The sequence below is a fragment of the Coenobita brevimanus genome, chromosome 91 (assembly GCF_032717465.1).
Source record: "Coenobita brevimanus isolate Jiangsu-jjx chromosome 91, ASM3271746v2, whole genome shotgun sequence".
NCBI lineage: Eukaryota > Metazoa > Arthropoda > Malacostraca > Decapoda > Coenobitidae > Coenobita > Coenobita brevimanus.
In genome coordinates, this window is record NC_137044.1 from 8,023,048 (window position 1) to 8,090,176 (window position 67,129).

Below are 67,129 nucleotides of genomic sequence, written 5' to 3' on the forward strand. Positions count from 1 at the left end.
CATCCTTACTCATCACACTACCCAAGTACTTAAACGTACTCACATTTTCCAATTCCTCACCATTCAACCTCGCTGTACATTCACTGACTTCACCTTTCTTAAAGACCATCACTTTACTCTTCCCTACATTCATCTTTAGATTCCGTTTCTTACACACTCTCCCAAACTCATCCACCAAGCCTTGCAGCTCTCCTTCGTCTTCACTCAACAACACAGTATCATCTGCAAACAACAGTACAGGGAGTTTCCAAACACTACCCTCTCTCACCAGGGCCACTCCAACATCCACTACCCTACCTTGTACCTCTTTTATTACCCCATCCATGTACAGATTGAACTACCATGGAGACATGACACATTCGTTTCAACCCAACCTTCAAAAAGAAAAATTCACTCAGTTCACCATCCACATGCACTGCAGCCTTAGCACCATCATACATACTCTTCACAGCATTCAACAACTTCCCATCTACTCCATATATTCTTAATACTTTCCACAATCCTTGTCTATCCACCCTGTCATATGCTTTCTCCAAATCCATGAAAGCCACATACAACTTCTTTCCCTTCTCTAGAAACTTTTCCACTAAAGATCTAAGAATGAATATCTGATCTACACAACCTCTTCCCTTCCTAAAGCCTCCCTGTTCTTCTCCAACTAATTCCTCTGTTCTTTCTCTAACTCTGTCAATAAGTATCCTACCATACACTTTTCCTATTATACTAAGAAGACAAATGCCCCTATGATTACTACACACTTCTATTTCCCTTTTTCCTTTGTACAAGGGAATAATTATACCTGACTTCCAATCCTCCGGGACTCTACCTTCCTCCCAGGCCAATCTGCACATCTTCCACATCCATTCTACTACTATCTCTCCCCCATGTTTCAGCATTTCACCATACACTCCATCAATTCCTGGGGCTTTCCCCAATTTAACTTTCTTCATTGCTTCCACAACTTCTATCCTACTGATTGCTTCCTGTCTTCTCACCTCCCTCCTTCTCCCAGCCATTCCCCAGCCACGTATACTCGCATTACTTCCATCCTCTATGTTCAACAATTCCTTAAAGTGTTCTCTCCATCTGCTCACTTTTTCTCCCTTCTCCACTAGTAATCTACCATTTTTATCCTTCACTCCCCTGCTAACTTCACTTCCACCCTGTCTTACTCTTTTCACCTCTTTCCAGAACATTTTCTGGAGTCCCTCCACTTTACACTCAAGTTCCTTCCAAATTCCCAATCTGCTCTCTTCTTACTCTCTCTTACTAATCTTTTCACCTCTCTCTTTCTTTCTACATATAACTCTCTCTTCCGCCTCTCAACTTCTTCCACGCAACTATTTCTCATCCATTCATTGTATGCTTTCTTCTTTTGTGCCACAGCCTGTCTCACCTCTTCATTCCACCACGCTGTTCCTTGCACACCCCTCCGTCTTCTCTTCATCCCACACACCACATCACATGCTGCACATATTTCTTCTGTGAATATCCTGCACACACCTTCCACGTCCCCCATCTGCTCCAATTTATATTTGCCCAATCGTTCCTCCACTTCTCTCTTATATTCTGCCTTTTTCTCATCTTCTTGTAACTTTTCCACTCTCCTTACAAATACTCCTTCTTCCCGTCCTTCCCTTCTTCTATTTCTCCATCTTAATTGGATCTTGATTCTGGCCACCACCAAGTAGTGGTCAGAAAGTCCACTCCCCCAACCTCTATAAGCTCTTGCATCCATTACACATTTTCGCATCCTTTCATCCACACACACATAATTAATCATTGCCTTCCTTTCATTCAGTTCACCACCCACCCTTCTCATCACTCGCCATGTATACCTGTGGATCATTTTGTGCCTGAAGAGGGTATTGGCTATCACCAACCCCCTCCCACCACAAATGTCCACTAACGCACTGCCATTCTCATCTATCTCAGCAGGCACACCCCACTCACCAACTATTCCATTCACCTTCACATTCCCTACTTTACCATTCATATCACCGATCAAAAACACTCTCTCATTCCTTCCAAACATTTCCATGCACATTTCCACATTTGTCCAGAACTCTTCTCTCACTCTGCTTGCACGATCTTGTGTTGGCGCATACACGCACACAATTGCCCACATTTGTATTCCAACTTTCAATCTTACCCACACAATCCTTGACCCAACTGATCCATACTCTCTTAGGCTCTTCTTTCATCTTTTACTCACAACTATACATACTCCTTCTTTTGCCCTCTCATTCCACCTACTCCTGCACATATACCCCATCCATACTCCCATTCTCTCACCTCTCCATGTAGTTTCAGTTATTCCGCATACATCAACATTCACACCCTCAAGCACCTGGACAATCTCTCTCTCTTTCACCTCATCATTCGCTCCTCTTACATTCCATGTTCCGATTACCATGTACTTTGTCCAGTCCTTGGTCGTCATCTTTTGGTCAGTCCTTGTCCGAGGCTTATTGTTTGTTTTCTTAGTTAGTTGTTTTCCAGAGAGGGGCACTAACCCTCCGCCAACCTTTTTAGTAGCCTTTTATGACAAGCAGGGATATTGGGGGAGTATTCTTGAAACCCCCCTACCCCCAGGTCCTCGTGTACAAGGGGGATCGTGTACTCGGAACTCGCATACTGTGGGGATGTACTGTACATCCAAGTCGAACAGCAAGTCCAAGCCAGATAAATCCTTAGATAAAGCCCAGAAAATTTTGAAAAATTTTTCCATAAAGAATTCAGAGTACTGGGATATTCAGATTATTGGTGGTCAGATTGGAGGACTTTTACTGTACAAAAATTTACACAACTACAGTGCTGTACTACAATGTCACTAATAAAAATAAAAGTGTAGAAGTACTGCACTTAAGAGGTGTAGCAAAAAATATGTATATCTAAATATCCAGAACATACTATACTCTTTCCACTTTAACTTGGCCTGCAGGGACAGCTGCATGCCTGCAGTTAATGGTCTGCTCGGCCTGACAGACTGGGGTTGCTCAATAGCTTTAACCTGGCCCAAAACAATCAATTCTTTAATGTGAACACTGAACTGTAATAATAAATTAACACTCAAATACAAAGCTCGTCATCCAGAAGTGCTATGGAGAGGATGTAGAGCCAAAGCAATGTCTTTTTCTCCCATCAAATTATTATAATTCACCCAAAAGGGACAAAAATCTGGGCCAAATTAGGGCAATATAACTACATGAATTAGGTGCTGTATTACTATATATACAGTTACTGGTAAACACTCAGTACGAATAGCATTATCATACATGCTTTTAATGATTACCCTGACAAAGTCTCCTCCTTGAATCATGAAGTCCTTGATGACACGATGAAAGCAAGCCCCTTTGTATCCTATGGGTACCCCATCCTTGCGGTACTCCCCAGTGCAGAACTGACGAAAATTCTCACTAGTTTTAGGACACACATCAGCATACAGCTCCATGATCATTCTACCAATTTCCTGAAAAAAAAAAAAAAAAAAAAGTTATGCTGTTTAATACTACTTACACTGAACCATACCTAACTACAAGACACACTGCAACAGTAATTAAAGCCAAGATGTTTTTAAGACTTGCATATGCTAGGGGAAAAAAAAAAAAAAAAAAAAAAAGGTGAAAGGTTTTATGAGCATGAACATGAAACTAACTAAAACATGCACTTTATCAGTTATTATATCAAAATTAAAATTAAGGGACACTTCAGTAACATGGTAAAGGTGTGAGCATATATACAGCCAAAATACTGTAGCTACAGTACAATCCTAATATCAAAACAAAATAAAATAAAATAGCTAAATGACCACACAAATTTTCAATAATTAATCACCCAATTATAGCAGGTGTCCTGATTTATTGATATGGTGATCAGCTAACCAGGTCAACTGAGTAATATTTTCTAGTTAGCTGTCTTCTACTCACATTGATCTAAATAGCTACCATACTGTATAAGTAGCTACCTAACCGAAAATATTAGGACACCAATTCATTTGTATACATCTTAACACTTCTTTTGGTAAAACATATACCTGTACACTAATGTAATGTTCTTTCTGCTAACCTACCAAATTATGTAGTTAACACTTTTAATCAGATGACATTTTTCAGTTTGTCCTTCCTACCTTCAAACAATTTTATTTTCCTCATGATATATTTTTCACACATGAGGGATTACCTAGATAGTTCCTTTAACCCCTTCACTGCTAGACTTCTCCATCTAAATTTAATAAAAGTGCCTAATGGTAGCAAGAATTAAAGAAAAGAAAAAAAAAAATCCCTCAAAATGCAAGGATCAACTCTGTGACAGGCAGGGCCTTCCCAACACTGAATAGCTACTTAATATTTAAAAAAATAAAATATTTTAAAATTCTTTTCAACAGTTCCAGTGTTGCCCTATCCTGAACTCAAGTGTTTCAACACGTCTCTGGAACATTTAGGTAAAGATTAAAAACAAATGCAAAAAGATCTAGGTACGGTACTGCAAAAGGTCAAACTAGAATAAGAAGCAATCATAAAAAGTACTTGGTAAAGGAAAATCATGAAACTGACGGCCTTAGTTAAAGTTCCTCTTGATGTCCCTGTAATGAGACTTCAACAAAGCAAATGATGGTCAAACTTTATCACACGGTGAAGTGATTGCAACTGTTTTCTTACATTGTCTTGATTTTCACTATCTATCTATCTATCTATTGCCAGACGCCTCAATCCCGTTTGGGGTGGCCACAAACAAATCGCCTCCAAGTCGCCCTGTCCCCCGCCATTTCACTCCCCTGCTCCCAACTCACACCCCCCTCTCTCATATACCTCTCCACCCCATCTCTCCATCTCATCCCCACAAGTAATTTTATTACTGTATAATACTGTATGCAGAACAGACAGCTATCTACTTATATTTTACTACCAAAATTGTATAAGAAAAATAAAATATACCTATATTGGGGTGTGTACACCCTAGGATGTGGTGGCACAAAACATTTCCATGTTCGTGGTGAAGGAAATTCGTGTTTTCATCATGTGTTTTGACCCACTTATACCTGACGAAACATTATAACAATTTAGTAAGACAAGTTTTCACTCCATACTGACGATTCGCAACCAACTCATCAAGCATGACCATGTGGTAGGCTCAAAAAATGACCGAAAAGTTCACAGTATTTCACGTCTCTTCTGGAAAGGATGACGCAGTCTACCGATCAACAGTTTAGGAAAGCTATACTCAGCCAAAGGGTTAAGGAAGCTGTCAGTTTGCCTGTGGCAGTCTGTTTACTGGCTGGACACATTGATTACTCACAATCTTGCCAATGGGAAGCATCAGTGCATCAAACATTAGACTCTATGGGAAGCCTAGTGATCCAACCTAACTTAACTTAGGTCATCAAATATGGGGAGCTTTGTCCCCGAGACCCCCATGATTTTTGCCACCTAGATTGCCACTTACCCTAACCTGTTCAGGCCAAATGCCATTCTAAGTACTAACTTACTAAACCTAATCTATCAAAACCTAACCAATCCCAATTTAATCATGGTCTGGTTAGTGCTTGGATGGGTGACCGCCTGGGAACACCAGATGCTGTTGGCATCCCTACGTGTCAAGTGGGGTTGGTGGAGGATTAGTGCCCCTCCCTGTAAAACAATTAACTCTAAGCCATTGGCCACCCCGTCTGGGATACATGGCGTCTGGCAATGGATGGATGGATTTCTGGTAATCTATTACACTAACCTCTTCTTCTTCCACTTTCGGCTCTCCCCTAAGGGGTCGCCACAGCGGATCACCCGTCTCCATCTTGCTCTGTCTTCTGCATCTTCTCTTTCACCTACCACCTGCATGTCCTCCTTCACAACATCAATAAACCTTCTCTTTGGCCTTCCTCTCTTTCTCCTGCCTGGTAACTCCATTTCCAGCATCCTCCTCCCAACATACTCCTCATCCCTCCTCCGCACATGTCCAAACCATCTCAGTCTCGCCTCTCTAGCTTTGTCCCCCAAAACATAAAATGTAACCTGCGAGACTAATTTCAAAAGGAAATATGGAAAGGCTGTGCCCGTGCGAAAAAGTATTAACTAAATGACAAATAGGTATCCTTACCGTCTGCCCAACCGTGATGTCGAAAAATACTACTGGATTGTTAGGATTCCTCAGCTGCTGCTGAATCTGGTTCCAAGTAGGCATTGTTGGTGGGTATCTGGGAGCTTACTGGATGCAGGTATACGTGTGGCACGCTATGAGACGTTAACGCTCCTTCTTCTTAGGACACCCACCACTGAACCACCGACACAAACAGTATAACTTTAGATAAAATGCAGAGAAAAAGTGTTCTGGCACGAACAGCGTTCAAAGCAGCAGTAAAATAAGACAAACAGCTAATCTACGGAATCTTCGTCATGGTCTCAAAACTCTCACCATCAAATATTAAGAAGCAACCATATAATCCTTTATATATTTTTCATCTAGCGCAAATTTTTTCTATTGGTCAAATACCTCATGCAAAAATTAATAAGTTCAGTAGTTACACCCGGTCGAAAGATTGTACATGGCCATGTTTTCGAGTTATGACATTTATCTGAAGTGTTCGGTACGTTTATAATTCGGCAATTTCATATTTCCTTTTCGGTATAATGTCAGTTTTTATGGATTTTTGTTTAACAATTATATATATATATATATATATATATATATATATATATATATAGAGAGAGAGAGAGAGAGAGAGAGAGAGAGAGAGATGTATGTATGTAGCGGTTGGAGGGGGCGTTCACCATCCACTCACTCGATGTAGTGCTGCTCGCGGATGTCTGCCTTTTCCTCTCTTCTTTCTTTCCATCCTTCCTCTGTTGTCATTCTTTCCTTCATTCTATCTTTTTCTTCTGTCTACGGGTGACTCTATACAGAGCGACAAGCCAAATGGTTTCTTGTACACCAGGAAACCATTCACCACGCTGGGTGGTCACCTTATAACTACAGTAGATTATGGCGCCTGGTGGTTTAGTGGGCTACTATAGGGCGCTCCACTCGGACTGAGCCGGTGCAGGTTTATATCCAAGGAATGGTTGGGGTTTACTGCTCACGTAATGCCACTCAGGGATGAGTGAGGCTGGTCACTCTCATCTTAGATGTCAGAACCAACTTGCCTAGCCCCGGGTTCCTACGCTTCTCATGGGGCAATCCTTGATTAGATGATGAATGAATGTTTTATATATATATATATATATATATATATATATATATATATATATATATATATATATATATATATATATATACAGTATATGCGCTTTTGAAACTTTTTAATGTGGCTTGGGATTATGGTGGAATTCCAGAAGAGTGGAAAAATGGAGCGATTATAAAAATACCAAAAAAAGGAGATTTAAGTGTGTGTGGCAATTGGAGGGGGATAACTTTGACACCTGTGGTTGCAAAAGTCTTTTCCAAAATCTTGTTGAACAGAATAGAGCCAGTTACTGATAAAATTTTAAGAGAAGAACAAGCGAGATTTAGAAAGGGTCGAGGTTGTAATGATCAGATTTTTATTGTAAGGCATCTAATGCAACAAGCTAATGAGATGAAAATGTCACTTAGTATGTGTTTTGTGGATTTTGAAAAGGCGTTTGATAGTGTTTCATGTGGAGCTATGTTGAAAATTATGAGATTCTATGGTATACCAGAAAAGTTTGTAAATATTATTAGAAACCTGCATGAACGTACTTTTTGTAAGGTAATGGTGGGTGGTTCTTTGAGTAATCCATTTCAAGTTAGGTAAAGAGTGATTCAAAGAGGAGTTTTTTCGCCATTGCTGTTTGTTTTGGTTATGGATTATGTTATGAGAAAGGTTGTAAGGAGAACAGGTGCAAGAATTAACTGGAAAGAAAATAAGAAGCTGATGGATTTGGACTATGCTGATGATATTGTACTGATTTGCGGAAGTATTTACGAGATGCAGAGGGTGCTTGATTGTCTGGTGGAGGAAGGAGAAAAAGTGGGATTGGTAATAAATTGTGGAAAGACTGAAATTATTAATATGAACGTGGAGAACCAAATCGATTGTGTAATTGGGAATAATGTGGTGAAGAATGTAGAAAACTTTAAATATCTGGGAACGATTGTATCATCTAATGGATCATTAAACAATGAAATTGAGGAGAGGATTAGACAGGCTTGGCGAGCTGTTGGAATGTTGAAATCTGTTTGGAATAATAATATGCTTTCGGTACATACTAAAGTGAAAATTTACAAGTCCATGGTTAGATCAATTTTACTTTATGGGCATGAGTCATGGTACAGTACAATTGCAACAGATCAGAAAGTATTAGGATTTGAGAATAAAATACTGAGAAGGATTCTTGGGGTAAAGTGGCAAGACAGAGTTACAAATGAAAGAGTAAGGGATATTACAAGAGTGGAACCAGTTGATGAATATGTGAGACTGTCTTGCTGGAAATGGCTGGGGCACATCTATAGAAAAGAAGGCAGTTTAATACAGGATGTGCCAGAGTGGACTGCTAGAGGAAGAAGAGGTAGAGGTAGGCCAAGGGAAACCTAGTTGAGAACAATGAAAAGAGAAGCAGGAGAGGAGTGTTGGTGGGACCTGAAGGAGATGGCAAGAGACAAATATTGGTGGAGAGTGTTCATCGAGGCCCAGTGCATCCCGTGGGGTGCCACAGGAAATGATATATATATATATATATATATATATATATATATATATATATATATAGATAGATAGATAGATAGATAGATAGATAGATAGATATAGATATAGATAGATAGATAGATAGATAGATAGATATTAAGTACTCTGTATACAACAATAAATATTCAGTCTCTCTCTCTCTCTCTCTCTCTCTCTCTCTCTCTCTCTCTCTCTCTACAAGTGGTGGGAGGGGGCGCTCACCATCCATTCACTCGATGTAGTGCTGCTGTTGGGTGTCTGCCCTTTCCTCTCCTCCATCCTTCTTTCCTTCCATCCTCTTCTGTCTTTCTTTCCTTCATTCTTTCTTTGTCCTTCTGCCTACGGGTGACTTTACACTCCCTCTTCTGTCTTTCTCTCCTTCATTCTTTCCTCTTCCTTCTGCCTGTGGGTGACTCTACACTGAGTGAAAAGCCAAATGGTTTCCTAAACACCAGGAAACCATTTACTACGCTGGGTGGTAACCATATAACCAAATTTTGGCGCCTGGTGGTTTAATGGGCAATCATTGCACTCCAGTCGGATTGAGCCGGTGAAGTTCTATATCCAAGGGATGATTGCTGATTGTTCATGTAATGCCACTCAGGGATGAGTGAGGCTGGTCACTCTCATCTTAAATATCGGGACCAACTGCCTAGGCCAGGGCTCCTACGCTCCTCATGGGGATTGGATGATGGATGGATATATATATATACTGTATATGTATATATGCCTGGAGAGAAAGTTATAACTTCTCCCCTTAAAGAGCCCCATGTACTGTCATTTATGAACTTAGGCCTATTTGCTGAAGAAGGTGTTGGGCATGACCCACCATCTTCGTTTGTTGTATATGGACTCTGTATACCTTTACAGCAATAAGTATTTCAATCAATCATTGCGCCAATATGGTGATTGCGTTGGCATCCGGGAGAAAACAACACTGGAATATTCCTCTTCGCCCAACACGAAAGAGAATTTGAAAAAGAAAAAAAAAAATCTGTATAATATGTGGAAAACAAGAGTATGAAAAATAGACAACCGTAACTAGAAAATAACCAGCGACTAGTCAAGGAGCTTCTGTCGCAAAGGCAATAGCTCCACATCTACTTCTACACAAATGTATGGGTGTTATGACTTAAGAGGATCTAACATTGATATTTTCTTGTCAATCATCACGTGCTTATAATCGTGCCTGACGGCGTATGCGAATGGCTGTGCAGACATGGTCCTGTAAAGTCAGTTTGCTTTAAGTGAGCTAATGACAGTTTAGGTTCAGTTAGGTCCATTCAAGCCCTTTACATACATATAGCCAACATAGAGAGGAGTTGATGTGAGTGAAAAATGGGAAAAAGGCTTAATTTTTTTATTTCTCTATGATTTCGGACCACTCGGAGGAGCCCATCCCCAGAATGTCGGTTCATACCCAGTCACATTTATGCATATCAGTTTAGATCAAGTCCTGTAACTAATTTTAGTTCATTTCAGCCATGTTCAGACCCAGGTGGATCAATTCAGGACCTTTCTAGTCAATTAATGTCTTCTCACGTCACTCCCTGTCCATCAGGTCGATTTAGATCAATTTAGGTCATGCTTGTGAGAAAGTGTGTACCAAAAATCAACCCTATAAGTGCAAGGGTTTTAGTCGTAGTAGTAGCAGTGGTGGTGATGGTGGTGGTGGTGGTGGTGGTAGTGGTGGACGTAGTGGTGGTGGACTGGTGGTGGTAATAGTAGTAGTAGTAGTAGTAGTAGTAGTAGTAGTAGCAGCAGCAGCAGCACAGCAGTAGTAGTAGTAGCAGAAGTAGTAACAGTAGGTGTATAGCAGTAGTAACTGTTGTTGTTGTTGTACTAGGAGTAGTAGTAGTAGTTGTTGTTGTAGATGGCAGCTGTAGCTGCAACACCTGATCAGGCCCATCTGCGAACCCAGTGGACTAATAGCTGATGCTACCCCTCTCCGCAGCTCTCCACCCCTCCTTTCAGTGGAAGAGAGATGGAGCTGAAGGACGTTTGTATGATTCAGCATCTTCACCGCCCAGTTGTGTCAGTGCCACCACATGAAGGCATCCTTTCCGGCACCAGGCCTATCGTTGCAGTGGTTTTAGAGAAATTATAAGGTTTAGGTTTTTCAGGTCCTTCAATGTGTTTTCAGATTCGTCAGAAATTTAGTTAGTACAGGTTAAAAAAAAAAAAAAGTCTCATCATTTAAGTAGGCTACTATTTGAGATGTCGATTCTTTTTTTTTTTTTTTTTTTTAAGGAAAGGATCGCGCTAGGGAAGACTACAGTTCTTTCACCTTAACTTGCCATAAATTTTCGTCCTTTTTGCAGCTTATTCACTTACCTCGGTGAAGGAAAATATCAACGTCATGGCTCAACATCCTTTCCATGGTACTCCTTCGTGATTGAAGGTGGCTTAGTCAGGATTATCAGCGTCCAACTTGTACCACTTATTCATTTCTTACTCCCACTGTCACATCCACTCCCATATCAGCAAACTGAGCCGTCTCTATTACACATGAAATAACGCCAGGTGAGTTTCTAGCATTCGGCTTTAATAAGACATTTAATTTTAGTACCGTATGCTAAGAACAACAAATATGTATCAGCGTTAAGGCGCTTTCAGTAAGACATAAGCAACAAATTTTCGATGAGAGAGAAGTAGCAATTTAATAACCCTAGAATTTTATACAACACAGGTCTGGAGGCGTTGTTGTTGGAGGTGGTGGTGGTGGTGGGCGGGAAGGAGGAGTTTGGTGTTACGTAAATTTGTAGGGAGTGGTTAGCAGGTGTAAGACAGTGGGACAGAAAACTACGTAGCATCGTTTTCTTAGCAATTTATTATGCCTGTTAGAGCTAGATAATCTCTTTTATTTATTCGTTTTCAGTGCCGACACAGTTTACCCCAGTACCGTATAATAAAATAAATCGCCGTGGATAAGATGTTACGATTCTCCTAGACCCACAGAATACGATTCAGCGTGTTATAGGGGCAGCGAAGTACATTTGGGAGAGAAGGGATGTTATGTACTTTTATAGTGGCCCCTTACGTTAAATGTGGTTCTGGAGAGGGACCTCTACACATGCTGGCACCGATGCAACTGGGCGGCTCCACTATCCAGCTATGCAAGCGTCCCTCAGTTCCTTCCCTATCCCCCAGAAGGAGGATGGTGGACTATACGAGGAGAACTTCAGCATGCAATACGGTGGATTCACATTTCAGATGAAACTGCAGCTACAACAACAACAACAACTATGACGAGTGCTACTACTACTACTGCTGTTGCTGTTGCTGCTGCTACAACAACAACAACTGCTACTATTACTACTACTATTGTTACTACCACAGTACTACAGCTACTGATAATTTGCTACGTTAGCTGCAAGTACATTTCGCATTCATCTGTACAGTGCGATACTGTATTGATTTTTCTCCGAGAAAAAAATGGGAGAAATGGAGTTCCCCCGAGCTAAGCCCTGTATTGGACTATATAGCCCCGCTAGGGTTACAGGAGCGAGCTACCACTCCCGGCACGGCAACCCGGGCGAGGCTCGAACTAGCAATCCCTCGATTACGAGTCCAGCGCGCTACCACTGTGCTACCGCGCCCCCCTTTGTCTCCGAGATGTGTCGTAGGTTTTCATTCCATGCAATCTGTGCCGTAGGTAAACTATAGTGGGTTTGATCGTCGCCTGCCTGATAACTTCTTTCAGCCCGGTTGATGGTCAGGTGTAGTCAGATTGGAAAGTCGATTTGAATAGTAATCTAGATGACTCAGTCCTACCCCAGAACTAAGGCTTATTGGAAACTGCATGCAACCATGACTGTTCTGGGAGTAGCCTAGTTCCGTAAAATGAAAAAAAGTTGCCTATAATGGATTCAGTATGATATGTGTTGTGGGGTTCACTGTACTGGAGGCTACGTTATTTATATCTATGTCGATATTAAGAACATATAAATAACGTTAAAGAGAATACTGAGATGCAATAATTATAATTAATCGTCAAGAAAGAGGTTTTAAGGATGATGGAGTGAGACGCGACGGTGACACCGATGGTGGTGGTGAGGATTAGGCAAACACGTATTCCCGTCTATTATTTCTGCTTGTGGCTAGTTTAAATTCCCCTGTACGCCATTTCTGTAATCTATGTTGATATTAAAAAAGATTAGATACAATACAGAAGATTAATGAGTAGTTTGCAAAATAAATGGTAAGGGAAAAGGCTTTGGAAAGGCCACGTACATCAAATAACGCCAGGTGTCGCTAGTTTTATGCAGACACTAATAACTTTTTTCTTTTTTTGCTTTTTTATCACCACACCTTACTGTGGTCTGAGGTCACAGTTACTGTCCGAGTCTCTGTTCTTCTGTGTTCATGGTTTTCTGTGTGACAGTTCCAATTAAACACACACACACACACACACACTCACAGGACACTTCAACCTATCTTTTCAGGTCACCAAAATCACTGGTTTTCTTTTGAGTATCGGATGCTCTATAATACATCTGTTCTTTATCTATTTATACATATGACACATTGATATTTGGGTTGAGATAAGGAAGAGAAGGAATAATTTTTGGCATGACAGGACAATGAGGTGCTAATCCACGAGATACTGAGTTCAGTACTATTCACTTATGCAAGCCTTTGTGTCAGCCACTAGAATAGCAATTCATGAAAACTGGTTGGCTGTCCCGGAGGCAACAGTGAAGTTTACATAATGGACGGTGCAAAATAATCTTTGCCATCAGTGCAACCGGTGGCTTCTTAGCTTCCCTTCTGTATCATGGATTTTCTTCGTCCACCTATTTATTACAGCGGTGATATAGATTAACCATTCATATTCTTATTATGGTCTTAGTGGTGGCTGATTCCTTAAACTACTTGCAACTATAAAAATTTCATGGTGGTGTCCTGCTTTCCTAAGGTCATGAAGACCTCTCTGGTAAGGGTGTGGCCAGTGCCACAAGTAAATGCTAAGGTACCAGAGCTGGTATCTTCCTCGTGAATATGGAGGTTGAAAGTGTTATGAAATGTGGCCTGTCCACAGAACAGTCTAGCGTATGTTTTTTGTGGATTCCTCCCAATCTACATTCTTTAACTTGATACTTGAAACTAAAATCGCCAGATGTGGCACCAAAGTAGCTGTCACATGACAGTGCCATAAATACGATTGATAAAAGGGCCCGAGAGATTGACTCGATACGGAGATACATTGACCTGACGGGTGGAGGCCCACCCAAGTACATCACCCACAACATGCACAACAGATCCGTACAGACATCATACTTTAGGCTACGCCTAGATCCAGAAATCAGATAGCAACATAGTTCTGTAGTGCCTGGTACTATAAAAACAAGAACTGGCAAAGTGGTTAATACGAGCTGTAGACTGTGCAAAAGTACTAACCAACACACACATTGAGACACTATATCATCGACTGCCCAGTTGTTGAAAAATGCAGACCACATGGTCCTCGTGATATGGACTCCCTAATTTTGCATTTTACAAAACCTAAAAATTTTAAACAGATAAAGAAGGATCTACCTATGTTTCTTTTAGCCAGATAGTTATGTTACATATACTGTATATGCTGATTTAATTGTATCGAAATCTTTCACCAGATATAACTGAACAATTAGCCCACGTGTGACACTATTATCATTATAATAATTTTTCTTTATTTTCATCACAATCATGCTCCTTGTACTCTCGATCAGAGGAAGGCTGTCCCGTCTAGGACTACCAGTGAAGTTGTGTCATAGTTAGCTAGCCCGAACACTGTTAGTTAAAAGTTAGGGAACTCTTATCTGTCAAACACTAACGTCATTGTCTGATTTTTTATTAACTAGAATATCGACCTATATTTTCTTTAGCATAATCTTCGGTCTGGGGGATTACCTCTAATGAGGACTCTTCACAACAGACCCACTGTCAAATTGTGCCATGTTGCATCTCCGTATTGTAGTGATCTTGATGATAAAATAATTGAACCGAATTGAATTGTAAGTAATTAAGCCTGCCGAGGATGTTAGCAAATGGAAATATTATTTATATCCCTTTCTATCTATCTATACCCCGACGCCCCAATCCCGCAAAGGGTGGCCGCAGACAAAACGCCTCCAAGTCTCCCACCATTTGACTACCCTCCCCCCAACTCTCTCCCCTCTCCCTCATATACCTCTCAACTCCATCCCTCCACCTCATCCTCAGTTTTCCCCTCCCTCTCCCTCCCTCCACCTCATCCTCAGTTTTCCCTTCCCTCTCCCTCCCTCCACCTCACCTACATACACCCTCTTAGTCAGCCTTTCATTCTCCATTTTCTTCACATGTCCAAACTACTTCAGCGTATTTCTCCTTAAAATACCCGCCGCCGGACCACCCACCCCGCCACCCCTCACCCCACCACCGAGCCGCTACCACACCACCACCCCAGGAGGACACAGCGGTGGGGCTAGTGACCCAGTACAAGAGGGTCACCGGGACACTACTGTCCTGAGTCCTTTTCCCCGCAACTATCCCAACACCAGGTGAGAGGAAAGAGGCAACGACCTTGCGAGCGGGACAGCCGTCACCAGAATCGGGGTGGGACTGAACAGGGTTCAGTCCCAGGTAACACCGCGTCGACGGCCACCGTTTGTGACGGGGAAGGAGCGGCCACTGTACGCCCTTCTGTTACCACCCCAAGGGCAGGAGGCCCAAGGCTACGGCCAGAAGTACACACCAGGGTAAGGGGACCCTCGGTTACGGCCTTAGTGTGTACCGGGGAGGGCGCTGCCTCTGTGCACCCCTCTCCTGCTGTTCTCTCCTACGGGAGCAACACCGCGTCGACGGCCACTGTACACCCTTCAGTTGCTTTCCAAAGGGCAGGCAGGCTTACGGCTACGGCCGAAGTACACACCAGGGTAAGCAGACCCTCGGCTACGGCCTTAGTGCGTAGTGGAGAGGGCGCGGCCTCTGTGCACCCCTCTCCTGCTTTTCTCTCCTACGAGAGCAACACGGCGTCGACGGCCACTGTACATGACGGGGAAGGAGCGGTCACTGTACGCCCTTCAGTTGCTTCTCTAAGGGTAGATAAGCTACCGGCTACGGCCAAAGTACGTACCAGGGTAGACAGGCCCTCGGCTACGGCCTCAGTACGTACCGGGGAAGGCGCGGCCTCTGTGCACCCCTCTCCTGCCTTTCCCTCCTACGGAAGCAACACCGCGTCGACGGCCACTGTACGTGACGGGGAAGGAGCGGCCACTGTACGCCCTTCAGTTGCTTCTCATAGGGCGGGTAAGCTTACGGCTACGGCCGCAGTACGTACCAGGGTAAGCAGACCGAAGGCTACGGCCTCAGTACGTACCGGAGAGGACACGGACTCCGTGCACCTTTCTCCTGCCTTTTCCTCCTGTGGAAGCAGCACCGCCAGCATGGCCACTGTACGTGCGGGGGAAGGAGCGGCCACTGTACGCCCTTCAGTTGTGTGCCCTAGGAGTCACGGAACCGCGTTCACGGCCACTGTACGTGACGGGGAAGGAGCGGCCACTGTACGCCCTTCATTCGTGGCTCTGAGAGCACTCCCGACGCAGGAAGTCCCTTGCGCGGCCGACCCCTTCCCTCTCGGCTGCGTGGGACGCCCTTTGTCACCATCCGGGAGTGTTGCCCCGGAGGTGTTGTCAGAGTGGTGGCAAGGCCCGATCCAGGCTCTACCTCCTACCCCTGGGAGATCTCTGTTCCTGCCGGACACCCGACGGTGCAGCAGCCCACCCCTGTCGGCGTCTTTCCCTACAGGCGACCGCAGTCCTAAGACTCCCAGGCCCGACCAGCAGCCTCCAGGCGAGGGCAACCCAGGCTCACTCACCCCACGGAGCCAGAGGCGACAGGCCCGCCTCCTACAGCTGTTGGCCCCAGTCCCGAGGGCCACCTCTCAGGTCGAGGCCTCCAGACCGGAGGGCCTCCCTGCACCCCACCAACGAGGCTCCAGTACGAGGGCCTCCTCTCAGGTCGAGGCCCCCAGACAGGAGGGCCTCCCTGTACTCCACCGACGACCAGGACCCGGGCAGTGACTCCCCTACGGGCAGTGTATTGCCCTCTACAGGAAGGCTCCCCCTAGGGCCTTCCCCGCACGCCCGTACTCCAGAGTGACTCATACCCAGGACACACGGGTAAATAGTGACGCCCCTTGTACCGAGAACAACCCAGGGGAAAATAACAGTGAACAGTGACCAAGTGAAGGCCCGTGTAATATCAGTGACAATTACCATTAATCTATGAGCCCGATACCCAGAACAGAAAATAGCCTGAGTCCTAGATAAGAGAACTTATAGTAATTGTGAGAGTCCTAAATAAGAGAACTTACAGTAACTGTGAACGGAGACTAGGGTGCGCGGGAGAATCAAATAGCCTATGTATAAGTGCCGCCGCGTCTAAGTTACTACATCAAGTGTCGCGATCCGCACCCTGTCTAATTATAGTAGTATGCACCTCACGGACTCTTAACCTTGTTCATTCCCAGTGCATCTAACTAAATATATATTCTGCCTAAAGATGAAACACGGGTATCGCAATATTATAACTAATAACATAAGTGTACATGTATAATACTGTGTCTCAAGTGTAACTGTGAATCTTGGTGTCAAAGGCTAACTCTGTGTCCCTGTCTTCTGTATATCCAATACCACTCTGTGTTATATTGTAACGGTGTAGAAATTAAGGCAATAGATGTGTTAAGGTATACTGCCTGGTTTTTATGTCCTGTTCCTTTGTGGGTGCTTTACTTCCGGTCCGGAAAGAGGACCCTGCTCAGTCGCTGGTGTTGTTAGGACGAGAAGTCGACCTAAAAACACCCAGCATAACACTCCTAATCTTCTCAACCACATCCACATCCACCCCACAACGTTCCTTCACTTCTTCATTCGTCAACCTGTCCCTCCATGTCACTCCACATGCTCCTCTCAAGTAACTCATTTCCACTGCTCTCACTCTTGACTTGTTCCCCTCTTGCAAGGTCCATGCCTCGCTTCCATACATCAGGGTAGGGATCACAATATTATCATGCAGTTACTTCTTAACTTCCATACTCATCTCCCAGTTTCTCATCACAGCTTTCAGTGAACCAACAACTTTCCTTCCCTGCTGTAGCCTACCCTTTCAAGCACTTCATTCCCAAAAATTTCATCCTTACTCATCACACTACCCAAGTATTTGAATGCACTCACATTCTCCATATCCTCACCATCCAACCTCGCTGTGCATTTATATCTCACTGTTCATAAAAAATCATTGCCATTATACCGATGATTAATAGTTTTTGATTAGTTACCGAATATTGGACATCTCTTATGTGTGATACTCTGAGTGCCGATGATATCTGAAACTTAAAATTGTGCGTTGGCATTTGGAGACTGATTGCAAAACATTTAGTTTATCTCCTTTGATAAAACAAGTTGTATTAAAAATAACTCATGAGGTGGAAGTCAGCTGGAATATTTTGAATGTTGTGCGTACCCAGACTGAGCCATTTAGTTCGCGTTGCAAATGCGCATGCCAGAGAATATGTTGCAGATCTACTCAAAATGAAGATGATTCCGTTAATATTACATTTAGTTCATCATCAAAATCTGTTGAGGGACTTATATAATTTGACGCAATTTTGCTATGAACACTTATATTTTTAGAACTTCTTGTATGTGAGGTGAGAGTATGAGTGGTGTTGTTATTGGAATGCCAGAAGCAGCTGGTGAGGGGCAGGAAGGCTCCGAAGCGGCTCACTATATTCAGTGCCTCCACCTGCTGAGTGCTGAAGCTCTCTGCCGGGATCCTAATTCTCCCAGGATGCCGAACATCAAAATATTCTCGGGGTCATCACATCCAGACCTTGCCCAGCGAGTCGTTGACCGCCTTGGCATTGATTTGGGGAAGGTCGTCACGAAGAAGTTTTCAAATTTGGAGACATGGTAACATTGTGATTTACAGTTTTGTGCCCTTTGGCTTCCGTATGTTAGTTGCTACATCCAAGGCCAATGGCCCTGACTACATCATCAGCAGCGTAATCTCGTGAGGCAATTTAGTTGTGCCATGATTGTTGATTGGGAAGATGGAAATGCGTTGTTTCTGGTCACCTTTGCATCCTTCAGCAGGTGTCATCGTTTCTCGGGGTTCCCTTTTATGTCACTGATACAGGTTCAACCCAACTGGTGATAAACAAATTAGGGAGTTGTGTTATGTATCATATTTTTAGTGTAATTGCATCGAACACTAGGAGTGAAGATGTGCCAGCGCGGTGCTGTTGCCGAGTCAGCTGAGCCCTAGCCACCACACGCCGCCACTGCTATCTTTTTTTCAGTGTTTGCATGTTATATCAGTTAAATGGTTGTAGTTGGCAGGATCCTGTGTGCCTGATGAGTTTAATGACTAATTGTACCTCAATTGTCACAAATGTACCCAAAAGTATCTTGATAGTAGCATCATTGGCTTGCCAGGGGATACTGAGTCAGGTGGCCTTGCATGTTTAGGTTTTTGCTTACTTTGCCGTCCTTACATTTGGCGTCACCACACTGCGGTGGTTTATGCTGTATTGACTATTTTACCTCCTTAAACTCGGAAAGTTGCTGTAGTTGCATCTTTGAAACAGTTTTCAATTTTTTTTTTTCATAATTTTCCCCAGATGTTATATTGATTTCCGTTTGAGCTATAATATTGTAAGTGATTTTCTGCAACGTGTAATAATAATTGTTCCTCATGTAGACAGACTAAAGCTCTGATGCATATATTCTTAAATGAGCCCATTATTGGAGGAAGTGTGAACTGTTTGGAGACTGTTGATTAAACAAAAAGAAGTAAAGGCTGGGAGCCTGCAGAAGTTGTAAATTTTGGAAAACATTTTACAAAGGTGTGAATGGAAATCCAATCATTTTGAGGTTCTGGACATGGGCCATGTTCTTGTCAGCAAAGAATGCCCTCAAACATGTCTTCTTTATCATTTTTTTGTAGGATAGAAGTTGTGGAAGCAATGAAGAAAGTTAAATCGGGGAAAGCCCCAGAAATTGATGGAGTGTGTGGTGAAATGCTGAAGTATGGGGGAGAGATAGTAGTAGAATGGTTGTGGAAGATGTGCAGATTGGCCTGGGAGGAAGGTAGAATCCCGGAGGATTGGAAGTCAGGTATAATTATTCCCTTGTACAAAGGAAAAGGGGAAAAAGAAGTGTGTGGTAATCATAGGGGCATTTGTATTCTTAGTATAATAGGAAAATTGTGTGGTAGGATACTTATTGACAGAGTTAGAGAAAGAACAGAGAAATTAGTTGGAGAAGAACAGGGAGGCTTTAGGAAGGGAAGAGGTTGTGTAGATCAGATATTCATTCTTAGATCTTTAGTGGAAAAGTTTCTAGAGAAGGGAAAGAAGTTGTATGCGGCTTTCATGGATTTGGAGAAAGCATATGACAGGGTGGATAGACAAGGATTGTGAAAAGTGTTAAGAATATATGGAGTAGATGGGAAGTTGTTGAATGCTGTGAAGAGTATGTATGATGGCGTGAAGGCTGCAGTGCGTGTGGATGGTGAACTAAGTGAATTTTTCTCTTTGAAAGTTGTGTTGAAACAGGGATGTGTCATGTCTCCATGGTTGTTCAATCTGTACATGAATGGGGTAATAAAAGAGGTACAAGGTAGGGTAGTGGATGCTGGAGTGGCCCTGGTGAGAGAGGATAGTGTTTGGAAACTCCCTGTACTGTTGTTTTGCAGATGATACTGTGTTGTTGAGTGAAAACAAAGGGGAGCTGCAAGGCTTGGTGGATGAGTTTGGGAGAGTGTGTAAGAAACGGAATCTAAAGGTGAATGTAGGGAAGAGTAAAGTGATGGTCTTTGAGAGAGGTGAAGTCAGTGAATGTACAGCGAGGTTGGATGGTGAGGAATTGGAAAATGTGAGTACATTTAAGTACTTGGGTAGTGTGATCAGTAAGCATGGAGGTTTGGAGGGTGAAGTGCTTGAAAGGGTACAGCAGGGAAGAAAGGTTGCTGGTTCTTTGAAAGCAGTGATAAGAAACAGGGAAGTGAAAAAGTTACTACATGACAGTATTGTGATACCAACTCTAACGTATGGAAGTGAAGCTTGGACGTTGTTGGAAGGACACAAGTCAAGAGTGAGAGCGGGGGAAATGAGTTATTTAAGAGGAGCCTGTGGAGTCACATGGAGAGACAGGCTGACGAATGAGGATATAAAGAAGCGTTGTGGTGTTTATGTGGATGTGGTAGGAAGCGTTGTGAGGAACACACTGAGGTGGTTTGGCCATGTGGAGAGGATGGAGGGTGAAAGACTGACGAAGAGAGTGTATGTGAGTGAGGTGGAGGGGGGAAGAGGGAGGGGGTGGAGAGGTATATGAGAGAGGGGGGTGTGAGTTGGGAGCAGGGCAGTGAAATGGCGGGGGACAGGGCGATTTGGAGGCGATTTGTTTGTGGCCACCCCAAACGGGATTGAGGCGTCTGGCAATGGATGGATGGATGGGATAATTTTGTTGTATATATATATATAATGTTATATATTTAGCGATTGTTCAGTCTGTATATGGTTGGGGTTATAAAAAAGGTACAAGGTTGGGCAGTGGATGTTGGAGTGGCCTTAGTGAGAGAGAGCAGTGTTTGGAAACTCCATGTACTGTTGTTTGCCGATGATACTGTGACAAAGGGGAGCTGCAAGGCTTGGTGGATGAGTTTGGGAGAGTGTAAGAAATGGAATCGAAACGTGAATGTAGGGAAGAGTAAAGTTATGGTCTTCGAGAGAAGTGAATCGGTGAATATACAGTGAGGTTGGATGAGAAAGAAATGGCTAGAGTGCATTTAAGTACTGGTACTTGGGTAGTGTGATGAAAAAGGATGGAAATTTAGAGGGTTAAGTGCTTGAAAGGGTACAACAAGGAAGAAAGGTTGCTGGTTCCTTGAAAGCAGTGATAAGAAACAGGGGAGCATGGAAGTGAAAAAGTTACCGTACTACATGACTGTATTGTGATTCCGTTACCAACTTTAACGTATGGAAGTGAGTTATATGAGAGGAGCATACGGAGTCACATGGAGAGACAGACTGACAAATGAGGAAGTGAAGGAGCATTGTGGTGTGGATATGGATGTGATAGGAAGCATTAGGAGAAACACAGAGATGGTTTGACCATGTGGAGAGGATGGAGAGTGAGAGACTGATGAGGAGAGTGTATATGAGTGAGGTGGAGGGGGGGGGAGAGGGAGGGGGAGGCCAAGGATGCAAAGGAGGGATGGAGTGGAGAGGTATATGAGAGAGTGGGGTGTGAGCTGGGAGCAGGGCTGTGAAATGGCAGGGGACAGGGCGACGTGGAGGTGATTTGTTTGTGGCCACCCCTTATGTGTTTGAGGCATCTGGCAATAGATATACCAGTGTATTTATATACGGTATATACCATATATATATATATATATATATATATATATATATACAGTATATATTTATATGTACAGTACAGTAAACTCTTGGTATAACGAACGCTGCTATTACGAATTTTGGGTATAGCAAATGGCCAAATCGCGACCGAACTTCCTCTGGATTTTGCGAACAAAGCTCGCTAAATGCGGGGGAAGTTTGCGAATCAGCCCACAGTGACAATGGCATCCCTTCCTGGCATGGTAAGTGTGCTGTAACAGTACTACATTATACTGTATTCATATGATAGGTATTGTATTTATATGTACAACTTCATACAGTATTGTATTTACATGTACAACTTCATAAACCATTGAATTCTCCGTGTAAAACTTCTTAGAGTTAGTTTAGGTTATGTTTGAACACCTAGGACCGAACGACTCCCCATAGCATATATAGCAAACTGAGATCGATAATCCCTCGGAAATACCTAACTCCTAGTATATAATGAACTTTCGGATACCAGTTTACTGTAGCAACCCACCCTTCCCCTCAATTAGTTCGTTATATCGAGGGTTCACTATGTACAGTATGTATACTGTATATATATGTACCGGTATATATATATATAATATATAATATATATACTTATATATATACTGTACATACATACACATACATACTTACATGTATACAGTACCCTTGCATCAAAGACGGGTTTGTCCAAGACGTTTCGCATGTAAGACAGAGACCATAAATAATAATCCAAAATATTGCTGCAATACGGTTGCATATGCCCAATACGGAACCAACGGTTCATAACGACCCAAATCTGAGGAGAATACGGCTATGACAGTCTCACCTGGTCCAACATGGTTCCCGCGCCCAGGAGAGTGATGTGGTTGCGATGTTGTCCAATAAAATATTGGCATCTGGTCATGTGATGAGCAGCTGAGGCTTGCTTTTGTCTAAATTGTCTCCCTCACCAGGGCGTTGTGGACACACCGCATGTTGCACTCAGTGTTTGTTCATAGGTTATTGCCTCTCCTTTTAACCATGCCTAGGAAACCATCTGCTAACCCCTTGAAGTGCTGCCATCTACCTCAGGCTACTAAGGTAGAGGTAATTGTGCTACTAAGCTGGAGTTAACAAGCTCAGAAACACACAGTTTCAAGGTGAGGAAATTTGTTTTGGTGCCAAAGTAAGTCTAGGTTGATGGTTTTAGGGTCACTTTTCGAAGATTTTGTGACTGTTAATTTTTTCCATAAGGTCTTGTGTTGGTCCAAGACATTTCTCGTCTTAGATGGGACCTTCAGGTGACCTTCTAGCCGTCTTGGACATGAGGGTACCGTACTATACATATATATATATATATATATATATCTATATGGAGCTACTGTGGTACAGTGGTAAAGTGTGCATTTTTATATGCTGAAGAACGAGGGTTCGCGCCCCACCAGTGTAATAAAATTTGGGAGTGTTCTTCTGGCCATATACTTGTTTGGTGGACATAAGGGGTGCTGTGAATGAACCAGTATTGCATACTATAAAGTAGACTTGCACCCAGTCTGCTTATTCGGGCCGATTGCACTTGGTTCACAGACTACACACACATCCAAAGCCACTCCAACACTACAGTTACACTTACAAGCATTTCTCACCCTACATACAATCTCTACCAGACAGCCTAAGCCACTTGGTAGAGATACATTGGCTGTATCGTCCCCACTTCGGTTGGGATAGGCCGGTCCTGCAGTGGACACTCAAACGACTGATGAGGTGATATGAGAGAGAGATATATATCTATATATACACTGTATATATATAGGTTCAGGGTTGATAAAAATAAAAGATAACTGTACTTTGGGCTCATGTTGAACCTGATTACAGTTGCTGGTACCATACTTTTGAGTGTGTGTGTGTGTGTGTGTGTGTGTGTGTGTGTATACAGTGTTTTGCCATATAGCTTTGTATAAGTCTGACAGAGTTTTAATGTGGCATATTAGAGCTTAATGCAGCATATTTGAGTGCTGTATGAATACTACTGTATTGTTAGTTGAAAATCACCATACAGAAAAATAGTAGCCAAGGGAGGCCTGAAGGCACTCAAAGCTTCCAAAAGTGATGATCAGCTTAATCCAAGTTTGTAATAGGTGTCTGGTGGGGGTATGGCCTAGTCCTGATAGCATTCCTCATTTTCAGTCCTAAGGTTAACCTAGTGCAGTGTTACCATAGTCTGACCTTGAACGTTGGTTGTCCTGTGTAGTGTCCATTCTTGTTACTGTATATAACTTTTCTAGTGATTACATATACCGGTAATTTTTAAGAGATATAACAATATCTGTATAGCATGTGGTAATTTTCTGTGAAGAACAAATGTATAAAACTTCAGTTTCAGGTGAGATGAGAATACTGAGGTGCAGTGGCAGTACAAAAGTGGTAGTGGTGAACTCAGACAGGGTTCCCCTCAGGCTGACTTGGATGTTTGATGGAGATTTGTCCCTACCTATAATCTCAGAGCATAGGCTATTGGTGGTGTGGGAAGAGGCTGGAAGGTTGGGTTAAGGGATGTTTCAGTGCATTATAGTATTCATTGAGTTCTTTTGTCATTTCTTTACTAAATTTTTAATGGCTGACATTGTAGATTTAATATTCTGAATAAAGTCGATAAATATATATATATATATATATATATATATATATATATATATATATATATATATATATATATGAAATGGATGGATGTTGTACTCTTGTCTGGTAGCCACTGGGTTCACATGAACTGAACTTTCTTTGAGGCTGAGAATCAGGATACTAAATCATTTACATTATTACCTTTACTCTGTTGTTACATGGAGGCATAATGTACTGTATTATTGGTACTATCTGTGTATGTGAATTAAAGTATATATTTAGTCTTATTCCAGATTATATTGATAACCTGCTTTCAATAATCAGAGTATATTGTAGGTTAGATCTAATAACTTTGCCAGTGCTAGTTCTTCAGTTCCAAATGGTTTTATGATTAGTCTAACCCTAAAGGTGTTTGTATGCACTGCATGCTACTGTAATGTGTGTGTGTGTGTGTGTGTGTGTGTGTATATACTGTATATATATATATATATATATATATATATATATATATATATATATATATATGTGTGTGTGTGTAGTATATATACCGGTATGTAGCCTATGTATGTATGTGTGACCACAGACAAGTAGTCTCCAGGTTGTCCTGTCTCCTGTCATTTCACTGCACTTCCCCCAGCCCACACTACCCTTTCTCATATACCGGTACCTCACCACTTCATCCCTCCATCTCATCCTCATTCTTCTCCTTCTCCCCTCCTCCACCTCACACACATCATTAGTCTCTTGCCCTGCATCTTCTCCACATGGCTAAACCACCTCAGAGTATTTCTCCTAACACTTTCTGTCACATCCATGACCACACCACAATGCTCCTTCACTTCCTCATTTGTCAGTCTCTCTCTCCATGCAACTCCACATGCTTCTTTCAACAAGGTCCAAGCTTCAAAAAAAGTGTAGCCAATTTTTTCAAAGATTCCATTCCCACACGACAAACCAATTTTTTTATTTCTAATTATTTTACATATCGACATGCAGTAGTTTTTTTAATTATACAGTATTTGACAAATAAACTCAACATTTTCTATTATCAGTTCCTGTTTTTCATTCTGTATCAATGCATTATACATTATTATATTATTTTCTTCTTTCAGGTTTAGCAAGCTCTACCTAACCGCTATCATGAAAATCTAAAATGAAGAACAGAGTTTCATGTATAGATATATATTGTATTCTTAGTCTTTAAAATTCATATTAGAACAAAGTATTCAGTTCCACATTTCATAATTTGTACCATTTAATTTCTCTTCTGACTTCAACAGATTATTGCCCCCCCCCCCCAAGAAAAGAAAGCCTAAAATTATTTTTTATCGCAAATTGTGACATTGGCGACTGGCAGTGCAATCCCTGACCTCCATACGTTAGAGCTGGTATCACAATACTATCATACAGTGACTTTTTTACTGCCATGCTCACTTCCTTGTTTCATGTCATTTCTTTCAAAGAACCAGCAACCTTTCTCCCCTGTGCCCCTTCAAGCACTTCATGCTCCAGACTTCCATTCTTACTCATCACACTACCCAGGTACTTAAATGCACTCACATTTTCCATTTCCTCAGTATGCAGCCTCACTGTACATTCATTGACTTCATTTCTCTTTAGAGACCATAAGTTAACTCTTTCCATACATTCACCTTTAGATTCCATTTCTTACACACTTTCCCAAACTCATTCATCAAGCCGTGCAGTTCCCTATTGTCTCCACTTAACATTACAGTATCATCTGCAAACAATAGTACAGGAAGTTTCCAAATGCTGCCGTCTTTCATTAAGGTCGTTACAACATCCGCAGCTCTACCTTATATCTTTCTCCAAGTCCATGAAGGCCACATACAGCATTCTCTTCTCTAGAAACTTTTCCACTGGACACCTAAGGATGAATATCTGATCTACACAACCTCCTCCCTTCCTAAAACCTCCTTGTTCTTCTTCAACTAATTCCTCCATTATTTCCCTAACTCAATCAATGAGTCAATATATATAGGCTATGTATGTATGTATTTAATTTTATTTTATTGAACAGTCATTATTGAGTTGTCATTGTTGGTTGAATGATGTTTGTTTTCATACCAAAGGGTTTTAGGATTATGTCACAGTACAGGTGCACAGTATTAGAACATAACCATGTTTGTGTTAAGAGTAGGTTTTGTGGTACTGTACCTGTCAGTGCTGTCATCAGTAGATTGGTTCCTATTAGAGGAACTCCATGTCCCAGTATCAGACATATCTTCCATTTTTTTGAATTGTGAAAAAGCAATAAAAGATGTGGATGGTTGGATCCCATCATCGTAATTTTTAGCTTCGTCCTCATAATACAATCAGAAGTTGGAAAAGGCAGTTATGCAAATTACTTTATTTTGCCCTATGGTATGTCTGCCAGTTAAATAGCCTACCAGCATAGTTAGAGACTAAGTAAAAGTTGCAGTTACTTTGTTATGAGTAACATATCTTATGATGGCTTCTATACTTTGTTGTGAGTAACATATCATATGATGGCTTCTATTTACAGTGTAGAAATTGGAGAGAGTGTGCGAGGGGAAGATGTGTACATCGTTCAGAGTGGCTGTGGGGAGATTAATGACAACTTGATGGAGATGCTTATTATGATAAACGCTTGTAAAATTGCCTCTGCTGCAAGAGTTACTGCAGTTATTCCTTGCTTCCCCTATGCCCGGCAAGATAAGAAAGATAAGGTTAGTATTCAAATGTTCAGTGTTCCATTTGGATACGGTAGCTTTAAAACCGCTATACAATATTCCCTCGATTATCCAAATGTCCATTATCCTAACAATCCATTATTTAGACGCTGTGATCTGGCTGTTTGAAACCATTATTTGTACATTTTTCCATTTTATCCGTACAATATGCTTGTGTCTGGGTAGATATTGTGGCCACACGAACATTTTCACCTGTCCGGGCAAGTTTTTTCATTTTTTTTTCATGTCACTGCTGGGTATGGTCCTGCAGTGGTGATTGCTTGTCAGTTGTTGGTGGATCTGCTTGACCATGGTAATTGCTTGGCTGTGGTGCATAGATCTGCTTGACCAGATAGTATTAAACAACAGGAACAAGTGTTGTATGATTTACTGTAGTGGCCCTTTACAGTGGCTTTCAAAGTTAGGTTATGTATGAAGGGGGCCAGGGGAGAAGTCCATTATTTGGACGGATCCACTTTCCGGACATGCCTTTGGCTCTGTTACGTCAGATAATCAAGGGATTACTGAAGTACTATATCTACAGTCACGTCTTGCTATACAGTGAGATAGCATCATGTGAAAACTCATCACATAATGTAATGAGGTTGATGTAACATGGGTTCAGTAGGGATAGGGAGGGGACCAAGGACCACATAACCCAAAAGCTCAAAAAGGAAAAAAAAAAAATTACACTTTTTGGCTTGCCCTTGGCACTCATGGTAGCACCACACTTTCCACGGGGGATAGCATCCTTGCCAGACATGGTTTCCAGTTCACAAGTTTCACTATTTCACACACACACAAATAGTTATCACTCCACTTATGTAGTGATAGCAGTGGTATTTCAGTGGTCTTGCAAACACAATTCTGAATGAAAGTGAATTATGATATTGCAAAACTGGATATAACTTAGTTCATCATTCTGTTGCTTTGTCACAACGAACAATTGTGTAATGAGACTTAACTTTAGTTTGTAGCATCTGTATTTTTAGATTATTGTGTATACCATTAGTTTTAGCAAGCATCATTAAACAAGTTTGTCAGAAATTAGGAATAACGCTGCTGTCATGAATCTGTTTAAATTTTGGCAAGCATCATTAGATAAGTTTGTCAGAAATTGGGAATAGCACTGCTGTCTAGAATCATCTTTAGTCTTAGCAGCCATCATTAGAGTAATTTGTCAAAAACTGGGAATAGCACTGCTATGTGGAATCACTCAGTACCTATCAGAACTCACAAATTCACTGGGATGACTTCAAACTTCAGGACACCCACAGCAAACAGTCTAGCAATACTCATTGCTCTGAGATAGGGCCAAAGGTTTGAATGATTTTTTGCATTTTCCAACCCCTGAAAGTCACCAGTTGATGTTTGACTGTACTTGGTGACTCCTAGATCCACTGTCACACTTTGCCTGCCCCTGAAAGTCACCAATTGATGTTTGACTGTACTTGGTGACTCCTAGATCCACTGTCACACTTTGCCTGCCCCTGAAAGTCACCAATTGATGTTTGACTGTACTTGGTGACTCCTAGATCCACTGTCACACTTTGCCTGCCACAAATCTTTAGTGCTTATGAAGCTTCCATCACAGGAGGGTGCATGTGCATTGTTTCCAGCCCAGTCCACCTGTTTTTTTCAAGTGTTCTTTGTGGAACTCTAGTTTTTCCTAGTTCTTGCTTAAGATGTTATCTTGTGAAAAGAAAAAGTCAGAATTCTCACTTTACATGAAGAAAAGGTCCCTGTTAATGGTATTACCACACTGTAAACACAAAAACTCAACACTGCAGACTGAAGGCTGCATTAAGTGGCCTGCCAGTTTGTCAACTCTTGCCAATAAATCCATGTCCTGATTGACTGCACGAAACTTTTTAGGTCACAGATACCCTTCTGAGACAAGAAGTACTCAAGACCCCTAGTATGACTGCAGCAGAATCACAAACAAAACTCTCTGATATCCTGGGATATGTATCACATCACCTCATGCAACATCATCTCCAAAAAGAGATGAACTGGCTTGTTGCCATGATACCATAAAAAGATGTGCAAGGCATATCTTGAATTTGTTCGTAAGCATCGCCCTTGGACGCCAGAGCAGTGAGCGCTTCACGTGGTGTGGTGAGACCTCAGTTACACCCACTGCAAATTGACTTAGGACCTACACACAGAATTGCTATGGGAGAGTTGTCTGTCTTCGCTTTGTATTTCCACCTCTACCAAGTGAATTTTTTGGGCAAGAAGTAACTTGCAACTCCTCTGGTGTTGGTGGGAGGTGGTGAAACACTCAGCACGTCAGTGCTTGCCCAGAAGTGAGAGTGGGAGTATATGTTCCCATTGCTCCGAGCTTGCACCTCCCTCTTTTTTCATACGCATTACTGTTTGCCCTGTTATTTTCCTAGAGTCGAGTTGTCATGCCTGGGAAGTACTGCTCAAGGAATGAGAGGGTCCATATCATTGCATGGAGGCAGCATAATATCCTTATCAACACAATTTGTGAATGTACTGGACGTGCAAAGTCGACTGTCTTGAAGATTCTTAATGCAGTGTGTGGCTTTCCACCTGATGTTGTACCAGAGCACAAGCATGGCGGTGGAAAGAAGAGGATGACTTCCAGAGGTACAGGTACGCTTCTGAAGAGGGAAGTAATCAAGAAATTTCGACTGACACCAGCAGAATTGAAGAGAATGCATCCCCAGCTGTTAAAAGATGTCTCAATTCAAACTATCCAACACCGCTTGCAGAAGGAGCTAGGTTTGCCAAGCCGCAGTGCAGCCAAAAAACCGATTGTAACTGACCACGTGAAGGAGCAGCGCATTCAGTTTGCCAAGAAGTATGCACACTGGATGTCGGATGAGTGGAGAAAGTTATGTTTTCCGATAAAAGCACATTTCAAGTGTTCCAGGTGCGTTCTGCCAAGGTTCGTCGCCCTGCCTCCTGTAGTTGATATGACCCTGCTTAGACGGTGCCGACTGTTAAGTACCCACAATCGGTAATGGTATGGGAGTGTTTCTCAGGTGAAATAGGAAGGGGAGGCCTCTACTTTCTTCCTAAGAACTTGATGATGAATGGTGGCCGATACATTCAAGTTCTGAACGATCATTTATTAAACTTTTTTCCTATTCATGGGTGTGACTTTTTCATGCACGATTCAGTTCCATGTCACAAGTCAAGAAAGGTGACAAAATGGCTTCAGGATAATTGGATTGAGGTCCTTGACTGGCCTGGCAATAGTCCGGACCTAAATCCGATAAAAAACTGCCGGCAGAGATGAAGAAAATCATGGCAGAGAAGACACCCAATCTGTACAACCTCAAGACTGAACTGATAAATATTTGGTGCAAAGAAATGTCTTTAGATTACTTTAGAGATCTAAGTGATTCCATGCCAAAACACATCCAACTGGTCCTGAAAAACAAGGGAAACATGATTTCATATTAATGAATTGCATTCATGAACAAACATTGTGATATACTATGATTTCTGTGTTTTTTAATACCTTGGGAGAGGTCTTAGGTCAGTTTGCGGTAGCTGTAAGTGTGCTAAATTGAGTATTGCTAAGGTAAGGCATTCATGAACAGTTAGCAAGTACATTACCATCAGTATACCAGGAAAACTTTGATACTACACCTAAACCTTCATGTGATCTGGGGGGCTCTTTTGTGGTGTTGTAGGGACAAGAGTCTCCGCTTCCAGGCCAAATGGTCCTACTCTGTAAAGTCTGGGCCATCAAATATTCACTACGTGATTAACGATGCTTTATTTTCTTCACCTTGAAATCAGTGAGTGTTACAGAAAAATTGGGAGTATTGCAACACTTCATGCAATGGGTGTAAGTCTTGTCCTTTAAGTACATTCTATTACTGACTGAATGCATGCTGACACAGCTTACTAGATCAACCCAATATCCTGCATGACATTTGCATTTAGCCTTCAGTCTAAGCTTCCAGCTTTAAATTATGAAGTATAAGGAAAAAACTGGCTTTTCTTTATATTAATGGTGACTGTGCTGAAGTTATTGTTTTAAATAGCAGTACCAGTATTAGAAATGATAAAACTACATATCTTCAGTAACAGGAGAGCTTGGTTAGTAGCATTAAGCATTCTTTCAGTTTTTTCCCCTTACATTATTACAGTACAGTATTTATGTATTTTTATCATCTTTTTTTAGTACCAGTACATGGTATCCCCTAAAATATGATTCTTCTTCTTGAATTAGGGTTTGGTATTCTTAAGTTAAACTGTAGTGTATGCTGTTTTTCAGGTACTGGACTATACTGAAATTCATACCGTAGTTAGTTCAGCTCTTTGAAACATAATGTTACAGTAAAAGTCCAATATTTCGGCATCCAATTCCCCGGCAAATCTGACATTTCGGCAGTTTTGAGAAATAGTCCCATTTACGAAAATCTCCGATCGTTCGGCAGATTCTCCGATTTTTTTCGTCAGTCTTGAAATTCTCCATGAGGCTCGCCAGCTAGCTACCCGCCTTTACCCGCCTTAGTGAGTGAGATAGTGAAAGTGATGGAATGAGTCTACCACTGCCATGAAGCTCAGAGGCTAGCTCTTTCTCCTATAGCATAAAGAGAGGACAAACATGTAGTGAGTCTAGCATGGGAAAGAGAATCTGTTTCGCCATTCTTCCGAGTTGTTGCCGTGCTGCTGCCGACTTATCTTGATTCTTCTGTGTGCTTTGTGAACTTCGTACCGAAATACCTCTGAAATTACTATTCGAGTGTGCTGGGGACTTCTTCCAGCAGTAGCAGACTCCAATCAACCCCTTCTATTGTACATATGTAAATAAGGAACCTACTATAAGTTTAGGTAAGTGCATGTGAACTTGTAGGCCTACTGTACCATTACATTTATATACAGTATGTTCACTAATTTCTTTATTTTTCATATTCATGTACAGTATAGTACTGTATTCATTACAGTATTGTACAGTATCAAACAGTATACAGTACTCTCTCCAAACACATTTGTAATGATATGAGTAATGATGATAATGTTCACCGAAACATATAAGGTACTGAGTGGGTAGGGTTTTCGATAATTCGGCAATTTTGATATTTCGGCACTTGCCTGGTCCCATAGATGCCGAAAAATCGGACTTCTACTGTACGTTGTAATAATTTATAAAATTTTATATCAGTGTCTGCTTTTTCCTCTCTTCCTTCCTTCCTCTTCTGTCTTTCTTTCCTTCATTCTTTCCTCCTCCTCCTGCCTACAGGTAACATTACACTCCCTCTTCTGTCTTTCTTTCCATCATTCTTTCATGTTCCTTTTGCCTATGGGTGACTCTACACAGGTTGACAAGCCAAATGGTTTCCTGTACACCAGAAAACCATTTATTGCTCTGGGTGGTAACCATATATATATATATATATATATATATATTATGCTAGGAAGAAGGAACCAAAGGCCACAAGCCCACATTACTGTTCCTTTCAAGAGAAAAACAAAATATAAGAGAGAGCCAAATTCAAGGTCCGATCATTTTGAGATGCCTGGACACACTGCGTTTGAATGACTGGAGATCATAGCTAGCAGGAAATACTGTACAGACAGAGGGAGACAGTTCCAGAGTTGACCTGTTGCATAAATAACCAAATTATGGCTTCTGGTGGTTTAGTGGGTAATTAAGGCTCTCCAGTTGGATTGAGTCAACGTAGGTTTATATCCAAGGGATGGTTGGGGTTTATTGCTCACAGTATGCCACTCAGGGATGAGTGAAGCTGGTCACTGTCATCTTAAACATCAGGACCAATATGCCCAGCCCTGGGCTTCTATGCTCCTCATGGGCCGACACGATTGGATGATGGATGGGTGGATGGATGTTTCATCCCATGTTTATTTTTTTCAAATTTGGCTTCAGATATCAATGTCTTAATATTCAGTCTGTTATCCACTTAGTTCCAAATTTTTCTTTACTTTTGTGTGTGTGTGTGTGTGTGTGTGTGTGTGTCCAAATGATCCTGAGGGCACAAAAACATACCTAACAAGTGAAATCCAGTCCCATAGCCATTTTGCTAATGGTATGTTTTGCATGAGTAAATGATATTTTGTTAGTTAATGTGATTGTTTTAATAGATGTGGCTTGTGGAGTTAACATCCAATTGGTAATTGGAGTTTGTCATTCACAAAATACCATTTGGGTAAGCAACTGGTTACTCACCGTCATATCTAAACCAGTGAACATAGTTCAGGACCCCTGTATTCCAGGTAATGCAATAAAGAATTGGTGGACAGATAGATTTAGTTAAATTACCTTAACATCACGATTTTATTTAGTTAATTGTTGGTTCCATGATCAGTTTTGTGCCTAATCCCCAGTCTCGAGCACCCATTTCGGCCAAGCTGGTGGCTAACATGCTGTCAGTGGCCGGAGCAGACCACATCATCACCATGGACCTGCACGCCTCACAGATTCAGGGCTTCTTTGACATTCCTGTGGACAATTTGTACGCCGAACCTGCAGTTTTGAAGTGGATCCGGGAAAACATTCCAGAGTGGCGCAATGCCATTATCGTTTCACCTGACGCTGGAGGTGCCAAAAGGTAATTGAAAAGTTTGAGTTCCTTTTTATACAGTATAGGCATACCCTGATGTAGCGATGCAGTTGGTTAAGTAAAAACCCATCGCTAGGCGGGGTATTGTATCTCCTGGTAGATTTAACATGTAAAGTATAGGGATGCATTTTTGAGCCGTGGGTTTCCCCCCCAACCAAGTCATAAACCCATCTAAATGAGTCCAAAAACAAGTTTGTAACTAACCTAAACCCCCAGGTAGCTTTAATTAAATCAAACTGAACTAAGCTTAAAAGAAGTTTATAACTCACCTAAACCCAAAAATAAAATCTGAAAATCGTCAAATATAAGTACGGAAAAAATCAAACTTAGTAAACTGTACCCCAAAATGACAATGTTCACCCCGCCTATGATTAAAATACATTAATCTAAGTCTAAAAAGAGTTTATAAAAGAACTTAAAGAAAATTTTAGTCTAAAATATCATCAAAATCGATATTAAAAAATTAAAACCCATCATTAAACTGAGGTTTGGTTATCGTTAGGTGAGGTCAGGTGGTATTTCTACCCCCATCACTAATCTGGGAGATCACTTATAATGGTATCGTATCTAGGGGTCTGCCTGTACATATATTATGTAGATAATGAACCTTCTGGCTTCACGACAACTTCAGAACAAGTCATAATTGGTTGTAAGCAAGTGATAAGTATTTATTTTTCTGCAGAGTACTAATAAAATGGCTTGAGTGAAGCAACTTGTTCCCTATGTATCAGCAAGTAGATTGGTGGAGGGTTAGTGCCCCTTCCTAGAAAACAACTAACTAAAATGACAAACAAAATGCCTCGGACCTGGACAGACCTACAGGTGACGACCAAGGACTGAACAAAGTACATGCTGAGGATGGAGGGATGGAGTGGAGAGATACATGAGAGAGGGGGGTGTAAGTTGGGGGGAGGGCATCGAAATAGCAAGGGATGGGGTGACCGAGGTAATTTGTCTGTGGCCACCCCTTACCGGATTAAGGCTTCTGGCTATAGATAGATAGATGGCTTGTTTGTACAGTAATATCTCGATTATCCAGATGACCACTACCTGGACGCTGTGATCTGGCTATTCGAAACCGATGTTCATACATTTTTTCCCATTGTCTGGACAAAATGCTTACATCCATTGGAAATTATGGTTGTGTGAAAATAGCTCACTTGGTAAGCTGCTGTACTCACGCAGTTGCAAGCGCTGGTTCGAATCCTCGCACATCCCTACGTGTCAGGTGGGGTTGGTGGAGGATTAGTGCCCCTCCCTGTAAAACAATTAACTCTAAGCCCTTGGCCACCCCGTCTGGGATACATGGCGTCTGGCAATGAGTGAATGAAAATGTGAAAAATTTCCACCCAGATGACACTGCCGTGTCTGACTGGTTAGTTTATCCAGCGTCCTCCATAGAGCCCCCTTGCTCGCTCTCATTTCCCATGCGGCGATGTTAACAGTCGTTATAGTAGCACATATGGTGGTTTTCATGGTTGTTCCCTACCTGCTTCTGGCCTTGCTGTTCCTTTCATGCCTCTTCCTCGGGTGTATGATGATGGCTTCTACCAGGGAAAAGGAAGAGGTTAAAGAGAGTAGTGCTGACTCTTTAGAAGTGGGAAATCCTGGGTAAGATTGATGCAGGATGGTTGAATTGTGAGTGTTGACATTTGTTTTATTCTAGCTTACTGTACTGAACCATGATTTTGTTCTATTTTTGCCATTGGTTTTATTCTATTTGCCATTATTTTTTGTGTGCCTACTGCATTTTTAGGTCTGTTTGACCAGATAGAGTAGTGTTAAACAACAGGAACAAGTGTTGTATGATGTACTGTAGAGGCCATTTACACTGGCTTTCAAAGATAGATATGTACAGTACAAATGTGGGCCAGAGGAGAAGTCCACTATCCGGACTGAGTCACTACCCAGACATGCCTTTGGCTCTGTCACATTGGAGAATTTAGGGATTACTGTATTTGTACACTGTTTGGTAGAGAGGATTTTAGGAGAAAGTATTAGCTAGGAGTGACCACATGTACTAGGAATGGAGCTTGCCTGAGTAGTAAGGTCATTGTACTGTATTCATTATTGGTGTTAGTTGTACATTGTGGATTACAGATTGCACTATACTGTAATTCTGTATTCTGCCCTACTTTCATTTACATGTGATAAAGTGCTATTGAACCTGGGTTGAGAGGGAGATATAATACTATTTTTTCTTTCTGTAGATAACAGCTTGATATGAAGTCCTGAGAGAGGTGTGATGAACTCACCGACATTTTTTTTTTTCTTTTTTTCCTCAACAATATGATATAAGTTCAGCATAGTCAGGTTGAGTGAAAAATATTTCCTCAGTCATGTGGGATGTGTAAACGGGATGGGTTAATAGCTGAGGAAGCTCATGGGATACGCAGTAATCTCATTCATTCATTCATTCATTGCCAGATGCCATGTATCCCAGACGGGGTGGCCAATGGCTTAGAGTTAATTATTTTACAGGGAGGGGCACTAATCCTCTACCAACCCCACTTGACACGTAGGGATGCCAACAGCATCTGGTGTTCCCCGGCGGTCACCCATCCAAGTACTAACCAGACCCAACGTTGCTTTTCACTGTAAAAATTTCTTTGTTTTATTCCTGTTACCTCCACTAGCTCCTCCACTATGAAATGTCACTATAAAGCTAAGTATAAGCATCAGTTAGTAGCAAGAATGAAATGAAAAAGCCATTTTTGTCTTGAAAGAATCACTGAAATTCATGAAATGTAACTAAGAATATCCTTTGTCCATAGAGTGACCTCCATAGCGGATAGGCTAAACATCGAGTTTGCGCTGATCCACAAGGAACGGAAAAAGGCCAATGAAGTGGCATCCATGGTGCTTGTTGGTGATGTCAAGGACCGTATTGCCATCCTTGTTGATGACATGGCAGACACCTGTGGGACCATCTGTCATGCTGCAGAGAAGTGAGCATATACATAGTTTTTTTTTTTTTTTTTTTTTTCCTCTTCTGCACCCAAACAAATGTCTTTACTTAATTTTCTGCTGTTTCCACTGAATGTAATATTTTAAAAGTGTTTAGATCCTTCCGGCATTTTCCTTTGACCATCCAAATGGGTTCATGTATTTCAAGGAACCATTTAGTGTGCTGACTAGTAACCATTTAATCAGTCAAATGTTGATTTAGAAGGTAAAGGCTTTCCAAAAGGATTTGGTCCCCAACTGGTTCAGGTCTGAGATATGCTTTTTTTTTTAGTAATGCTGCTTAATGGTAAGTGATGGTCACCCGATCCTTAATCGTCAGAACAGTACCGGAATAGCTTAGCCTTGGTCCAGTATATTGATGATGGGGTAATAAGAGTTTGGATGGTGGATGAATAAACTTTGCATAGATTGGATATGATAATAAATGAGGTTTGTGAACTGCGTGAGGTGAGGAAAGTAGTTGGAAGAGTGTGCTTACATCTGTAATAGATTATATTGATGGAATGGATATGTAGATGATGGTGAAAAGAGCATGTATGAGTATGAAAAGGCCAAGAAGATAGGCAGATATGGATAAGGGATTTGTTAAAAGGAACTGTATAGAAGTTGAGGAAGCAGAAGAAATGAGAAAGGAAAGAAATCTGAGGCTGTGGTATATATTGACCCTTTAGATGCAATGTTTAACTACAGTCGAAAAAAAAAATTACTTTTGACAAAAACCAGCATTTTACAGCACAAAATATTGGTCTGGTCAACTGTTTTTCACATATACAGGTTCCCGTTGATCCACTTAACACAGAGAAGGCAATTCACAAGTTCATTTGATCAATTTCCTTTTTTGGCTACATTCTGACAGTCTGCCTGGGTCTGCCGTCCCCACGGACTGTCATATCTAAAGGGTTAGATATGCTAGATGAAGATGGTGATGAATTGGGATGAGATAATATAGGTAAATCCTCATCTCATTGCCGTTTCCATTCCTCAGGCTTATGGAAGCAGGGGCTACAAAAACGTATGCTATTTTAACTCATGGTATATTCTCTGGACCGGCTGTGTCTCGAATCAACAATGCTTGCTTTGAAGCTGTTGTTGTCACCAATACCATCCCACAGGAGCAGCATATGAAAGACTCCTGCAAGATTCAGGTGAGATTTGAATCAAGATGTGTTTTGTTGAGTTTATGCTTTATTGTTAATAATCAAATGGTTGATTTTGAGTATCCATAACTCCAGCAACATAGTATTTTTTATATCTGAAGTTGAATAATGTGCACCATCTTCATTTTTTACCATTACTTGAATTGTGGAACACTAATCTTTAGTATTGTTGAGATGTTTATAAGTTTAGATGAATTTAAATAAAAGGGAAGATGTTGGGGCTTAAAGTTATACCGTTAACCAACCCATGGACTACTTCAGTATGTATCGAATGTCCTCATTTGTCAGGCAGTCTGTAGGATAAGTAGACCCCCTTCTTTTAGAAGAAAATCCCATGTTTTCATATCACATATGTACTGTAAGTCAGCTCTAATTTAAAAGAAAGTATGACTATGCTGAAGCTTATATATACTACTGTAGACCAAAAATACATTTTCAGTTTTTGTCTACTTTTTGAGGTAATGATACATATGAAAAACTAGGTGGTTTCCTGTAACCAAGAAAACAGTGTACTGAATTAGGTAGTAAACATATAATCAACAGGCACCTGGTTGTTTAATGGGTTATGGTAGGAAGCTTTGGTGGGATGTGACCCTTTGTGAGTCAGTCATGGTAGTGGTTGGAGCTTATTGTTCACCAACCTGCTCAGGGGTGAGCATAAGGTTACCTTTGCCCTGAGTTTTTGGAGTAAGTAGCTTATCCCGAGGTTCATTCACACAAGATGGTACAGTAATGGATTATGATAGGTAGTTGGCTGTTAGATGGACTAAATGTGTGAAATATTCTCCAATAAATTTGTATGTAGGTCTGTGTCTGCTATGTTCATTAGCACAACATTAAGGTAGAACTTTAAACAGTGTATAGAATATGCTATCCATAAAAAAAATTTCCACAGAAAAAAAAAAGAAAAAAAAAAAAGAAGCAACCTTGGGAAAGACACAGTGTGAAATGTTGTTGAATGGATCTATCTATCTATCTATAGCCCGACGCCCTAATCCCGCAAAGGGTTGCCGCAGACAAAATGCCTCCAAATCGCTCTGTCACCCACCATTTGACTACCCTCCCTCATATACCTCTCAACTCCATCCCTCCACCTCATCCTCGGTCTACCCCTCCCTCTCCCTCCCTCCACCTCACCTACATACACCCTCTTAGTCAGTCTTTCATTCTCCATTCTCTCCACATGTCCAAACCACCTCAGTGTATTTCTCCTAATCTTCTCAGCCACATCCACATCCACCCCACAACATTCCTTCACTTCTTCATTCGTCACTCCACACACTCCTCTCAAGTAACTCATTTCCTCTGCTCTCACTCTTGACTTGTATTCACCAAACCTTGCAACTCCCATTCAACTTCACTCAACAATACTGTATCATCAGCAAACAGCAACACCTGAATCTTCCCAATCTCACCCTCATTCATTAGAGCCACCCCCACATCCACTGCCCTACCCTGCACCTCCTTTATAACCCCATCCATGTATATTTTAAACAGCCATGGAGACATCACACAACCCTGTTTCAGTCCCACATTGAGGTAAAAAAATTCACTCAGTTCACCATCCACCCGCACCGTAGCCCTAGCTCATTCGTACATACTCTTCACAGCATTCAGCAGTTTCCCATCCACTCCATATATTCTTAATATCTTCCACATACCTTGCCTGTCTATTCTGTCATAATGTTTCTCCAGGTCCATGAAGGCAACATACACTTTCTTTCCCTTCTCTAGATACTTCTCCACTAAACATCATAGAACAAATATCTGATCTACACACCCCTTTCCCTTCCTAAATCCCCCTTGTTCTTCTCCAACTAGCTCCTCTGTCATATGCCTAACCCTATCAATGAGTATTCTACCGTATATTTTACCAGTCACACTAAGAAGGCAAATACCCCTATGGTTACCACATACTTTCTTAAATTTGTGAAAGAGTTGATGTACTTTGGTGCAGTAACAGAAAGCTGTGAGGTACTGGTAAATGTATAAAGGAAATGGATCGTAGAGTGGTTCATGGAAAAACTGTGGCTGGATCTATGAAATCCTTTGGTACATTATAGAGAACTGAGATTAACACTGAATTTTGGCTACTTTGTCCCAAGATCTGAGTGTGTAAAAGTTTATAAGTTTTCATCTTCATCATCCAGACCTCCTTTCTCACCCTAGGGTGGGGTGGAGATTCATAAGTTTCAGTTTTAGATATTTAAGAGATGTAACTGGTGCCAGCTAGCCAGTTAAGTTATTAGAAACTTCTCGATGCATAGTATGTTTCAACTCTCAAATTTCCATTGTGCCTGGGAGAAAGCTCGGTATTTGTGTTAATTAGATTTCTCAGTGGGTCAAGAATGCAGTTTGTGGGGATGTCCCTTGAAACTAGGTACAGCTCCCATATAAATTTGCTGGATAATGATTTTTACAGTCCATAAAATTTACTTAGGGTAGTTGTCAGTACCGACTAGAACATTTAATAGATAGTTCGTGTATTGGTATTCAGAAGTTATACAGTAGGAGGAATTTTTTGAGTTTCCACTTCACTTCATTGCCATCACACAGTTAGCGGATGGTAGTTGCACACTGCATATGTATGGTGTGTGTGTGCCTGGTTGCACCTGCCTGTCTTATCATGAGTCCGTGTACACAATTACTGGAACCACCAATATTCTTTGTGGCTGTGTTTACACAAACTCCACCATCATCACACTGCACCTGTGCTATTAGTTAACACATAAAGAAATGATGCATACATTAAACATTATAAATTGTATGTATGCATGAATTTTATGAATCATAGTTGTTCATGAATGATTTCATTAACCTTGCATACCAGAGGAAGATGCTTCATTCAGGTCCTTCATTTTGTCCAGTGTAAGTAGCAGTATTGGTGTTACCATTGGAGAGTTGGAAACTTGGGATTACTGCAGCATGTAGACGGGGTTGAGCATGGAGTTGGGATTGGAGATGTGGTTGAGCATAGTGGAGTTTGATCTGAAAAAGGAGGTTGAGCTTGTGAGAGTTTGAGAGGGACATTGCACCCTTAAGGTTTGAACAGATCATGCAGAGTACTTTTTTTTTTTTTCCCACATTGGTTTTCTTAGGTTGCACATTCATGACTTCTTGGTGGTTGAAGCTGTTTTACTCCATATGTTTCATAGTTCTTCTTGAACCGTTTGTTGCATTGCTTGAAGTGATGAAATTGACTATGTCCACAGTTTCCTTATCTCTTGTTCTAGCAAACCACAACTGTGTCATCTTGACCAGTCCACTCGGTAACATTATTCCCATCAATCACATTCATGGCATACTTGTCATTTCTTGCATTTCTTATTTATTCAACAACTATCTCTTTGGATCTTTGTGATATTCCAAAGCCTTCAGAGACAGCCTCCAGTGAACTTGATTAATGACCACAAATTGTACTGTGCATTATAAAAGGTATCTCACTTTTCTGCATCCCATGCATGTGCAGTGAGTAAAAAACTGTTGTTATTATGGAAATTATTGATTAATGTTCAGATTTTGATGCAAATGAGTCAGAATTCACCTGTGTTTGAATCAGTTCTGTAGCAACATTTCATAGTACTAGTTATGTCATGGTCCATGAGCTGAATCAGTTAATTGTAGTTACAGGTAGATGAATAAAGCAAAAATAGTAATTCTTTTATTGGGATCAGTGCAAGAGTTATCAGTGAGATGAATTTTATAATCCTTTGGCATTCCCACTGATTTACAGTGGGCAAGGCACATGAAAAACCAGTTCCATTTATTCTTGAGTGATCATTGACATTCCCACTGATATAAAGCTTTTAGATCGGATAATGAAGGTAATGGAGAGAATTCAAGAAGGTATAATTTGAGAAAGAGTGAATATTGATAAAATGCAGTTTAGGTTTATGCCATGCAGGGGGACCACTGATATTCAATGTTCGACAGTTTCAGGAAAAATATATAGGAAAGAAAAGGGAACTGTACTTTTTTTTTGTTGATTTGGAGAAGGCCTTTGACAGAGTTCCTAGAGAGGTGGTGAAGTGGGCAATGAGAAAGCTTGGGATGTAGAAGTGGCTGGTTAGGGTGGTTATGGCCATGTATGTGGGTTCTCACACCCAGGTAAGAGTGAATGGAGATTTGAGTGATGAGTTTTCTGTGAATGTTGGTGTGCATCAGGGGTAAGTTTTGAGTCTCTTGTTGTTTATCATGGTACTTGAAGCCCTCTCATGTGACATCAGAAATGGACTCCCGTGGGAGATGTTGTGTGCCGATGATTTGGTGCTGATTGAAGAATGAAAGGGAGGCGGAAGAAAGACGTAGGAAGTGGAGAGATGGTATGGGGTGCAAGGGCTTAAGAGTAAATGCAGAAAAAAGAAATGTGATGATATTTAGGGTTAATGGCTGTACTGTCAAAGAAGAGGAGAGTGGCCATGTGCAATATGCCAAAAGGACTTGGGAAGTAGTTCCATGTTGTGCAGTATTTGTGATAAGTGGGCTCATAAGAGATGTGGTATTAGAGGTAGATTGCGAGATAATGCTTATTTTGTGTGTGGTGTGTCAGGGAGAGCAGGTGGAGATTGCCAGGCGTGAAAGGATTGAACTTGCTGGTGAGAGTCTTGAGTGTGAGGAAAAGTTTTGTTATTTGGGAGACATGTTATGTGCTGGAGGTGGGGCTGGAGCTAGCTTGGTGGCTAGGGTGAGAAGTGGTTGGAAGAAGTTCAGGGAGCTGTTGCCTCTCCTGACATTGAGAGGGCTTTCCCTGTGTGCTAAGGGATCTTTGTATGCAGCATGTGTTAGGAATGTAATGCTATATGGCAGTGAGACCTGGCAGTAAAGGAGGAGGATATTTGCAGGCTCATACATACAGAAATGATGATTGGTGTTACGTATGAGGCAGTTGTCTGCATTGATTCTTCTGAGGGACAGCTCAGAGCCTTTTTCTTCAAGGAGCCAGTCCTCTTTCTCAAATCTGTCTTTTTGCCATGCCGCTGTTAGGTTTTGTAACAAATTGTCATTACCTGTGAGGCAATAGCCTGCGTTGAATCTTCTGAGGGGCAGCTCAGAGCCTTTTTCTTCAAGGAGCTATGATCTGGGTAGAAGGGTTGTATTGGACGATCCATCCATCCATCCAATCCTATAGCTTAGGAGCCCGGGGCTAGACAGTTGGTCCTGACATTTAAGATGAGAGTGACCAGCCGCACTCATCCCTGAGTGGCATTACATGAGCAGTCAACCCCAACCACCCCTTGGATATAAACCTTCACTGGCTCAATCCAATTGGAGCACAATAATTACCCACTAACCCACCAGGTGCCAAAATTTGGTTATATGGTTACCACCCAGTGTAGTAAATGGTTTCCTGGTGTACAGGAAACCATTTGGCTTATTGGGTTAAAATTGCTGCGGATGGAGAAGTGTAGTGTTTAAATTGCTGATGATGGACGAGTATAGGGTTTTAATTGCTGATGATGGACAATTTTAGGGTTTAAATTGCTGATTATAGACGATTATAGAGTTTAAGTTGCCACTACTACTTCCGACTAAGCTTATATACGAATGATATCAAATTTTTGGGATGAAAGTATGTCAAGCACTAGTGAATCCCTTATTGGAAAAACATGCATTTTTGAGAAACAAACATGGATTGCTGTTTTTTTTTTTTTGTTTTTATTATTATTGTTGTTGTTATTGTTGTTAATGTTATTATTATACTGTATTGTTAAGTGAAGATGAAGGGGGACTGCAAGGCTTGGTGAATGAGTTTGTGAGAGTATGTAAGAAATGGAATCTAAAGGCGAATGTAACTGAGTAAAATTGAGGTCTTTGAGAGAAATGAAGTCACTGAATGCTGAGGCTGGATAGTGAGGAAGTGGAGTATATGAGTGCATTTAACACCTAAAGACCGTAAATCTCTCACCCTGGCTCTCTTACCAGCTGTGTTTCGGGTCTGATTTTTCAGCTTTCAACAAGGTAAATTTTGGTCTTATAGTTTTCAAGAACTTGAATTTACACATCTGAAAATGTATATTTCACTCATGTGTCTAAAGGTTACTGCATTCGACCATCAAAGATAAAAAAAAAAAAGTCACCCCTCGTGTAAGAACGAAAATAGGAAAATTATGGAAAATACATTATTTTCGTCAAAGAGCCTTACAGAAATCACACAAATCAATATGAATTATGTGTCTAGGCATGAAACAAGTTGAAGGAATGTACATGAAAGTAAAAAAAAAAAAAAAAAATTCATACAAGAAAAATATATTCAGTACTGGTATACTGTATATTCAGTTCGTCTATGATTGTCAGTATTTGGAATTTACGTAGCAGAAGTGTAGGGTTCAAATTGCTGACCGCCAGACATTGGTCTTTAGGGGTTAAGTACTTGGGTAGTGTGATAGGATGGAAGCTTGGAGGGTGAAGGACTTTATAGGGTACACAAAGGAAGAAAGGTTGCTGGTTCATTGAAAGCAATGACAAGAAATAGGGAAGTGTGCATGAAAGTAAAAAGAAAATCACAACATGACAGTATTGTGATCCCCACTCTAACGAATGGGAGCAAAGCTTGGACCTTGTTGTAAAGACATAAGTCAAGAATGAGAACGGTGGAAATGATTTATGTGAGAGGAGCATGTGGAGGTACATGGAGAGACAGACTGACAAATATGGAAGTGAAGGAGCGATGTGGTGTGGATGTGGATTTGATAGAAAACGTTAGGAGAAGTACATTGAGGTAGTTTGGCCATGTGGAGAGGATAGAGAGTGAGAGACTAACTAGGAGAGTGTATGTGATTGAGGAGGTGAAGGGGAAAGGGAGGGGGAGACTGAGGATGAGATTGAGGGATGTAGTAGAGAGATAGAGAATTATATGAGAGTGAGGGGGGGGGGTGTAAGTTGGGAGGAGGGCAGTGGAATGGCAGGAGACAGGACAACATTTAGGTGATATATTTGTGGCCACCCTATAGAGGATTGAGGCGTTGGGCTATAGATAGTTGATTTTTATTATATTATTATTATCATAATTGGCTGGACTGCATAAAAAATGCCCAGGAGAGAAAAGGAAGTGATGACCCTGTGAAAGAGTTTTTAGAATTGGGTTGTCGAGTATTCATGTTCAGTATGGTTGTCATGTCAGATGTCTAATTCTTTAAATGCACTAACCTTTATTTCAGGTGTTACAAGGAAGATAAAAGCTTTAAAGGATAATGTCCTCATATTTGTATGTAAAGTAATGGTTGGTAATGGTTTAGTTGTATGATTATTGTTTTATGAAGAATTGGGATAAAAAAATAGAAAAAAAAGAGATTATGGTTTTGTGGACTTACGTTAGCTTCCTCAACCTAACCCCTGCAAGTGTTGAGGGTCTGCCATGTATATATGTATATATTTAATGGTGCAGCCGGTCTTGTACCTCCTGCTGGCCTAAAGGATGGGAGATTATACATGGGGTTTCCTTCCACTATAATTAATGTCTCTAAAGAGATAATAACCTTGCTTTATATCTACCCACCTCATGTGAACAAGGAAAATTGGGTTAGGTTGATGGTGAGTGTTCATTATTGTGCTGTATTATTAAAATCAGTCCAGTGTTTATTATTGGTGCAATCAGCAGTGTTTGGTGTAATCACAGTGGTCTTTGTTTTGGTGTGCAAGTCTTGCTTTATTCAGTTTTAATATAACGTTGCAGTCTATGCTGGTAGTGATATGTAAAATTGAGTTTGTGGGTGTTGAGTGAGTTCAGTAGGTAGTTACACAGTTGATTTTTTAAATTTCCCCATTTCTCTCAGGCCTGTTAGGTATCACAGTCACACAGGTGAGATATGGCTTCCCTTTCGTAAGTGGAGAAACCTGGTTTATCAAGAAATTTAATTAAATTATGACATTATTACAGCTTAAACTTACCTTTTCCAAGTATTGTGTATTTAAAAGTATAAGATGCAGTATGCAAAAGTAAATTATTTACTGCTAGTATCTTTACTTTTATATATTTTTTAATGTTTGTTTATTATTTATTTTTGTAACTGTACTTGTTTTAAATATCCATGTGAGTAAAGTTGTCATCATTTCCCACACTGTGGGTGGAATCAGAATTATATGATTCAAAGATGATGGACTTGGATTGCTTATTCATTCTGTGCTTTGATAATAAAAGAAACATGATCTGTCATTCAAGATGGTAGTATACATTGCTGTACACAGTAATGATAAGTTTGATAATGGTCTTGGTGATTTTATGTTGAAAACTGACAAAGTTGCATTTGTTAAGCATGGCACGTAGCCTGTCCTCAGTAATTTCAGGACTGTGAAGAAGATATTTTTCCTGCACACGTATGACACATTCAGTAGCATCGGTGCCAAGCTGGAAAACCTAATTTTTACGACTGAATTGAAAAATATTTTAGACTGTAGTGGCCTTGGCACTTTTCCAACAGTTGCATGTGATTTTGTTGGCTTGAACATGAATTTAATTGTAATAATGTTTGTTTCTTCTGTCTTGTGTGTGAGCTTTAATCTTTAAAATTAATTGTGAACTCAGGCTTCCAGAGAAGTTGCGTACAACGCTATGCTGTTATTACCATATTGAATTTGGTAACTAATGCTGCTATGTGACCTGTTGCTTTTACAGCTGATTGATGTCTCCAACATTTTGGCTGAGGCAATCCGTCGAACCCACAATGGAGAATCGGTTTCTTTCCTATTCAACTCAGTACCTCTGTAGATGGTGATGATTGTGATGAGGCTGATAGGGTAGGTGGACCTAGTGTTATCTGCTATCTTCACTACAGTAGGTAAATTCAGTTTTAACTAATTCCTGCTCCTAACAACAAAGTATGAACTGCACTTCGGCAGTAAAGAGACTATTTTGGATGAATATCCCCAGGTTATTTTACTATAAATACAAGTAATTGCTTTTTTTTTTTTTTTTAAGTAGTTTTTTGTTTTAATTCATAACCAAAGCTAAAGCAAACAATGTTTATAAGTAGTCAGTTTTTGTTGTATGGATGATACTTGGGTATACTGTATGTTGACAAATGGGTTAGTGGAGGAATTCCATAGTAGGAGGTTAGGAGAGTGAATTGGAAACATGTTTTAATGTAGTGGTCTATAGATGTAAATTAGCAGGCTGTGGAGGAATGCCTGTAACATAGCCTATGAACATAGTGCAGCCTCGAGGAAACAGGTGCTTTTGAAAACAGCATACTGTATACAGTAAGATGGAGGAAAAGTGGAGGAACTGAGATTATAAAGAAATGCATTGGGGGATAGATCTGGGATTCAGTGGGTACCATGTATAGTGGAATGAACAGACTGTATTTGTTCAATCTTTAATTATCTGTATTGTAGCTTGAAAGCAATATCATCATCATCATCCGGACCTCCTTTCCCACCCTAGGGCAGGGTGAGGACAGTATAATTTATAAATTTCCAATTACCCAACCAGATGCCAGTCCTCTGAGTGAAAATACTCCCTATCCAACATTGTGAATCAGTCATATAAACATCAGTTATCCTCCAAGGGGGGGGGGGGATCATTATTTGCCTTTATTTTTTTCTGTGTATCATTTTATATATCAAGATAGAATATGATAAAGATAATGAATTCTTCACTAGTTAAATATGTCAGAGATTCAGTGTCATTAAGAATACAAATTTAATTTGAATACTAGTCTTTATTTCATTATCTGCATCTTACATCTGGAAGATATGGCTCTGACTGCAATATACAGGTGTGTCAGTAAAGACCAATTAAATATTAATTTCCAGCCATACAATTTACTGGTGCTCATCATTGCTAAAGCATGGTAGATGCTGACCTGAAAATTTGCCTACCATTAGTACCTTGTAATGGTTAAACTATTGTACATATCAGCTTGAAAATTGAAACTTATTCATCATATCCTCTTGTAAGTCAGTATGATAAAATAAATGTGAAATCCCCCCCCCCCCAACTATGAGAGGGGCTCCAGATTATCCCCCATCCACAACTGATGTGTAAAGATAATATTAGACTTGTCTGCCAGTCACATAAGGAAATGGTACTTAACACCAGTTAAAGCTGTGCTGCTGCCACTTCCATATCCCAATACATCCCACTCCACAAAGTACAAGTAAATGTACATATAAATTAATACTCAAACATATGTCACCTAACACCAACATGCACAGTCAGAAAAACAACCCATTCAAAATAGGCAGTCCATTCCACCGATTACAATGCAACCTCCAGCCAGATCCACCACCACACTCATCACCAGCAGTAAACAAATGCAGGTACTCCCCTTACATCACACTAATGTACATGCGCCACACACACCCTCCACTAAGATCATTTGTGACATATGACACCACACTCACTCTCAAGAACCATATACAAGATGTCAAGAGGCAATACAATCAGAGACTCAGTGCACTCAAAGAAACTACAGGGACAGACTTTGGGCAACAAAAAGAAACACTGTCCTAACTTTACAAACCGTACATTTGATCAGTAATGGCCTATACCTTCCTGCCATGGGCTCCCATCTTATCCAACACCTTGGAAATCATACAATATAACACCCTAAGCATCACCACTGGCTGCTCCAAAACCACTCCTACAAATTGCTTACACTCTGAAACTGAAGTCCTCCCTGTTAGAGACTACCTTGATATTAGGGGGGCACAGTTCTTTACAGCTGTCTGTGCCAATACACAGCACCCCTGTCATTGCATGACAGAGACACAATACACCTAGATATATTTATAAAAGAATCATTCATTCATTTCATCATTCAATCCTACGTTGCCCCATGAGGAGCATAGGAGCCCGGGGCTAGGCAACTTGGTCCTGATATTTAAGATGAGAGTGACCAGCCTCGCTCAGCCCTGAGTGGCATTATGTGAGCAATAAACCCCAACCACACCTTGGATATAAACCTTCACTGGCCCAATCCGATTGGAGCATAGTAATTACCCACTAAACCACCATGCACCGAAATTTGGTTATATGGTTACCACCCAGCATAGTAAATGGTTTCCAGGTGTACAAGAAACCATTAGGGTTGTCACTCAATGTAGAGTTACCCACAGGCAGAAGGAAGAGGAAAGAATGAAGGAAGGAAAGACAGAATAGGGAGTGTAAAGTCGCCCATAGGCAGAAGAACAAGGAAAGAATGAAGGAAAGAAGGATGAAGGAGAGGACAGACACCCGATAGCAGCACTGCATCGAATGAGTGGATGGTGAGTGCCCTCACCTACCACCAAAAGAATCAGCACATAAACATTATCAGACCTTCTCCATTAATATCCCACCTCCAGACATTTCAACACTAGTTTTTGAAGAAACACATACATATTCATTTCACATGCAGGTCAGTACAACACCTCAGTCACAACGCCGTATGACAGGCCCCCCTCCCCTTTTTCCTGACATCCACCCATCAGAGTTGTCCTTAAATAGAGGTAATAAAATCCACTTAGGTAGGCTTACAGCAAGTCACATCATCCAGCCCTCCTCAACTACCAACTTATCTTTGGGTTGGGTGGAGTTGCATAAGACACATACCCTGCATGTACTGTCGAATAGGCCCACACAATATAACACACATAACGGAGCACTGCACAGCATACTCCACACAAAGATGCAGACATAATTGGTGTAGGGAACCAATGAGACAATGCCATAGGGGTGGTTGCCGAACTGCGGCCAACAGGTCTGCCTGATCAGATGGACCGGGGTCAAGCACCAAAAACTGAAGGCACAGTCAAGGTCTATAGTTCCAGGGTTTCACACCATATGACACTGATGAGGAGCCAACACATGGTGGCACTGTGTACTATGGATGTTGCAAAGCAATGGCAGCATCCACCCAGAAGCCAAATCTCCTCATATCTCCCTGCACCTTGCCTTAGGGAAAGAGAGAGTTCTGATCCTGGTGAGTTACTGTCAACCTGAAGGAGGTGCTGGGTCCCTACATGGTGTATGAACTGTATTGTATCTTTAGGAGGGTTCCACAGAAGCAGTTGCTTACCTGTGGTCAACAGGTCTGCTGGGCAAAAGAGATTGGGGTTAAGCAACAACACTGAATGGAGATGGTGATTGAGTTTCTCAGGACTGCTTGAATAATTATGTCATGGCAAACTGTATCATGTGGAAGCTACCAGAGCTTTGATCTACCACTTTAACACTAAATAAGAGGTCATTGTGCAGAGTGAAACCATCACTGTGACTCACCCTTCACCTGGAGTCAGGATTATAGGATGGACACTAACTATGACCCTCAAGTGTACATGAATAGAAGTGCTGCAGATATTAAAGTCTTGTAGAACAGAAGCAAATGAGCTATGAGTGAGAGATGTGAGCCAAGCGAATGAGTTGTGTAAGTAATGTAGCTGAAGCATTAGATGCTGTACAGCAGAAGCACATGAACTTTGAATGGGAGATATGAGCCAAGATAATGAGTTGTGTAAGTAATGTGCATAATAAGGATTGCATAGTGTAGGACAGTTTATAGAAAAGCTTTTCAGGGAGACTCAGTGGCTGTGGTGTGAAGCATTTTCATGATGCTGTGTATGTTCAGAGTAAAGCATTGCTGGTATGAAAGTGTGTGGGAGGGAAGAAAATGGGTAGAAAGCAAAAAGCAAGCTTGTAAGGATAGATAGCGTGGAGACTTAAATGGTCATACTCTGTTGGAGGGATCCTAGAGGAAACAAGGCTTTGGAGATACTATTTAGAATTGTTTGCTATAGTTGAGGTCATTAGCATGGTAACACAAGTTCTTTATATTGCCTGCCCTCTATATTAACAAAGCCTGCTACTTATTTATTTATTTAATTCAGAATCTGCTATGTTCAGTTGAAAGTGAAGTCGGCATATAAGTGAATAAAAAATTATGCTTATAACTATGTCACGGAGTAATGTGATAAGACAGTTTGGATATGGTATTTGGTCTTATTGCTAGATGATTTACCTTGCCAAGTTTGATGTGTTTAGCAAGAACGGATTGCATGATTTCAATGTGGTTTGCATGGTTTGAAAATTGTGGGGGGCATCCAATTATCTTTGTGTATTTATAATACAGTATACAGTAAAATTCCTATTATAAGAAATATCTTGTCAGTCTGACCATATTTAGAGGAATACAGCCCTTCACCTATCTTTAAATGGCCTGCTGTGAAAAATGTACAAATTAACTTGAAGCTGTATTTGTTTGTCACTACAGTTTTCATTCATGATTTATCTAATTATGTATATTCAGTTGTGATGTTTTTGATCTGACACTGTAGGTTTTTAAGTATATTTTTCTGCCACCAGAGTGATGCAGTATTTTGAATATTTGATTCCTTCTGCAGTCAGAACTATAGAAATTTTACTGTTTGTAGCACTAATTATGGTGGTGTCGGGGTAGTGTAATGTCATGTTTGATTAACATGTAGAGGTATGTGGAAAAGAAAATTACTGTATTTAGTATAAGATGCCGTCATTTTTTGTGGGTAATTTCAGATCTAGATTATTATGTATGAATATCGCCTAAAGGGTTGCATAGTTCATGACCCAATCAGTACTAAGAAGTTTGTTCTTTATTATAGTGTCATTTATGTTAATCTAACCTTTGTTGTTATTTTCCATTTTATATTATTAATGTACTTGCTCTTACTTTATTTCCAGGTCAGATATGATAGACTTGTACTAACATAAACATCGGACCAATAAGTGGCCTTCCTCAGTCTTCATAAATTTAACCAGCAAATGTTTACTGGGTGAAGAACACTTCCAGTCACACTGCTGTCATGGTAACCATTTATTTTATCTTTTTTTCCAGTGCGTTGATATCTCGATGATGTTTGCAGAAGCAATAAGGCGGACCCATCATGGTGAGAGCCTCTCATATTTGTCACGTCAGTTGCCATATCAGTAACAACAGGTGAAAAGGCGTGCCATTGTGTTCATGCATGTCCATTGTTTTATATTGTTGTCTTGTTTATTGGGGTAGTTTGTGTATACTCTTAAATCACAAATATCTTTTTTTTTGGTGGTATGGGTATGAATTCTGCTCAATATAAGTTATTTACAAGTAACTTGAGTGCGGTATGCGACTTGCCATGAAAGTCTGCAGTCGTTTCTCTCTCTCTCTCTCTCTTTCGAGAATGTTCTATTCTTCAGTTATATTATGAACAAAAGGTGTGAGATGCATTTGGGAAAACCCACTGCAGAAACAGGGTATTGGTTACTGTGGACGTTAAAACGTATTAAGTACAGTATAGGGATGCATTTGGGAGCCTTGGGATTCCCTCCAACGAAGTTGAAAACCCACCCAAATGAGTCCTAAAAGAAGTTTATAACACCTTAGCCCAAAAATAAAATCTGAGAATCAAAAGTAAGTCTGGAAGAAAATTAGCCTTAGTAAGCTGTGCCCCAAAATGGCATTGTTCACCCCACCAGTGACTAAAACACATTGAGTTTAAGAACAGTTTATAAATCATCCTAAACAAAAATTAAGTCTAAAATATCATCGGAAAAAACCCTTCAGATAACCGGGGATTGGCCATCAATAGGCGGGGAAAGGTGTTGATTTTTTTTACATCGCAAAGGTGGGGTATTGCATAACGGGATCATATAGCTGCATATTACTGTGTGTGTGTGCATATATATATATATATATATATATACTGTATGTCTACATATACCGTGTATATATATACAGTATATATATATATATATATATATATATATACTGTATATGTACTGTATATGTGTGTGTGTGTGTGTGTGTAGATATATTTACAGGTGTTACGCTTTGGTTAGCCTCTTTTACAGCTGTTGGGCCATTTAGATTGTCTTTAAACTTGTTTTTGGACTTATCTGGGTAGGTTTAGTACTCAGTTGGATGGGAAACCCAAGGCTCGAAAATGCATCCCTATACTTTACAAGTTAAATCTACTGGTACCCCAAGACACAATACCCAGCCTAACTATGGGTTTTTACTTAACCAATTGCATTGTTAAACTGGGGTGTATATATATATATATATATATATATAAACAAACCCAGGAGTAAGCATAATAATTAATGAAGACAGAATTAGATGAAAAAATAAGAATGGTAACTCATCAAGTCATGTGAAAAATTTTGCTCAAGCTGTCCACAAATTATTCATCTACAAGAAAATTTTTAAATTAATAATTTTGTGCTTATTTATTTACCTGCTTTAACTAACATCTGTCAGAGACATGAATGACTCATAATCATCTGAGTATGTATAGAATGTGTCACTATACCTAAGAAAGCAGTTATAAATTATTGTAAAAATTAATGTTGATTATGAACAGCTGCAACTTAGAAACAGCTCAGCATAGTGCTCCTGACTTATGTTGTAACAGGGAATGATTTTCCTGACATTACCTTGTAGACTTTGTTGTGTTGTACTTTTGTTGAGAATGATGCAGATATTATTTTTCTGAAATTTACTTAAATATCTGTACAAATGAAACCTAAGGAAGACTGAGGATCTGACAGACTTTGCTTAAATGTATACAGTATATGTATATACAGTATAATATATATATTTTTTGGCATTGAATAGGAAAAGGAAACTTCAAATCAGCCTGAGTTTGTAAATATTGATACTTGATTGTCAAATATATCAGGGATACCTCTTAATTTTTTCATCACTGTCCCCTAAGTAGTGCCCTTTTTAGCAGTCATTGTTGACAAAATATTAAACTATCTTAATTTGATTTTTCAGAGAACTTATCGGTAGCTAATATAGTTTTATGAAATTATATTTTAACACCACTTCCAGGTAGATGTCATCATTTCTTTTGTGACCACATATATGATTACCAGGTACCATAGTGACATCATGACTCATTAGAGACCGATTTCTCTTAACATCAGAAGCAGTAATGAAATATATATATATATATATATATATATATACAGTCAGTGCTTATATAATGCGTGATCCTACAGTGTGAAACTCATATAACATGGGAGGCAAAATTTGATGCCAAAATTGTCACAATGCTTAAATGATAGATGTTATGCAGGGAGAGTTAGCTCCCCCCACCCCCCCGCGCCTTTTTATTCCCACCATACTACGCGGCAACGATAGACGATGCGGTTAGAGGCCCCAGGTCATGGCTCAAACAGTCATAACGCGGCAAATTAGGGGCATATCATTGTGGGATGTAATGCGGCCAGTGATAGTCATACCAGGGGTTGCATCAGCCTATTATGTACAGCTGTCGTGTGTCTGCATGGGGCATCGTCACATTCCACTGAGCATTCATGCCCCAGTTGAGCCTATCCTCTCCCTGCGCTGTGGCTGCACACGTGCTGTATGTGATCTTTGCTCTTTCTTTTTGGCCACGGAACCCCACTCCACCTCCGCTCAGCAAACCCACAACCTCTGCCATTCAAGGTGAGGAATTCACTAGTGATTGTATGTAATGGAGTCTCTGTTAGGTAACCTAATGTCTTGGGGAAAAAAAAAATGAAAGTTGCCTCAAACGGTGAACTTGGGACTGGCTTGGGTACCATGAAACTCTTTAACATGTAAACATATGACCCTATAATGTGGAATTTTCATAAAGTGGGACCTTCTGGGTACAATATTTGCGCATTATGTGAGTGCTTGCTGTAATTATTGTATATCGTTTTGAAAAAGGGGCTTCACGTTGAGAGTATGATAGAATATTGATGGGAAGTAATATTTGCCTGTCATTTTAAGAAAACTTTTATTTAATTACAGTCAGTTGTTTATGACAATGAGTTTGAATTACTGAATTTGAAGTGTAGGAAGTTGAGTTATTTATTGTTTTATTTATTCTGGTTTCTGACATATTTGTAAATTCATTATCATAATATTGTTTTGACTGGCTTACTGGTTTACCACACTGTACTAGCATGTAAAGCTGTCAAGTGTTTTTATGTGTTTTTATTTATTTTGTACATTATTTGTGGATAATATGAACCAGTTTTATTAGATTCTTGTTAACTGTAAAGGTTTCTGAATACTGTATCTTTAAACGTGTTCGAAATGTCTCATCTGCATTTATTCTATTTATCTAACTAGAATGCAATTGTTCTGAAACAGTTGAGTTTGTTGAATATTGCAAGAGAGAGAAGGGTTGATGCTAGAAAAGCTAATTATTACTCAAGATTTGGCAAGAGTCCAGGCTTTTCTGTATTTGCATGAATTTGTGGGAAAAGGATAAAGACAAAGTTAACTGAATTTTGATGTAAGCACATTATATATATATATATATATATATATATATATATATATATATATATATATATATATACTACAATCTGTTTTTATTTAACATTGCATATAAAGAATGTTAACTCTTTGTAAATGGACACACATGAACCTACCTGTAAGATTCTAAAATTGTTCTGAATTTCATATTCTTTGCAAAATTGATGATTCATGTGTGAATACTAAATTTGTAAATGCTGAATTATGGAGTTTCCAATACTATGAGATATATTGTTTGACACTGTGCTGAAACAAAAAGACCATAGTGTTCATGTGCTGTTTGTCTACCATGTACAGACAATACAAACTGAAAGAGTATTATTAAGTTTGTATTTGCTGTGCAGTGTTATTTTGTCTAACAAAAGGAATTAGTGTGAAGCACAGCCTTTGCAGCGTGTTTGAGTTGTAAGATACTGTAGTGCTTTAGTAAGGGACACAGCTTGTCATGCCTTCAGTACAGTATTAGAAGGAAAATATTTTGTTGGTATGGCACAGTACCAGAGTGGGGATGTAGATTGCAAAGAACACAGACCTATTTTGATATATTGTTGATGGTAGGGTAGATGTATATTGCACACCAGCATATCTGTTGGTCTGATATTTCCTCTGGTAATCATTTGTGATAACAGAATATATATTTTATGTGATTGGATGATATTGCACTAGTGCACATAGGGCAGTTATAGTAAAGTAAGATATTACCTTTTTGTAAATTCTAGAATTATTCAATTAGTATTTGTTTTAACAGTAATATAAGAGAGTGCTGTATACAAGTTCATTACTGACATCCAGAACTACAAATAGTTAAGTTCATTGTAGGTCAGCTTAATTTTGTAGTATGGATTTATAATTTTTTCTTTTTACATGTGCATATACTGTACAGCTTATGCTGTTATAATAAATATTAGATTTAGTTGTAGGACACTTGTTTTTTATGCTGCAGACAACTTTGATTATATGAAGACATTTATCATAAGATAAGGGTGAGTGAGAACTAACATCTCCAGTGTGAGTTGTTAAGAGAACACTATTATCCAATTACAGTGTAATATAATAAGGTAGTGGAAAGTTTTCTTTTTTGTACTTTATACTTAATAGACAGCTGAATACTGTATGATGTTCTGTTTTTGCCTTTCTTGCCCTTATCTTTACCAGGCTTTTCTTGAGTAGACTATGGACAGTATTCATGAAGATGTATCTTCGAACACAATATTGCCTTAAAATATCTGCATTCCTATAGAATACTGAAATGGAAATAAGTTGTCAAAATAGACTATACATTTTCTTTGTCAGGCAGTGTGAAGAACCAACAAGTGTAAGAAAAATATTGGGATGTATATTATATTGTGCTTGGTTATTGTTTTTCACAAAAGGTGGGGATCATGATCCTGATATCTTGAGACATGCTATAGAATGTTGTAGTTGTCTGACAGGAGGAGAGAAGAAAAGAGCAGTAGTTATTTGTTTGGTTGTGGATTAACCCCTACGTGCCAGTTGATGCGTTTAGCCGTCACAATTTTGGGCGCGGAGCAACGCCGGTTGACGTGTATAGCCGCAAGCGTCTTCCCTCCACCCTTCGAACTTTAACTTACCCTTACTCATTGATGGAACACTTGGAGATGTGGGAATACTTTCATTTGAAAGAGGAAGATTTGATGAGTCTGATGTATTTTTAATTTTTTCTCTAGCTGTCATAGTTTGGCAGATATTAGGGTTTGAAGTAAGGGTATTTTTTCCAAAATCACGAAGTCCCCCGTAGGGAAGAGCTTACGACTGTGGAAAAACCCCGGCGTGTAGGGGTTAAAGGTGGTTGTAGACCAGCAGTACAGTAGAGGGTCAGCACTCCAGTAGTTAACAAGTTGGAGTTACATAAGCCACCAGGAGTGGATGGCATTAATGGAGAAATGTTGAAGTACTGTATTGTATGGTGGTGACAAGGTACTCATAACGCACTGTTTGTTGACACTGGCGTGGGTTACCTGAAATGGGCTTGGAGGGAGTTGCACCATTGTACAGGGGAAAAGGTAGCAAGAAAAAGTGTTAGAATCATAGAGGAATTAGCTTAAGATAACCAAGGAAGGAGTTTGATCGGGTACAGTAGACCCTAACTTGTGCAGCCGATTCACCAATGCATCCTATTGTGGCAAAAAAATAAAAAAGCTAAAAAACAGATACATGACCTTTATACTGTAGACGAGGTACTCGTTGAGGGATTCGATTTAGCCTTTCATAACCAGTTTATTATGAGCCAGCTTTCTTGTACCTAATAAAATCATCTGTTGATGGCAAAAATAAGCTAAAATGTTGCCAGATTTAAGTGGTTAACTAGTCGAATGAAAGTGTATGGTGTTAGTCTGGGTAAGGTGGAAACCCTCTGGTGGGGGGTAGGGTCAAGAAGGGCATAAAGGAGGTTGGAAAGGCTGCCCCAAACCCACATCTGAGACCCTGTGGGGTCATCCACTGGGGTGGGGGACAAGAATGCTTCCTCAGTATCTCTCCTTGTTGTAAGAAATGGCAAGAAGGGGCCTTTTTGTCTCCAGTCTTTCTCTCCATACTGTCCTCTTCTGCTCTTCTGTTCTACTTCTTAATATAGTACTTCCATATTTCTTCCTGCCTTTGTTTTTCCTCTACTCCTCCAGTGCCTTATAACCATATTATGGCATGGTGCCAGTTCTTCATTTTTCCTTCCTTCCCTCCCCCTGGAGCCAGAATTCCACCCAGAATGGTGGTGGTATCTTTTCGAGAGTAAGGACGAGCAGGGTGTGGAGGTCACCTAAGCCACATCATCCCCCACATCTGAGACCTTCTTGAGCGGCAGCTCCAACCAGAAAAGCTGGTGGTGGCTCTATGAAGGTGAAGACGAGCCTGTTTGTAAAGTGCAACCTTACACTGGTAAGCAGGCTTCGACTAAATGGGGCCAATCTAGTGAGGCCTAGTAGCAAGAATCAGACTGAAAGCACTTCCCCTCCACCTCCCACCTTCAGACTCTAGAGGAGCAAGGCAGCTCAACTTGATGCCGGTCCCAAGCCTGGATAAATAAGAGGGTTGGCATCACAAAGGGCATCCGGATGTAAAACCTGCCAAAATCGAAATGGCAAATCAAAGCAGGATAGGCTCTGAGTCGCAAGACCAAACTGTATGGCGGATGGCCAAACTCATCAACCCCATGTAAAAGTGGGAAAAGATTGAAGAATAAGCAATCACCAGTTAAAGAGGCTAACACCTAGTCTAATAAAGTCGTCAGGTGTTAATCTAAGTAAATTATGGGAGTATATCCATACCAGTGAAGAGTTTCTGAAGATTTTGTTTTATTGTCCGTTCATTCTCACCCCCCCCCCCCATATTTTGGCCAATGATTAGGCAATTAAAGTAATAATATTGAAGACGGAATTGACTGCCCTTTTTACCTTGGCTCAGATTTTTGTACTTTTGCAGCTTGCTTCGTGTAGCTGATTGGCAGAAAATTACAGTATTGTGGCTCTACGTCCTTTCTACAACACTTGCTTGAAACTGGCTACCCCCAGGGGTACAGGGAACCCCTGGGTAGAGAGGAAGTAGAATATTGCCATCGTATTACTTGCGGGTCTAAGAGGCAACTAAAAAGAGGTGAGGGGGACTCCCACTTCCCTCTAGGTATTGTTTCCTACTTTGATCCTGCACACAGTGGCTAAATGCCCACTCAGTCAACATCGACTCTGCCAACGTTGTTTCTATCAGTGTATGCTGACCCTACCAACACCGAATCTGTCGATGCTGACTCTGTCAGTGTTGACTTTGCCAACGACGACTATCGATGCTGACTCTGCCAACGCCAAGTCTATCGATGCCAACTCTGCCAACGTCAAGTCTTTCGATGCTGACTCTGCCAAAGCCAAATCTATCAACGCCGATGCTGTCAGAAATGACACTGCCAACATCGTATCTGTTAACTGCCGATGTTGTGTCTATCAACACCGATTTTGAAAATTGGTTCTGCTGCCTTCTGCGTTAGTGCCATATATCTATTTTCTGGCTGATTGCTAGTTCTTTATTATTCCTTCCTTTCTCAACAACTCTGTGAACATACGCTGCCTTCTGCTTTAGTGCTATGTAGCTATTTTCCTAGCTTGGTGCGAGTTCTTTGTTATTCCTTCCTTCTTCAATGCCTCTTTGAACATCGACGCTACTACCTTCGACGTTAGTGTCATTTAACCATTTTTTGGCTTGGTGATAGTTCTTTATTATTCCTTCCTTTCTCAATGACTTTGTGAACCTCTGCAGCCTTCTACCTTAGTACTACATAACCATTTTCTTGTTTGGTGGTAGTTCTTTTGTTCTTCCTCAAGACTGGCGTCATATTTTAGTATTAGTGAAGAGATGGCAGTTTTGGGCCAAGTTAGAGTAAAACGAGTAGTCATTCTCCTCTGAGCAGCGTTACGTTAACAAGAAGCCCCAGCACCACTTAGAATGTAACGCCACATCTGGTTGAATGCCTTAACCCACAAGACCACCAGGTGTCGGTTGGTTGTATGGTTACTGCGCAGCATAGTAAAAATTAACCTTCAGCTGAGTAATATCGCTAGGGGAATGACCAGCTAAAGAAATTACGGGGTTAGTGTTAAACGCCGTGCAGAATAAAATCACCTGGTGCAGGTTGGAATCAGTTGCATAAGCTCGTCTGTGGCAGGGTCGAATGATGTCACCGGTAGAGTTCTTAGGTGATATCTCAAGTTGGCCTCTCTATTATCCGCTCTCTCTAAACTCCTCCATTATCACCGTCGCACATTTTTATATCTTTGTCACTGATGTTCGATCCCTGTTACTGTCATTTCCTGTATTTATCATTCTTTATTATCAACGACCCTTTCATTGTTCTATTTATGGTGCTTTTCCTATCCTTATCACCGTCCCTCATCATCAACGATCCAGTTTATTATGTGGTCTTTCCTCCTTTGCCTCTTTTCCATCGTGTTCTTTTCGTTTGTCTTTTTTTTTTCTTTTTTTTCTTTTGCCTCATATTCTCGTTTGCTTATGAGATTTCCCAGAAAAACTTCTCTAACAGTTCATTCTGCATAATTTAACTCTTATGGTCGGATCAACTCTTGAATTCAGTGCCAACTAATGCCAGACGATTGTATTCATCTGGTAGTGAGTCATAGAAGCTTGAGATTTAATTTTGTGTGCTGTCTTATCTTTTTACTGTGGACGTAATACTATTCAACAGGATATCAGGGTGTAGTGGGAAATGAATAAATAAGTAAATTGTAGAGGAAGAGGTGTCACGAAGTCTCCGAGGCTAATGAGAATATGGCTTACTAACTGTCCTAATCTTGATTATTTCCTACCTTTGTCACGGTCCTTCATCATCAACGACCCAACAGTCCACTCTCTCCTCTTATTACTTCATTCTGTCTTTAGGCCCACTTAGTTTTCGTCATACTGGGGTCAAAATCGGAAATAGGGCCGTATTCTAGGTGGCGTAGAAGGTTTCGTAGCGCATCCTCTTTTGCGATTTATTTTGCATATTACACGTTAACAGTATTGTGTCGTAGTTGTGTCATTTTAATTTCGATTGAGTTTGCGACAATAACCTGCAAGAAGATTCTGAGATGCAATGTGCAGCATGAGTTGCTGAGAGACTGGTGCTTATGAAATCTCCAACTGGACTTTATTGTCCAGGAATAAATTGTCCATAAGTGGAGAAGAGGGGAAAAAAAAAAAATCCATCCAACGGTGTTTTGAGTGTTTTGCGCCATACAGTTACTTGTAACCTGGCTGGTAGCCTATACTGTTAAGTCAAAAACGCAGGCCAGTGTGACGGATGGGGTGTGTGGAGGGGTTCATATTCCATTTTTTCTTTTTTACCCCAACTCTATCAAATTCTTTTAGTGTGATGATTATGTCCAATTTCAACGTCGTAAGTGACTTAAAGTTGTACAAGAATAATCTTCACTATGAGCTGTATTCTCGTTGACATAGTGAGGATTTGTATCACTTCTTGCTTAGTGACACAATTTGCACTTCTCAGCATCGTCGTATAATGTTATGATGTGGATATACAGAATACATTCTCAGGCCATACCTATATTCACTAGTTACAAACACTTATCAAAAGTTGATTATAGGTGCATGGAAAGAGTAAATATAAAATGGGAAAATACGTCATAGGGTTGTCTCAGAAAGGTCCCAGTTTCACTCCGCAAGCAAATTCCATCCGCGCACACACTTTAGGGTAGGGAAAGAGGTGATGTAGAAAATGGACCAAGTTTAATCCATCCATCCATCATCCAATCCTACATTGCCCCATGAGGAGCGTAGGAGCCCAGGGCCAGGCAGTTGGTCCCGACATTTAAGATGAGAGTGACCAGCCCCACTCATCCCTGAGTGGCATTAAATGAACAAACAACCTCAACCATCCCATGGATATAAACCACCGGCTCAATCAGATTGGAGCACAATAATTACCCACTAAACCACCAGGCGCCAAAATTTGGTTATATGGTTACCGCCCAGTGTTGTAAGTGATTTCCTGGTGTACAGGAAACCATTTGGCTTGTCAGTGTAGAGTCACCCACAGGCAGAAGGAAGAGGAAAGAAAGACAGAAGAGGGAGTGTAAAGTCACCCGTAGGCAGAAGGACAAGGAAAGAATGAAGGAAAGACAGAAGAGGATGGAAGGAAAGGAGGAGAGGAGAGGGCAGACACCTGAGAGCAGCACTACATTGAGTGGATGGTGAGCGACCCCACCTACCAAGTTTAATACGATAGATAAATTAAATAATATATAGGATACCGTAAGAAATTATCCCTTCAGTACGGTCTTTTTTTTTTTTTTTCTACCACCAGACGATTTTTCTTTTTTTCAACCTCAGGAACGCAATGGGGGGCTTATTGAAGTCTATATCTCACCCCTCCATTCCGAAAAATCTCTTGTTTGTTGAGTACAATCGTTTGGTCATGGCAAAAATAAAATACAAGGCGCCCTTATATAATTCCTCCAGCTTGAAACGTCTCACAGCACTTACAGTAAATAATTGTCTGGTGGCAGCAGGAGAGAGTGAGACCTCATACTGAAGGGGTTGATTGTCATATTAAAAACTGCCCGTAAATCGTTTACATATTCAGAAGTATTATTAACCATTACTTCTCTAAAATAACGAAATGCTACTCATAACCCTGATAAAATCGGCTGGCGGTAGCAAGAACAGTACAGCTAGGGCGCGAACAAACCAATCTTAGCAATATATGATGCCCACATATCCGACATCATCATCATCATCATATCATGATCATCGTACAGGTCAGATCCTGATGATAATTTCCCACGAACCTGTAGGCTACGTCTTGAGATATTTCAGATGATTTGAACCCTTTAAGTACGATTGCCTTATTTATTTATTTATTTATTCTGCTACAGGAACCACAGGATTATTTTTATCCAGGGGACCTCTGATAGTGAAGGTGTTATCGTCTTAGGACGATGGCTCCTACTGTATTTTATCTCGCTAATGTCCGAGGATTTTAAAGATCATATATACTTTTTTTTTTTTTTTTTTTTTTTTTTTTTTTTTACTGGAGGCGTTTTATATGTAGGCTTCATTAACCCCTTCACTACCAAGGTCACCAAGGTGTTCCCCTAAATAGAATAAAACTGTATAATAGTCACACAAATTTTGATATAAAGATGTCATCGTACTTAGGAGTTAGTTGCGGATGTGGTGGCTACAGTTGTGGTGGTTGTGAATGCTGTGGTTGTGACTGTGGTGGTTTTGGTAAGCTGTGCTTGTGACAGGATTGATTTTGGAGTTTTTTTTAGCTGTGGGGGTTGTGGTTGACATGTGGTTGTGGAGGTTTCTCTGTGACTGTTGAGGTCGTGGTTGTGACAGGTGTAGTTGAGGAGGTTTCTGTGGCTGTGGGGGTCGTAGTTGTAACAGGTGTGGTTGTGGAAGTTTCTGTGGCTGTGATAGGTGTAGTTGATAGTCTGTAGCTGTGACAGAAATTACGGTTTGGGTCTGGAGCCGCAGTTCACGAGGTCTGCCCAGTTGCACACGAATAACGTTTCATCGAAGAGGGTCTCCGGGGCACACTGGAAGAGCCATGCAGTACCCGCCGAGCACTCACAGTACAGCGAGCAGTCCTCAGGCACAGGCAAGTACATCGGACCTGTACAGTGCCGTAGTCGTAGCAGTAGTAGTATAAGATGATGATTTAGACGGGGCCTGTAGCGTTGAAGAGGTTAATATAGGCTATATGTAACACCTCCAGTGCGTCACTAGATCGTTAACTGAATAAAATCGTCTGGGAATAGCATGAATACCGAGGAAGTCACAGGACTGAGGGGGTTGAATAAAATCGTCTGGAGATAGCATAAAGGTAGTCGGAGTGAAGTGGCTAATGTCTTTCTCAGGATCGTGTGCATGAAGGATCCCAATCATTTATTAGGATAAACACGTCTGAGAAGGATTTTTGTTTTCCCCGTGTTGCCACTTTAATATTAATTCTAATTTGATTGTGACGTATTTGGTAGCTGTATGAGAGAGAAAAAAAAAAAAAACTATACAAGCAATCTTACATCCTAAGCTTAGGAGTCTAAATACTGTATAATTATCTGTTCTTACTTTGTCCATCCTCCGGCGGGCACTGACTGGAGATCTCCGGTGCACACGGGGACTGCGCCGAGACGAGGCTGACCACACACACCACCAAGACCAGCACCACGGCAGGCTTGTGTGATGAGGGGAAAACACAGGATAGAGTAAACGATAAGACAGAGGAGTAGGAGTACGAGGAGCATCAGCAATAATGAGTAAGCAGAGAATATTATTATTTTTTTTATTATTATCATTATTATTATTATTATTATTATTATTCGTGGTGGTAGTAGTAGTTGTAGTTCGTTGACCTTATGATCTACGTCGCGTCATGAATCTATCAAAGGGGGTAAAGAAATTGGGATGGGGAGCAAAGAAATCGGTGGGATGGGCTGGAATGTTGATGGGTGATGGGGCTGGGACAAGAAAATACGCCGCGTGAAAGTGGGTGTTGTAAGAGCATTGATCCGAGTGGGGTGAAGGTTCAAGTATCCCCAAGAACGAGAATATCACTGGGGTAAAGAAATGAACGTGTGGAGACAAAAATGTGGCTAGGAGGAGCTCGACTTCTGATGGGGATGGGGAGGAACCATGAGAACGTACTTCGTAACATTGAGTGCTGAATGATCTGAGTGCAGTGAGAATTTATTTCAAAAATTTCTTGTGATATTTGAACTTAGGGTCGTATTCTAAGTGGTTTTGGAGATTTCGTCGCACCTCTTCCTTAGCGATTAATTCTGCACATTACGCATTAATATCCACCTGTAGCCTATATCGTGAAGGTATCAAACGGCATAAACAACACAAGACTGTTCAGGCATAAAATACAAAATAAATCGCTAAGGAAGTATGACGAAGGCCTCTACGTCATCTCAAATGTGGTGCTTAGAGAGAAGCCGTGCGTAGCCAAGTAAATGAAAATTATCGATAATTCATGAATGAAGTGGAGAAAATTTAGATTGTTTATTTTAGCTCTCTGTCGACGATTTCCTTCGAGAGAGAAACTCCTTGCGCAGTGCCTTACAACCCATAGAACTCACCATTGTCATAGAGTGAAAAATGCTGAATAATATTAACTGGTGCTCAAGGCTGCTATTTATACACAAATCTGTAACATTCTTTATAACAACTTTCTAGGAGATGACGCACGGACTGGTTTACTTAGGGCAGTTGCGAAAGCGTTCTCTTTACCTCTTTCTCGCGGTCTGTCCCTGTTCTGAGAAATTCGCTTTTCTTTGGAACCTTTAAAAACCCTTTGACTCAAATACCTCTTTCCTTTTCTTGTGTCTTCTTATGTACTTTATTGTGGCTAATCTAAGACATACTTTAATCTGGCTAATGTAAGATGGGTTTATTTAGCTGAGGGAAACCACTGCCTTCAAATAAGTTATTGCATCTCTGAAAAAATTATTTATTTTGTGTGCCTGGTCACATGCGTACCTATCATCTTACTTATATGTTTATTTTCCTGTCTACCTAATGAGGCCTACCTACATACCTACCTACCTACCAGCCGACCAACCTACCTGTTATATACCTGTCCGCCTACTTACGCACCTACCTACCAACCAGCCTACCTACCTCCTGTACTAAGTACTCTGTCTACTTACCTCTTTACCCTTCCTCAGTCTAGATAGTAAAACTACTAGATTAACACACACACACACACACACACACACACACACACACACACACACACACACACACACACACACACACACACACACACATTTCCTTAGCATGCAGAACACATCCTAAGAGTCTCTCTCTCCCTCTCTCTCTCTCTCTCTCTCTCTCTCTCTCCCCCCCCCCCGAAGACCCAATTGCCGCTCAGGTGGCGTGCCTCCCACGAATGACGTAAGAGTAACGTCATACGGCCCAAAACATTCGACTTTCCTCTTTATGGTTATCGATATTTTGCGTTTTGGATATTCCCGAAATTGAATTCACAGATAAATAAATAAATAATGGGATTTTGATTTGCAGGATGAATAAGGGACGTTCGAAAGTTTGATTTACTCCATCCTGTGATTCAGAGTTTGATTTGCAGGAAGAACAAGAGACGTGGAAGTCTGATTAACTTCCCCTGTAACTCAGATTTTGATTTGCAGGAAAAACAAGAGGCAAAGAAAGTCTGCTTAACTCCCCTTGTAAATCAGGTTTTGACTTGCAGGAGCAGCAAGAGACATAGGGGGTTTCTACAGTCTCCTTACCTTGTCCTTCCTATTAAAAAAAAGAAAAAATCGTTGCTTAGATTTCTTTTTATGGGATGAACGATAGATATGGGAAGACTTCATTAGTATTATTGTTCTGTTGTTTTTCCTGCAAAAAGAGGAAGAAAGAAAACTGAGTACACGTCAGTCTGCAGCTGCTGGGAAAGGAACGCAAGAAAAATTACATCATCATATCATCATCATCATCATCATCATCATTATAATTATTATAATCATCATCATGTTATTTAAGAGGAGCCTGTGGAGTCACATGGAGAGACAGGCTGACGAATGAGGATATAAAGGAGCGTTGTGGTGTGGATGTGGATGTGATAGGAAGCGTTATGAGGAACACACTGAGGTGGTTTGGCCATGTGGAGAGGATGGAGGGTGAGAGACTGACGAAGAGAGTGGATGTGAGTGAGGTGGAGGGGGGAAGAGGAAGGGGGAGGCCGAGGATGAGATGGAGGGATGGGGTGGAGAGGTATATGAGAGGGGGGGGGTGAGTTGGGAGCAGGGCAGTGAAATGGTGGGGGACAGGGCGACATGGAGGCGATTTGTTTGTGGCCACCCCAAACGGCATTGAGGCGTCTGGCAATAGATAGATAGATATATAGATAGATCATCATCATCATTATTCAAACCTACCTGCCTACCTATCTGCTTATCCACCGTAACTACCTACATATCTACCAACCTCCTTACACTTATCCAGTCTAGATAATCATATCCCGCCATTATTAACTCTCAGGCTCCTATGACTCACCCTCCGCTGAATAAAATCGTCTGGCGCTATTTTAATAAACACGAAAGAGAGAGAGAGAGAGAGAGGGTGGGAATACCAGACACAGGGAAACAAACACATAAGGAGCCATCAAGGAGGCTTTCCCAGTCAATCAGCTTCTGAGTAATGTTCCTTTATTGAAGCCAGGTTCGTAATTGATACGTATAATATTCCTTGATTACTATTAAAACAATGCAGGTACTCTTGACGACATTTTCAGTTGCATCCATAGTGTTTAAGTTAGGTCAGATTAGGTCA

At 40.8% G+C, this 67,129-nt stretch overlaps 2 protein-coding genes across 5 annotated transcripts in view; one reads left to right on the top strand and one right to left on the bottom strand.

The window, feature by feature from the left end:
• LOC145411882 (peptidyl-prolyl cis-trans isomerase H) overlaps nucleotides 1-6,545 on the bottom strand; it is a 12,225-nt gene extending 5,680 nt beyond the window's left edge. Inside the window, exons 1-3 of one of the 2 annotated variants that reach the window (XM_080281843.1) lie at nucleotides 6,487-6,545; nucleotides 6,094-6,268; nucleotides 3,296-3,472 (exon numbers count right to left, since the gene is read on the bottom strand). In XM_080281843.1, coding sequence (XP_080137969.1) covers nucleotides 3,296-3,472; nucleotides 6,094-6,177 — 261 coding nt within the window. In that variant the 5' untranslated portion in view covers nucleotides 6,178-6,268; nucleotides 6,487-6,545. Of the gene's footprint in view, nucleotides 1-3,295; nucleotides 3,473-6,093; nucleotides 6,316-6,486 lie in introns of those variants that run through there. The other variant, XM_080281842.1, reaches the window with a different exon arrangement.
• An 11,842-nt stretch (nucleotides 6,546-18,387) lies between these two features.
• Prps (phosphoribosyl pyrophosphate synthetase) lies at nucleotides 18,388-56,465 on the top strand. 3 transcript variants are annotated; one of them, XR_013899496.1, is made up of 7 exons: nucleotides 18,388-18,606; nucleotides 27,196-27,379; nucleotides 33,716-33,939; nucleotides 36,726-36,899; nucleotides 37,904-38,063; nucleotides 46,687-46,849; nucleotides 51,863-51,904. XR_013899496.1 is itself a non-coding variant. In XM_080281857.1 (7 exons), the coding sequence occupies exons 1-6, from the start codon at nucleotides 18,485-18,487 to the stop codon at nucleotides 46,777-46,779; spliced, it is 957 nt and encodes a 318-aa protein (XP_080137983.1). In that variant the 5' UTR covers nucleotides 18,388-18,484; the 3' UTR covers nucleotides 46,780-46,808; nucleotides 51,863-51,974. The 3 variants fall into 3 exon arrangements, 2 of the variants coding, with proteins under 2 accessions (XP_080137983.1, XP_080137982.1); XM_080281857.1 differs by having other exon boundaries at nucleotides 46,687-46,808; nucleotides 51,863-51,974; XM_080281856.1 differs by lacking the exon at nucleotides 46,687-46,849 and having other exon boundaries at nucleotides 51,863-56,465.
• The last annotated feature ends 10,664 nt before the right edge of the window (nucleotides 56,466-67,129 follow it).

Bases quoted from the DNA above. Each gene is read 5' to 3' on its own strand.
- Prps (XM_080281856.1), top strand. From the start codon at position 18,485: ATGCCGAACATCAAAATATTCTCGGGGTCATCACATCCAGACCTTGCC. The intron at 27,380-33,715 runs GTTAGTATTCAA...CCTAATCCCCAG, and splicing joins GGCAAGATAAGAAAGATAAG to TCTCGAGCACCCATTTCGGC. The intron at 33,940-36,725 runs GTAATTGAAAAG...CTTTGTCCATAG, and splicing joins GACGCTGGAGGTGCCAAAAG to AGTGACCTCCATAGCGGATA.